At 39.0% G+C, this 60,948-nt stretch overlaps 1 protein-coding gene and 1 pseudogene across 2 annotated transcripts; one reads left to right on the top strand and one right to left on the bottom strand.

Annotated features, from left to right (window-relative positions):
• Positions 1–3,939: 3,939 nt before the first annotated feature.
• LOC148880046 (putative transcriptional regulator SLK2) lies at positions 3,940–18,824 on the top strand. 2 transcript variants are annotated; one of them, XM_088961852.1, is made up of 11 exons: positions 3,940–4,042; positions 4,762–5,981; positions 6,187–6,318; positions 6,556–6,604; positions 10,788–11,002; positions 11,116–11,184; positions 14,482–14,582; positions 16,257–16,350; positions 16,437–16,506; positions 17,578–18,005; positions 18,093–18,824. In XM_088961852.1, the coding sequence occupies exons 2-11, from the start codon at positions 5,229–5,231 to the stop codon at positions 18,522–18,524; spliced, it is 2,343 nt and encodes a 780-aa protein (XP_088817978.1). In that variant the 5' UTR covers positions 3,940–4,042; positions 4,762–5,228; the 3' UTR covers positions 18,525–18,824. The 2 variants fall into 2 exon arrangements, with proteins under 2 accessions (XP_088817978.1, XP_088817977.1); XM_088961851.1 differs by having other exon boundaries at positions 17,578–18,824.
• A 2,292-nt stretch (positions 18,825–21,116) lies between these two features.
• Positions 21,117–31,247, bottom strand: LOC148880045 (uncharacterized; annotated as a pseudogene).
• Between the last annotated feature and the right edge of the window lie 29,701 nt (positions 31,248–60,948).

The following is a 60,948-nucleotide window of genomic DNA, read 5'->3' as shown; positions in this document are numbered from 1 at the left end:
AATGTGTTGTAGTCATATCCAAACTCTTTCTTTGATTACTTTGATGATCTTAAATCATCAAAGGTGTGGCACAATAAAAATTTAAAAGATTGACAGCTTTTTCTGAGATGTTCTACGATTGTCATAATGAAAAATATTATAAATATAAAGTAAAAGCACTTTAAACACCTAGTCAACATATTTTATGTACTTTTCAAAATAACACTTAGATAACATTCTTGATTCTTGGTGGAACAGAAGGTTTGCAAAACACATTGATGCCGAACACCAGTAGTATTATTCAAGATGATTCTAGCTAGAGATAATAAGAATGCAGAGAGAAAGACAATAAAAGGATTAAAATATTAAAATGATGGTTTGGATGTAAAGCCAAGGCAAATATTAGAATTATGTATTATTAAAGATAAAGATAAAAACATATAGATAATGAAAGGGGTAAATGCCAAAACTGGATATGTTGCTGTCTGGAATGGGCCAAGGGCAATAAGGCAAACCCACTCCTGAATCGAGAAACCACATTCTGTGCACCCGTGGGTGCATGGAACGAGTGCACCCACTAATCACGTTCGTCCATGTCGAATGAGTCTTGATTGTGTAACAATAATGTAGATTTGACCGTCAATTGATTCCGTCCGGTTCAATTGGATGCAAAAAGACAAAAACTTTCATTTTCCCTATACACGAATTTGAACTCCCACACCTCCAACAGTGAGAAGCTCACCGACGCCCCTGTGAACAATGAAGCCACCAGTGGCGAGGGATAAATCATCCGGCCTCTAGTCTGTATGTCTTCTTCCTCTCCTTCTTCATCTTCCTCTCTCCCCTCTTCTTCTTGTGATGGCTAGATGATTTGAACCCTAGCCGTTCGGTCGTTCCACTGCACAGCTGGCGTCTATGGCAAGAACTCAAATCATCCAAACACGAAATTAGATCATTGAAATTCCTCCTTCCCCACAAACTCAACGAAGAAGAGTGAGCACGATTTGGCATTCACCTTATTACCAGTGAAGAAGAATGAGCCATGGGTGAGTCTGCAATGTAAAACGGGCTTGATTGAGAGACTTACCAGAAAAAATACAAAGAAGTCGTTCGTTCCTCCTCCTCCATGGACATGGTGTTCAGTGCAGGAAATACAAAGAATGAGCCATGGGGGAATCTGCTCTTCCTCCTCCTCCATGGGCATGGTGTTCAGTGCAGACAGACGTTGTTCGTTTGTCGATGCCACATTTAAACCAAAGTAGAGAAGTGCCAAGTTTCTACCCTCCTCCGTCCCACTGGTCAGATCAAATGAGTATCTTGATGCCACCACTTACCGAACATCTATCAACCAACCCACCCCTATCTTTATGCCCTCTCTCTCTCTCTCTCTCTCTCAGCCTCTCTACTATTATGGCCTATCTCACTGACCCTTTGCATCTCTTGACGCATTTCTCTCATCTTTTGCCCATCTATGCTTCATACATTGGCCGCCATCTCTATCTCTTTCTCTCAGGGCAGGATCTGCTTATGTTGATGATGACCTTCGTTTTCACTGTGGGGGAGTGCTTCGAATCCCCAGTTGGTTGCCGTTGGCATTGATTGGTGTTGGTTGCCAATGAAAGGGAAAGCTAAATCATGTTTTGTGGTCAATTCAACCAGTCGAACCATTGGTAATGAGAGAAAGTCTTTGTTAATTCGTGGTTAAGATGGATGAGATGACGTGTTCACCTCTCATTCGAGGGTGCACTCGTCCAGTGCACCCATGGGTGCATAGAAATGCAGACTCCTGAATCGAGGGCTGATTGATGAGTTTGAGGTCTACTATGACCGAGGGCTGGTAGGTCAGACCTATGAAGAGAGAGAAGAAGTCAGAGGCCTTGAGTGCTAGCCCGAGGCGGAGACTTTGATGGTCAAGTTAGTATGGGTGTAACGAGAGGTGGATGAAGCTTGAGATTGGGATGCTCAGACGAGGCTACAATAGAGGCAAGGAAGTTCTTAGCATTAGAGAGTCTAGATGCTCACCTTGAGGGGTCACCCCCTATTTATACTTGAGATCGCTTGGAGGTAGGTGGACGCAGACGACCAGGATGTGGTCCGACTCTGAGGGTGTGGTCATTCAAGGCCATTGCGTGTGGTCTCACCATTGGCCCTACATCGCACAACAGCCTCTGCTCTGTGCGACGCTCTTATTGGATTTGCTTTGCGTACCACGTTCCGCCACGTGCGTGTGTGCCATTGGCTCGAGCCATAAGCGCCTACTTCAGGATATAAATGGATGTCGATAGACCTATTCATGGGCCGGGTAGCCTGTTGGCCCGGCCCAGCCTAGCTCGACCTGCCCTTGGTCGAGCTTGTCAAAAAAGCTTACCTAACATAGTAAGCCCGACTGTGTTTCGGGCCGGGTTCGGGATTTGTCAAAAAAGCTCGGCCCGAGCCCGGCCCGACTCGACTCAGCATTATATATTTTATAAAATATATAAATAATATAATATTTATTGAAATATATATATTTATAATTCAATATATACATATTTTTTATTTTTTTCTTTATAATTTCTCTCTCTCTCTATATATCTCTATTCAGCCGCTTCAGTAGTAGTAACAGCATGGGCTAAATTTCAGGCTTGGGCTCAGGCACGAGCTTCGGACTTTTTATAAGGTTCGGGATCAGGCTCGGGCCTTAAAAAAATCTGTTAATACAGAGTGAAAGTCCGTCCCGGTCCGGCCCATGAATAGGTCCAAATGTCGATAACGATCGATATTCCCTTTTCTATTTTTTTTTTAATTTTATAAGGATTATAAATAGTTTTAAACCTTTTAAAATATATATGAATCGGTGCATCAGTACGTAGATGTATCCAGTTGTATTATTGAATATTTTAATCATTGGCCGTGGAACCTTAGTTCGGCTTTGGGCTACAAGTTACATGCGGATTTATTGTAAATTTGTAAATATTTTTGCCAAGTGTGCTTATTCGTTCTGACAATCAATCCAACAAACTAATTACGTAGGTCCCCCTATCGACGAATAAAGAAAAGGAATTATTATCATGTTTCTAGCTGATAATTGGTTTGGCCAATCTCCTAAATCAGAACCGTCCAACCCAAAGTAACAAGTTAAATGAGCCATTTAGACCATTTTTACATGTCTAATCTCTAGCCTCCGTAATTAGGTAGATAAATAGATTTTGGTGTTCCCTGGGCTATTCGAATAAAACTCGCGGACAACGGAGTCAAAAGTTGGCTTTAGTTTAATACATAGCAAAAGAAACCCGTCTGACCAGTCACTAGAGGCAGGGAACCACAAATCCAAGGCGCCACACGCAGAAAAGCCAGAAGAAACCATACGATACACACATACAATACAGCTAAGGCGACTTTAACATCTATCGTCTGATTTATATGATTGCGGAATTGTGCCCTTGATGGCTTCATGGGCCCACTCTCCCTACCATTTAAACAAATAAAATAAAAGCATATTAAAACAGCTCTTGTCAATCAGAATTCAGAAAATAATAATCAAATCAAATACTTGAAAAATTACATATAAAAAAATAATAATAAAATAATTACGAAGCTGCTCTTACATCTGGCAGTCAGGGCTCAGGAGCCACACGAGGGGCACTTGGGTTTCTCTCTCTCTCTCTGTTGCGATTATGCGTCAGTTCTGTCCTGCGTGGCAGATCCAACGGTCCTTTGCTCATCGTTGCTGTCGCTCATATCCCGATATAGCTAAAAACTCTATCCCAGGCACAAGCAGTATCTTCGAGCCTTCAATAAGAAGTCTACCAATCCGATGTGTCCACGTGTTACTATCGGTGGAGACGTGCTCGCATCGCTACCGCGCGATCTCTGCAGACCTACTTTGGTGTTGTCGATGCTTGCCACGCATCCTCTCGGCCGTACCGGAGACAGCCGGTTCGGGTAGGGTTGTCAACCGGTGCAGCCAGTCACTCTCTGCAATTCCAGCGAACTATATATACGCGTCGTCCAACTCCGGGATGATGGAGGTTCCGAAGATTAGCTAGACGACTCCATCGTTTTGTCCAGCTCGATGTTCAGGGTTAGTACCTTTTAATTAATTAGTTATTATATTTTTTTGTCTCTTTTTTTCTATAATTTCTTTTTGAATTTTGTGTTTCTTTTTTCTTACTTTGAAATGTCTTTGAATCAATCGGTTTCACAGTGAAATATTACGAATGGTTTTTGTATTTTGCCGTTTTGATATTTTTGTTCGTTTGTCACTTTGATCTTTTTGTTTTTCTTGTTCTTGGTGTTTAATTACAGCAATTTGGTGGTTTCGGAGTTTTATTTCATGCAGGCTTATCCAATTTTTATTTCCGCGCTACGCGGGACTTATTTATTACTTCCGGGTTGTAATTTCTTTTGGAATTTTGAATTATTTTACTTAAAGAAGCTGGGTCTTAAATTTTAAGATGACAAAATTCAATCACAACTGTCTATTTCGGTCGTCTTCAAGCTCTTTCAGTATAGAAATTTTGGGTTTCATTATATCTTTTTGGTTACACTGTTAGCTATTCTATTAGAGAAATTAGGGTTTTTGTTGGAGTAATTGGGGTTTTCATTTGCATTGCCAAGGTTTGTACAAGAAGGGTTTCTTTTCCTATTTTTCCTCTTTCATCTGTATTCATTTTGCTAGCAAAGCAGTTTCGAGTTCGTTCTTCTTCCTTTCTCTGCGGTTGTCGTTTCTGCTGTTATTGTTGCTTTGGAATGATCTTAAAGAGTAGCATAGATTCTTAACACTGATTATCTTTCTAACAGATTTAACTCTTAAGATATTCTATAATCGTTGGGATTAAAGATTCAAGCTTTCCTCCTGGTGATCCCGTTCACCAGCAAAAAGATAAGTGGGTTTTCCATCTCTATTTATTCGGAAGAGTAGGAGCACTTTGTCCTTGTGCTGGCATTGGATTCGGTTGATGTTATTAGGGTTTCCTGTATGGGGGTTTCTTTGTGAACACGGTTGATCTTTTTTCTCATATACACGGCTTCTAGGTCTAGCTCTGGATAGCTACTTGGATTCCAGCCACCAGTCGGTGGTGCCCCCTGTGGCTCCGACTCGGGTGGCTGGAGGACCAGCGCAGTCATCCTCAAGCTCTGGCATCTTTTTCCAAGGAGATGGGCAGTCCCAGGTCCCGGTGCACTCCCACTTAAGTTCTTCTTTTGGGAACTCATCAAATTCTATTCCAGGAGCAGGGCGTTCAAATTTATGTCCGGCATCTGGAGACATGAATAGGGTGATATTGAACAGCACAGCAAACTCAGGGCCGAGTGTTGGGGCAAGTTCATTGGTCACGGACGCTAACTCAGCACTTTCTGGAGGTCCTCATTTACAGAGAAGTGCTAGCATCAATACAGAATCTTACATGCGGTTACCTGCATCACCCATGTCGTTCTCATCCAATAACATAAGCATTTCAGGTTCTTCAGTGATTGATGGATCCTCTATGGTGCAGCAGAGTTCTCATCAAGACCATAGCTCCCAACAAGTACAACAAGGACAGCAGCAGCAGCAGGGGACCTCCAGTGCTTCATCACAGCCAACATCACAAACAGGCCAAGCTTCTGTTCCTACTGGTACTCACATCCCAAGCTCCCTAGCTCAGGAGCCAAATGGTTTAACCCAGATGCAAAAAAAGCCCCGACTAGACATCCGGCAGGAAGACATTTTGCAGCAGCAGCTTATCCAGCAGCTACTGCAGAGACAGGACTCAATGCAATTTCAAGGGCATAACCCACAGTTACAGGCATTGATTCAGCAGCAGAGACTACGCCAGCAGCAGCAACAACAGATTTTGCAGTCTATGCCACAAATGCAGCGAGTCCATTTGCAGCAGCAGCAGCAGCAGCAGCAACAGCTAAGGCACCACCTACAGCAACAAGCAATGCAGCCACTTTCTGCCATAAAGCGTCCCTATGAAAATGGTGTATGTGCTCGTCGGCTAATGCAGTACATGTATCATCATCGTCATCGCCCACCCGTGAGTTGATGCCAGTGCTTGTGTTTCTATTATTTTGCTGTTTTCTTTTCCATGTAGATGCTTTTAGTAGGTTGTATTCTGAAATCATGTTAGGTTAGTATGTTATGTTCATAATTTCCTTTCTTTCTTTCTTTTTGGTGATGCCTAATTCATATATCAGTACATATGTGAATCTCAACTGTTTATTTTCTTTTGTTTTTGATAGGATAATAGCATAGTCTATTGGAGGAAATTTGTGGCAGAGTATTTTTCTCCACGTGCTAAGAAAAGGTGGTGCCTGTCTTTATATGATAATGTTGGACATCATGCCCTTGGTGTTTTTCCTCAGGCAGCTATGGTCAGTTATTTTGCTAACAACATATTTTTTATATTAGCAATATATTTTTACATGAAAATGTGGATATGACCCATTTTATTTCATGTGCTATTTCTCTTCTAGACTCATGCATAAATGTCTTTGTCTGCATCATGTTGTCTATCCTTGTACTCACCACTTATTTTGCATCTTGGTTCATGTTTTGATTGGATTAAAACTTAAAGCTGATAAGTTTCTTTTTTTCCTTGTTGGTTTCAGGATGCATGGCATTGTGACATTTGCAATTCTAAATCAGGAAGAGGATTTGGTAAGTAGATCTTTATTGTATTTGTTTACAAGTGCATATACTTTTGGAACCATGTCTTTTATGATTTCTTTATCCATAATCTTCTCAATTGGGGAATCATGTTTTCTAGCTATTGGATGCACATTTCCTTGTCTGAAGCTACAAATTAGCACAAACCTGATGCTAGTTAAAACTTGAAGTTCCAATTAAATGGAGACATTCTAAACTCTTGTCTCAAATTTTATGCCATGCATAAGTAAATTCTGAAACCATTCATTTCCATGTCTGGTTTGGCTTCCTTTATTGAAATCCTTTTCCCCACTCAAACATATTAAATAGCGTTTTGGTTTATTGTTCAAATCCTGCAAGAAGTGAGCATTGTATATTCTAACAAAATACCTTTGATTTACAAAATTGAAAAGCCATTCCCAATCCCCGAGAGAGGCGGATTCCTTGTGAGTACCTGAATCCCCAAAAAATTTTCGGAGGAGTACGGATACACCCGATGCATAATTCTAAATTCCAGCCCCCCCCCCCCCCCCCTATAAGCCACATCCTGCCTGTGGCTTTTCAATTTACAAAATTGAAAAGCCATTCCCAATCCCCTAGAGAGGCGGATTCCTTGCGAGTACCTGAATCCCCAAAAAATTTTCTGAGGAGTACGGATACACCCGATGCATAATTCTGAATTCCAGCCCCCCCCCTCCCCCTACTACTAGCCCTCTCCCCCCCCTATAAGCCACATCCTGCCCGTGAATTTGGCATCAATTCACGGTCAGGATGCATTCCCCCTGTACTATGGGGCTATAAAATTCTGATCTGGGCTGATTGGCCATTCTCCCAAAATTTTTAACTAACAATATTTTTGGAAAATAAATTACTTAAAATAAAGAAAAAAAAATTAACATATAAATAATATTTTAAATACATTATATATAATCGGGTCAGGGCGGGGTGAGGACTTCACTACCTGTCCCCGGTTGGGGATCCCTATTAATCCCCATCCCCATTCCCGCCCTTCCAAGACAATCTTCATCCCTGACTTGGTAGCGTTGGGGAGGCCAGGTACCTGGTGGGAATGAGGAAAATTGCCATCCCTATTCACAAGCTGAGCTTCATTGTGCCCAAGCTTAGCATAATTAGTAAATGAGCCTATATTATTTGGCTTGAGTTTCTTGAAGCTCGGTTTAGACAAGTCCAAATTGAGCTTTTCATGAGTTGAGCCTGAATTGCTCGTGAAAAGCTTGGTCTGTGTCCACCTTTATTCTCTATGAATCTTTTGTATAAAGGAGATTCTCCTTTTTTTCCTTTCTACAATCTATATATGACTTGCCTATTGAAAACAAGAGAAGGAAAAAAAAAGGAAAAACAAGAATACAGCTGATGAAAAAAATGAAAAACAAGAATACACGAAAAGGGAAAAATGAATATGCTGAGCCTTCTATTTTGATTCCCTTTCCTATTTTCTGATTGTGTTATATCCAAACAAATAAAACAATGAATAATTAAGTGGCCCTTTTATTAAAAGAGCTTTTGTTTCCAATTCAAAAAATTAACTTCTCTGGTTTTCAACAATGGACTTCATCATTTTTTTCCGGTTGGAGGGGGGGGTTGGTAGGGTGCATGTGATTTCTATATAAACAGACAGGCATATATACATGTACACATAAATGAGATTACATGGGATGTGGTCCTTGATGGTGTGTACTGACAAGAAGAAAAGATGATGAATCATTCATTTTTCTGCCTTTTTCTTTTTCTTTGCAGTGTTACCAAAGTGTTGACTAATCCATCAACTAGTCAGTTGAGGGCCAGAAAGTGCATCGTTAAACAAATACTATGATGCAATCATTTAGAACGGCTAAGCATCATCTAGGTTGACTAGTCAACTGACAGATGGTCAAATACTTAGTCATTTTAATTCTTCATTTATTTGTTTGTATATCTAGTTAATTGAAATAAAATAGAATATTTTTGGGTTTTGTTATATTCATGCTGTTCCATTAAATATTTGTGATAGAATATGATTAGCTGATGGTATATAGAATAGGAAAAAAAGCATAAAAATAAAAGAAGGCTGTGGAGTAATTATTTTAAATTTTCTTCCAAATCAGTGATGTGTTGTATGGAGTTTCCATAAACAAAGGGCACATCTAATAGTCAAGGTTGCATTCTTTCTTTCTTTGCTAAATAAAGATTGTAAACTCATGTTTAATATTATTCTTTTCTTGCATATATCTACTTGTAGCCTATATTAACTTATGAGATGCATCAACATCTTAAATTTAGAACATATTCTTTTTTTATTGAGTAGTCAGCACCTAGGCACCAACTAGTCATCACATCGACCAGAGAGGCAAAAGCACTAGTCGTTGCTTTACCACATTGATAACGCTATTCTCTGATTCTTGTTTTCAAGCAAATAGCACAATGAAAAATAACAAAATGAGACAATGAGTTGCTATAATTGACTACCTAGATCCTATGTTGGGGCCAAATACCTGGCAAGATCCAAAGTGAGATTTTTTCTTCTTGGTGCCCTATGGAACACCATTAGTGATGGTTGCCCCAATAATGCTGTTACTATTGAGGGTACATTTGTACATTTTGAAGATGATTTTAATGGTAGGATACATTACTATATGCAAAGCTAATTCCCTTGTGGACAAGAAATAAATGCATAGCTAACAGATCAATAATTTGACAATGTAGGAGTTTGCTCCATTTCATCCAGAGTTGCTCAAAATTTCTTTGAAAGTTGAAACTGATATAAGAGCATAAATATTGTTAGTTACATGAATGTGCCACTAAAAAAATGGCAGCACAGTGTTTTCAGTTTTTCTTGGTGAGTGCAATTAAATTTTAATAAGCAAAAAAGAAATGAGTACAAGAGGAGGTACAACTATGTCCAAAAATATCAATATAGAACCACAATGCTCATCTGCAAAAAGTTAACTGGGCATATTGCTTTTGCATAGAAAGGAAAACCCTTTTCATGCTTATCTTTCTAATTTTTCTATGGTGGGATCAAAATCTCTTTGTACTGATAAAATATGTTCTGAAATAGATAATATCTCATATTTCAAAAAAAAAATCTCATATTTCGACCAATCATGAACAAGTCTCCATGGAACCCTGCCAATCCCTTTGTTCCATCTAATACCATTGATTGACTTTCAATTTTACAAATTGGTAAGATGTAGCCTATTGGCAACTTGATTCCAGTTAGGTTGACGGCTACCTTTGCTTTGGAGGAGTTTTCTCTTTCAACAGGACTACTGAGGATCCATAACATGACACTTCCCTACCAATGGAGATACTATCAATTCTGTATGAACTAGTGTTCCCTATTGAATTGTCATTAAATCAAAGCCTACCTCATCAACTGTTAGTAGAGATGACCTTCTACTAATATGTAAGTGGGCCTCCATGGACCTGTGCAAAACTGAGCCATTCTCAGCAAAGTATTATCTGAGTAAATACATAGCTCATCATGGTCACAAAGGCTCATCAGTGGATTTTGTTATTGGGAAAATTGAAAGAACCTTGGCTTGTTGGTCTGTGATTCTTGAAGGTTTCAAGGGGTTTATGTTTGATCACTTTAGCTTCCAGTGTGCTGGTATAAAACTCTTTTAATGTGTAAAGGGGTATACATGATTTTAACCTAACTCATTAACATCGTAAAAATCTCATGTTTGCAATGTTTCCTATTTTCTGTGATATAGTAACATAATACAAATCTATACTAGTAAAAAAAAAGTACAGCTAGAACCTTGACTCCTTGAGGTTCTGTACCAGGACATTTACTTTAAGAAACTACAATGAGTACATCTAACCTCTGCAAAAGCAAAGTCTAGCAATTGCTTTGTAGACTATATTCTGGTAATTAGGCAGGTCTTATGCCATCTTTTGGGTTGTGGTCTAACCACATGCAGGTGTTTTGATTTCCTTATTAGTTATTGTTTTCATGTATTTTTATCTTCCATATTGCAACTGCATTCTTTGTACATCATTGGTATATTTATCCTTAGTTCTATGTTCTAATTGCACCACCTAAGACTCAATTGATTTCAATTAGTGGCATTCATTAAAAAAATGATTTCAATTAGTGGCAATGCACTGACAATATTCCTCACTGATCCAATTTATTGATAGGATATTTTCCCTTTCATTATTTATCTTTTATCTTTTCTTTATGTGACAGAGGCAACTTATGAAGTACTCCCAAGACTTAATAAAATAAAGTTCGACAGTGGCGTTATCGAGGAACTTTTGTTTGTAGACCTGCCACGTGAATGTAGGTTCCCTTCAGGAATAATGATTTTGGAATATGGAAAAGCAGTTCAAGAGAGTGTTTATGAGCAATTGCGTGTTGTTCGTGAGGGACAACTTCGTATCATGTTCACTCCTGATTTGAAGGTAAGAAAACGACAATGCACTTTACTATTATCAACCTTTCTCTTTATTGTGGTTTTGCTTCTATTGATTATCATTCACTCTGTTAAAATAATTGGTTATTGTCCTTGTTACAGATATTGTCTTGGGAGTTCTGTGCACGACGCCATGAAGAACTTTTGCCTCGTAGACTGGTGGCACCACAGGTATCCTTGCTTGTTCTTTTGTCTTTCTTGCAATGTTGTCAAAATCTTATGATTTACAATACAATTCATGATTTGAATTGTGAATCTCAAGGGTTTCGATTTGAATCTTATGTCTAAATCCTTTTCTGCAAAAGTCTTACAATTTTGGTTTGAATCTGATGATTTATGATTTTTGCCATTCACTGATTCAAAGAAATTCAATTAAGAATCAGTTCTCTACGGTGTCATTTTTTTTAATAATTACTTCAGTTAAAGGAGACTTGTTTTAAAGCTCTCACTAGAAAATGATTTATTTATTTGCTATTTAAGACCAAACATCGAGTTTATTTTCCATCATATGTAGGTTAAAGTGCCATTGTATGTGGGTTATTTGATTTTCAAGTCAAACTTGATAATATCATCTTAGGCTTCTACTGTTCAAGTGGTAAATTCTATTATTTTAGGTACATATATGGTAGTGTATATATATATATTCCTTTTATTATATCTATATTCGATGTTTCGACAATCTTGTAAAAAATAGAAGTAACCTTCTTTGTTTGATCAGTGAACATGTATTTTATTTAAATTTCAGATTGGAAACAGTTTATACAACTTGGTGATGGGAATGATGAACCCATTTAAATTCAGACTCAACCTCCTTTGCAATTTTTCCACTTCCCTAATCACATGCTTAAATGTCCATGGTGTATGGCTGCTTTTTGCAGCCCAGGAAATGACCACTGTTGAATCCCCTTCCACCTCAAGGCATATCCCATCTGTTTAGCTAGTTTCAAACCTTGTAGCAATGCCAAAAGTTCAGCCTTCAGCGAATTCCCCGTGCCAATCAGTCTTAAGAACATAACCAGTATCCTCCTTTCAGAATTTCTGATTACTCCTATACTTGATAGTCCGGATTTCCAAGGGAGCTCCCATCAAAGTTTTATTTTATTGCTTTTTGGTGGTTTTCACTCCAGCCTTACTTTGTCTCTCACTCTCGAGGACTGTGCTACTTAATCTAGGTTCTTTAAATGTCTGTGATTGAGAAGACTTGAAAGCTGTCCCATGGATTTTACCCAATCAGCTACTTTCACCTTGATGTTGTCAATCACTTCCTCTATGGTTTTGATTTTTTCCAGGAAAATCTTGTTATTCCTTTCTTCCCACACCACCCAACATATTGCTCCCTAATCACATGTTTAAAAGTCCTACCACATCTTGAGGGGGAGCCTACCTGCAGGCGAAGAGAATACAAAAGAATTCCCAAATTCAATGCACAAAAGAACTGAATATCATTAAATGAGATAGGGTCTCATCACTTTCCTTAAAGACCACACATGAGGAGAAAGGAAGGTGTAAGGCTTTCTTCTCTGTACCATATCACAAGTGTTTACCTTGCCAAGGAATATTTCACAACAGAAGGCTTGAATTTGAATCATGAATCCCAAGGGTTCCATTCAAATCTTATGTTTGAATCCTTTTTTGCAAAAGTCTCATGATTTGATTAATGAATCTTACAATTTATACGAATTTTACGATTCACTATGATAGTTTATTTTCTATCATATGTAAGAAAGGGCCATTGTATGTAAATTTGTTTGATTTTCAAGTCAAACATGATTATATCATCTTAGACTTCTATTGTATAAGTGGTAAATTCTATTGTTTTAAGTAAATATATGGTATACATAAATTAAGAATAGGGTAAAATCACTTTGCTATATATATTTAACCTTTTAATATATTTATATTTAAATTTTTGATAAGTTTGTAAAAATAGAAATAATCTTGCGATTTATGATTTGATTCAATTGTCTTTACGATTTACAATACAATTACGATTTTTAAAACATAGCTTCCAGTGATGGGTCCAAGTGGATTTGCCCTAGTAGGTCCGACAATCGGATTAAAGACTCGCTCATTTTCCCTTCGTCCATTTCTGAAGCCCAAATTCCAGTTCACACCATTTGGACATGGTGTTCGGTATTCCCAAATTGGATACAATTTCCCCCTTGAGGTTTGAAAGCGCAAAGAGATCAGGAAATTGGTCTTTAAGTGGGGTTTCCCCTACCCAAAGATCTTCCCAAAACAGAACTTTATTACTTTGTCCCACATCGAATCGGATGGAGCTGAGGAACCTAGGGTAGATTACATGAATTACTTTCCAAGGAGAAGCTGAAGTACTATGAGGGGCAACTTTTGCATCCCAACCATTTCCATCCACCCCATGCTCTCAATCACTCTAGGTAAGTGGCTTTGGAGATTTTCCTTTGAAAAATATAAGTAACCTTACCATTTACAACCCAATTCACGATTCAATTCAATTCAACTTTCTCTATGATTTACTATATGATTGAAAATTTCAAAACATTGCTTTCTTGCTTTTTCCCTGGTAGATATTTATAAATTTTCTTGTGGCTTATGGACAAATGAGCTTCTTAATCCTTATACGTGGTGAACTTGTTCTTTAGAAACACATTGGTTGAGTATATTTATTGTGTTGTCTTTTATTTTGTTTTGCAATAAGCAACTATTTATTAATAAGGGGATAAATGGGACAAGACTGAAAGCCTGAAATGGAAAGACCCTTCAATACGGGAGAAATTTAGTTTGCTTAGATCCAATCACACATGGGACACCCATTGACCATCAACTGATTTGTCTTCACTCAGGATTATTTCTTGAAACACCATCAAACCTGTCCCATACTCACTGGATGTTCCTGAGACTTACATGTAGTTTGAACTGATTAACTTACATAGTATTTATGAATTTGCAAGGAGAACGGGTAAAATGAATGTCAAGGGAGATTAGTGAAGTCTGAGATAATGGTTGTAGTGGAGGGTGTACAAAGAGCAAGAGAGGTGAATGGCAACAAAATGATTATTGAAGGAGACTTATAGTTGGTAATAGGGAGGTTGAAGAATAGGGAGAATTCTCTTCAGGTCTAAAGGAATGAATTAAAAAAGCTCAAGTAGCTATTCATCAGAAAAAAAAAACTCAAGTAGCTGACTATAGATATGGAAGTAAGAAATCATTGGATACAAAAGGGAATTAATAACATGGCCGACTTCTTAGCAAAAAAGGGTTAGGAAGATATCAAATGTTCTGGGTGCAATTGTAAAGAAAGAGAGAGAAAGAGGGAAGGAGATAAGAGGCCTTATCTCTAAAAGGGTTCTGTATATATGTATATATTTATATCTAATAAAATTTGAAAGATATCGATAAAAAAGGAAAAGGGAAAGATGATAGAGATATTATAAATTTACAAATTGAAATGTGTTTTTTCCTGTATTCATTAATTTTTTCCCTTTGCAGGTTAACCAGTTGGTGCAGGTTGCACAGAAATACCAAACCTCTGTTTCTGATAATGGAGCTGCTGGGGTTTCACCACAGGATCTACAAGCAAATTGCAACATGTGAGTCAACTAAGCAATATGCTGTCCTCATTTTATTTACCAAACAACATTTCCTATTTTCGATGGTCTAAATTAAGGCCCTGTTTGGATAGACTTCTACTTTTATACGTTTAAAATACCAAAGTATAAAGTACATAAGATATTTTGGTATTTTTGCTTTGAAAACTGTTTGGGTAAAAAATTTTGAAAAGTATGTTTTCCAAAGCAGTACCATTTTCTGTTTGGCAAAAGCATGCCTGTTTGTGCTTCTGGTGATGGTTTCTGGTGGTTTGGTGGTCTGAGACTGGCAACGGCAGTCCGACTCCAGCAGCGGCAAGCAGAGGTAGGGTCGAGAGTTTTATCGGAGGGTGGTCACACATGAACGCCATTTACACGGAATGGAAGAACTATTTCGCCAAAAGCACAAAGTATGAAAGGCCAACTTTGTGCTTTTGGTGTTTTTCATTCTTTCAAAATGTACGAGAGCAAAAGTTTAAATTATATGAAACAAACACTATATCCTGTTTTTCGTACTTTTAGAAGTCTATCCAAACAGGGCCTAAGTTATTATCTATCAGAAGAAAGAGGATTTTAATGCTGCTGTAGTAGATTTGGGTGAGTGAGCTCTGTTTATTTTGGGATGGAGGTTCAGTTTGAGTGGTCTGTGGGTATCTAGTTGGTGAGATGGATGTCAATTTTTGGGTTGTCTTGTGGTTATGCGAATGGAGTTCTCGAGGTTTTTCTAGTTTGGGTTTGATTTGTTGTTGTGTTGTTTTGTTCTGTATGTGGCGATTTCTTATCACTGTTTGTATTCCTATCTTTCTTCTTTCTTAATAATTTTTTTCTTTATTTATCTAAAAAAAACAGAAGTGTAACATATGATTCTGAGCTAGTTATCCTCAGGTTTTATTTTCAAGATCACTAAATTAGGATATTTTCACTTAAGTAACAAATAGAATTTAAATTAACAATTCCATGTTAATATGGTTGATTGCCTGCCATTTTGACTGGTTCATTATATGCTCTAATTTTTACCAAAAAAATTATATGCTCTAATTGTATTTAATCAGTATCAGGATTCCTGCTTGCATGATTTTTTTTTATCTGTTGGAGCTGTGTTTACATTTGAGCAAATTTCATTTTTCAGGGTTTTATTAAAAACAGCTAAAATGTGACTCATATTTAATGGACGATAAATAATAAGTAGTATTATTCTTTTGGATAGATAAATAAAAATGCTAATACAATTTAAACATCAATATCATTGTATGAATTTTATATTTTGAATGTAAAATATTGAATAGCATTAGATTAAAAAATCTTTTACAGTTGTACAACAATTGCCACAATTTGGGGATACTTTGAACTCTCAAAGGGAAAAGCATGCTATGTGGACTGTAAACATGGAATCCCGGGGGGGGGGATAGGGCCAAGAACCCCTTAAGCCATTTCATAACTGCATTTGTTAAGTGTGCCAAAGCTATTGCCCTCCTCAAGACACCTTAATTGGATCTTGATTTGTCTCCAAGGTTTGAGCATTAGTTTAGGCATGATACTTCAAATTTCATACACCTAGTTTGCATATATGTACACTGGTCCATTCTTGAAATTAATTTTCCTGAATTTCCTTTTTCAGTTCATTGAGTTTAATCGACTGTGGGTGTTGACCTGATTGTTTATGTATGTTTTAAATAGGTTTGTGACAGCTGGGCGTCAGCTGGCAAGAAATTTGGACTTGCAAGCACTGAATGACCTGGGATTTTCTAAAAGATATGTTAGATGCCTGCAGGTACATCATAATGTGTTTCATATGTTTCCTGTTTGATTTGGATTTGATCTGAACTAATCACATTTATGTACTCTATTCATTTACAGATTGCTGAAGTTGTAAATAGCATGAAAGACTTGATAGATTTCAGTCGGGAGCACAATGTCGGACCTATTGGTAAATCACTTGTTCCTTCTAAACATTAAACATAATCTATTTTTCAAATATGCAAGCATTCTGTTATGAACAGTTGTTTTTTTTTTCCGCAATTTCCATCTAATGGTGTAATTTTAATCCGTATTGCATATGTGGCTCAACAATATATTTTTTAACTATTTATTATACTTGTTTTCTTTAAACTCCTTTTTACAAATACAAAATAAGGCATTTTTGGGTATTACATAGTTGGCATTACAGAGCAGGGTGTACACGAGGTCAACTGGTCATACCATGGAGAGCATGCGGTTCCATTGATGTATTTACTTTTAGTTCTGTGACCTTGAATCTGTTGCATTTGATATGACCTGGAAAGGATGTTCTTACATTTTAAGTTGAAGCAATTCACTGGTCCATTTATTATGTGCTTTGATGGTTCTCAACTTTCCTATTTTACTAATTGGTAACAAATCTGTAGTAAAACTAGGGCTCTAAATGCTTTTCACTCAAGGTTCTTAGTTGCATGAAAATTTGGTATCTCATTCTGAGTTGATTTTTTCCCCAAAATTTAGATATTATGCTGGAAATTTAGTTGTTTATTTATTTATTTAGGTATACATATTTGTTTAATATATTTATTATGTAACTTTCATTTGTAATTCTTCTATATTGCTATTATCTATTATCGTTTGAAAAGTTCTTTAAACAATGTTTAATATTTATATTTTTTACTTAATCTTAGTTGGAACTTTTTAGGGCAAAAAATGGCGGTTCTGAATTCATTCTCCTAAAGCGAAACCTAGATGCAATGTTTTGTGAAATCCTACCCCAAATTAAATCCAAATCTTTATTAGATGGAAGCATGTGAGGATCCAAATATTTCATTAGATGTTGCACCTTTGTATCACTTAATAGGGAAGAGGAAGAACAAGAATAATGGGTCTTACAAGAAGATCTTTTGTGTATTTTCTTCAATTTGTTTGTTTGTTTTTTATTTTATTTTATTTTATTTTATTTCATGACCATCTAGGCTATCTAGTTTGTTGTAGAAATTTCATTGTTTTAACATGATAAAATTCCTTTCATGTGCAGAAAGCTTGAAAAATTATCCTCGACAGCCATCTGCAGACAAGCTCCAGATGCAGAAGATGCAGGAAATGGAGCAGCTAGCAAGTGCTCAGGGTCTTCCAACCGATCGGAATACCCTTAATAAGCTAGTGGCAATTCAGTCTGGCCTAAGCAACCAGATGAGCAGTAACCACCACATGGTTGGAAGTGGAGTTTTGAGTGGCACTGCACAGGCTGCAGTTGCACTGAGCAATTACCAGAATTTGCTGAGGCAGAATTCTATGAACAACTCTAATGTGCTCCAACAGGAGGCTTCGTGTTCCTTCAACAGTTCTAGCCAGTCACTGCCTTCTCAATTTCAAGGTTCTGGGTCTCTTATTCCAGGATCAATGCCAAATGGACCAGCTAATGGCTTGTCAGGCCCCCAGCAGCAGCAATCACACTCGCTGAATGTTAGTAATCAACTCCAACACAACCACCCACAGTCCTCTCAAGGTAACCAAAATATACAGCATCACATGATTCAACAATTACTGCAGGAGATGATGAGTAATAGCGGGGGAGGCATGCAACAACAGCAACAGTGCAATAGCGGGCAGAGTGGAAATAGGAGCATCGGAGAGGATATCTTCAATGGGGTTAATGGAACCATAGGTGGTGGGCCAGTGAAAGCCGGGTCTACAGGTATGGTGGGAAGTGGATTAGGGTTTGGAAATAATGCTTTGGCCACTACAACCAACGTGGCTAGTTGCTTTATGGGGTCGGCACCAAGTAGGAGCAACAGTTTCAAAGGTCCTTCTAACAGCAATTCTTCAGGGGTTGGTGGCAACAACAGCCTCAATGGAAGAGTAACAGATTTGCCACAGAATCTTCATTTGCCTGAGATGGTCCAGGATATATCTCATGACTTCACAGAAAATGGAATGTTCAACAATGATCCTGGGGACCTGAGTTATGACTGGAAGGCGTGACTCATTTGTGACCAAGTTTGTGCTATTTATTTGGCTGTTGTTGTGACCAACTTTGGGAAAGTGGCGTGGCCCTGGCATGTAGTTTGTACAGTAGTTTTTTTCAACAGGTTTTAACAGTCTTTGGGTTTGTCCTTCCTGTGAAATACTCTTCACACTCGTGGTTTTCACTTTTCAGTCATTAAGCTTTTCCGAGTTGGCAGTTTTGCAATTTGCCACTTCTAATTTTACGAGTGTAATCTAAACTGTCATGGTCTTGACAATTCTAGTTATATATAGATGTGATACAAGTTTCATTTCCAACTTTTAGTTTGTACCTGGAGTCACAAAGGCCCATTCTTAGTTTGTGCATGTTTACATCTGGGTGGCCGGAAATGTTCGGGTGCTTGGTATGGTATATTATCTTTTGCTTTGCTAATTTACCTTTTTTTTTTTGTTTTATCTGTTTGAGTTGATTTTAACTCGTTGAATTTGATGGATGGTCTACTCGTTCATCGCAAAAGCGAGAAGGCTTTTAGGCCAGGCCATGTTTGGCGATAAATACTTATTTGAATAAGCACTTCTTTGCTTTTAACATTCAGCTTTTTCAAGTGCTTATTTTTAAAATAAGCATTTATAATTTTTTTTTCTTTTATTTCTAATTTTTAAAATATACCATAAGCTTTTCAAATTTATGTGAGCGGTGGGCAGTTGGAAATTTGGGTGGTGGCTCATCAAAACCCTCATCATCCCTCAAGGATCCCAGAAACATCCCCGTTTCTACAATGCTACAAGCACCCAACATCATTTCTGTTCGGAATGCAGTCCAAGCTGGAACTGGAATCAACCATCATTGAAACAGGATAATTATTGCCACAACGACCACAGACCAAATCATTATATAGGTCAACTCTCATTCGCTCTCCAATCAACAATCCTACTTCAACCTTACGAGACTTGTCGAAATTCTGGCCATAGAAACTCAGAAAAACAACCTGAAAATGGCCAAGGGACAAAAGTTTCGATTCAAAATGGTCGAGACGAGTAGCATCAATTTCGTGAAATGGCGGTGGTGAACGATATATCTCTATTTACAATATCAGTCGCTTGAGCCCTGGTTTTGTCTTTCTATTGTCTTGGAGTCGAAGTTTGTAACACTAAAATAGGAGATTACAACTGCTGGGGCAGTAATAGGCCAAGCTATCCCAATTGCAGAAGGCAAAGGAGAAGAAAGCCTTGGTGTGTCAAACCATACGTTTTTACCTTTGAAGTGCATAATTGAAAATTTTAAAAATAAATGGGACAGTTTTGGTAGAGAGTTCGAACAAGTGCTTATTGTTTAATCACTTAAAAAAAGCTGAAAATTTGAATTTATTATTTAAACGCTTATTTATAAAATAAGCACTTATTTTAAGTTTATTACCCATACATCAGTGTTTAACAGTGTGGTCCCGACCCAAAATAAGTAGTTATTTGAATAAACACTTATTTTTAAGTACTCCCAAACTTGACTTTAGAATGCTAGAACAAGTACCATCTCCTTGTAACTAGGGGTGCAATTCCTGTGGGCTGGGCTGGGTTTTAATTCAACTAGGGTCCAACTGCTAAATTAGGCCTATGGTTCAACCCCAAGATCAAACTGAAGCCAAGGTTTTAAAAACCAGATGGAACACAGAATCGTTTTGGGGACCAATTCCTGGATCAAACGGTCCAACCATCCAGTTCAAACAAACAATCCATTCTAATTAAAAATAAAAAATAAAAAAATCAAAAACTGTTGTCGCTCGATGGGTCAACAATTCGGCCACCCAGGATAGAAAGTCATTGACTAAATCAACGGTGTTTGATCCAAGAGTGGTGTTATAATGAAACGAAACAGATTGCCTAACCAGTTCCCAGGTCAACCGATTTGACCATCCGGTTTAATCCGATTTTCAAAACCATGACTTAAATTATCAAATCCGAACTTAACACTAAAATTTGATATACATGTATGCATATATGCATGCACGGCACGCAAATCTGTATACGCATATACAAGGTTTGAAGTATCAACATGACACCCCGTATTGTATCAGCAAGCCATTGATACTTAATACTTAAAATATAAAAAGGTATGGGGTTTTGCCCAGCCTGTGTAAAAGTACGGACTGGGTTGATCTGGGTTCGGGTTGGCCCGCCTACCTGCAACTCAAGTCCTTTGAGCATGCACTTCAGTAAAAATCACAGCCTCCCTGGTACTATATTAATGATGCACATCTCTCTTGTCAAATTGCTTCTAGACCAGATGTCTGGGACTATATTAATGTGCAATATTGCGCTGTCATTGTTCCAGTACTATAATTCAAAACAGTCGATTTGGCAGCAGATATCGCATACCTTATAACATACATACAAGGAAGCCAAAAATGAGAGCACGGCTGATGCATTGGCACATATACCTTTAATTCCTAAAGATAAGTTGTATGACACTACATTCAACTAACATGTTTCCTTTCCCTTTCCCCTCCCCTTACGAAAAATCCCCAAGTAGCAAAGGAAAACGAATAGCAAGTTTCTGCTATTCAAGTTCTCCAAGTCAGACCAAAATAACAAGTTCTATGACTTCGATCCACATCAGTCAAACAACTCTTCATCTGAGTCATTATCAAGGAAGGCTGCTATATTCCCAAGCAAGGGCATTCAGAATCATTAGCTCCCGACTACTGATACCTCTCTGAATCAACCTTTCTGTGGCTGTTGAATGAGTAGGCGTACTGGGCTCATATCCAGAGGATCTCTTACTGGAGACCTGCAGTACTAAGCCTCAGGGTAGTACTTCAACAACCACTTACCGGATGGGTCCAGAATTTCAACATCAAATGCAGGTGAGACTGAGCAACCGATAACTTGAACATGAGAGACACTGCATGGCACCAATTCAATCCAAAAAAACGAAAGAAGTTAAACATGGATATGTTACCATGAATCTAATAAATTCAGATCTCCTACCCACAGGACACTACAGCTGTACACTGGGTACATCTCCCCATGAATGGTAACATGTAAATATATGAGATGTTCTCAATGTGCTGCTGTAGTGATGTGTGGCTAGGTGTGGGCAGAGTTCTTGTAGGTAGGACATCCTAACACAAATCTAACAGTCACACCAGGTGTTCCTGGACTTCAATCCCAAAATTCTCACTATTTTTCCCTGTTAAATCTAATTAACATCAAAATACCAATCATGCCCATCCAATTGATACAATTCCAACTAGGCTGGAGGTGAAAGAGGTTACGTTATGAAAATAAATAAATCGCTGCTTGTATTAATTCTGTGGCAGATTCCTAGTCCTAAATGAAGATTTCAGCATTTCAGTTATTTCAATGTGATTACCAGACTTGATACAATAGTATCTTTTTTGCAACTAAAGGGTTCTTGAGCCATCCATCCTAATCAAGGTGTATAGTCCAGGTTCTGTGAAGATTACAAAATTTGATTCTGATTTACTGCAATAAAACAAAGTTTGCTTTCACTCGGGAAAAATACACTAATCTAACATAGCATTACACTTTGAAGTTCAACCTTTTCCATACAGAAAATGACTATAGGCATTTAGATTCTGGAGTAACTAATAGCCAAGGAAAGACGCCATCCTTTAGAGTACAAGTCATCAGTAAAAATCAAAACATAAAAGATGGAGCCTGAAAGAGACTGACCATATATAGAACAATCCATCCGTATCTTGTTTCCGAACCCTGCCCAATAGCTCAATCTGCAAAATTCCACCTATACATAGAACAGGCTCAGATAGCTTGAACTTCTGTAAGCAGTTTTCCTGTTTAACATAATTTTTCTTTCAGCAGTTTTACTTGATACATGAGTGATGAACCAACAGTTACAAATTGCATCCAGCTGGAATTCAGCTGAGAAAAAGGAACTTGATGATTTCACTCTCTATATGCAAGTTTACATCCCATTGGACCTTCGCTATGGCTCAGTATGGAAAGAGTATAAATACAAATTTGTAGAGTGCAAAACCTTGTAGTTTGTATTTGTACTGTACATATTTGTATTTATACTCCTTCCAAACTGAGCCTACATGTCATAGGAGTATTTGCAGCATGTGCTAGAACAGAAATGAACATGTTTTTTAATTAAAAAAAAATGAAATCCACAATAAAAATCCCAGTTTTGCCAATCACGTGCACCCATTTGAGTTGGCTGGTTCAACTTCTACATGTATAAACAATGAAAAAGAAAAATAAGGCACATAAATCAGATTTTTTAATGGCAGTATTAACAGGTACATAAACTTTTTGCCCTTTCCCAAAAAATGAATAGTTAAATTGTTCATTTGCTTTTAATCCGAGATTACCAACCAAAAGCTATGTCACAACTCACCTGAGTCATTTGAAATTCTGGTGAAACATATGTCCATACAAAGTTGTTACTAGTGGGTCTTTGATTTTCCACAAGTCTATCCATGTGAACACTTCCTGCTTCCAGTGGTTTGAGATGACCCATTCGAAACCGTACAACCATGGCAGAATAAATAGGAAAACCAAGCTAGAAAAATGCTGAAAGGAAAGGAGGGGGGAGTACAGTAATACAACCAGTAAAATAAATAGAAACTAGAACAAGATCACGTAAAGGTGCAAATAATATCAGGCTGGAAAAATGCTGAAAAAAAGGAGGGGGGAGTACAGTTACCCAACCAATAAAATAATCAGAAATCAGAACAAGATCATATAAAGGTGCAAATAATATCAAGAAATAACATTGGAATTGTTAGATAGTTGTATGCCCTTAGCTTCAATCAGAAATATGTACATTATGAATTTATATTAAATGAATAAAGTACACATTTAATTCATGTTCCTGTGGTGTGTTTCTGTGTAATACCCTTAAATTGGACATTTAATGAGACTTGTGTTAGTTTAGAATGTTTACAACCATTGGGTAAGTCTGGGGAGATTTATCCTGCCAAGGCTGACACTGGTGTGCTGCCAACTGTTGGGGTGGCTTGTCTCAGCTACCAGGGAGAGACCCGAAGCACATGCAGTGTAGGATTAATAGAACCTTTGAACCGGATCAGATTTCCAGTATTGCCCTAGACCTTCGAGATAGATGGGCAAAACTGAAAAGTTACACCTGATCCTTAGACTCGATTATGATACTACACTAGGTGTTGGATTGGACTGTCTTTGATGTACCAATCAGTGAGATCCTTAGCGGGGGTCAAAACCTGGGTATGTTGGGACAGTCCGAGAATTCATCTGAGTAGGTGATCATAGTGACAGGATCAGCATCTTTGTCGGACAAAGGTAATGATCGGGGATGCACTCTCTCTGATGGAAACCAAGACTACCGGCAACCAATTTCAATTTTTGAGATTTTATTTTGCAAAATATATTTATATAAAGATATAAATATATATGTTATGGTTTCGAAATGATTTGCAAAAGGTTTTAATTCCCGGGATCTATGTAAGCAGAGAGTGCAACACTGTTCCTTGCAGTCGAGGGAGAGGTCCTCCCTTGTTAGGTAGTGTTTGATCATTATGGGCTAAGAGGTTAAGTGTAAGACCATTGAGGATAATACCTGATGGGCTAATCTTGCATCTGCCCACAGTCCCTGGGTGTTACAAGGTAGTTTGGCCCAGGGATCACTTAGGGTAAGTATTGGGCTCATAGAGCCCATAAGATGGGTTTCAGGGGGTGCACTGTCCATAACAGTGTATTCGGCCAGGCCTTGTAACAAAGGCTGGGCTGAACTCATGTGACTGATGTGTAGATCAATGTTTGGGTCCCACGCCATACAAGGAAGCCCAACTAGGCAGTAGTTTGGAAGGCTAAGTGAGTACATAACCTTAAATGGGCCTTAAGCCCATTTCGAACTGGGCTGATTTGACCAGTCAATTAAAGGGGGCGAATTCTGAAGTGGATCAGCTCATAGGATTGGGCCTAGACCCCATCCACTTAGAGAGTTCAAGATCTAAATAAGACTTAGATTTGGAAGCTTCCTAATTAGATTAGGAGATGGCTGATCTGATCTGCAGATAAGATAAGGGTTCTCCCTTATCATTTAAAGGGACTTCTAATTCAAATATAATTTGAATCAGCAGCTCCTAATAGGATTATGAGATGATCCCTTTAAATCTATAAAAGGAGGAGGGGGCGGCAGCTTTTAGACATGCAACCTAAGACTCTTGTCTTCAGAGCTGAAATCACAGAAGAGAGATTTCTACAACCTCTACAAAATCTCTCTTGCCACCTCCTTCCTGTCGCCACCATTACCTTTAGTTCGATCTCCAGTTCTTGGGAGAAATCAAGATCTGATCTTGATACCAATCTTTTGGGAAAAGATTGATTGGAGCTGTACTCACAAGCCATCCAGTTGATTCTTACGAAGGGTCAAGTTCTTTTGAAGAACATTGCTAATTCTGCTCCATCTTGTACTACGCCATCTTCAGTGGGAGCAGTCTTTGGATCCTTCCTTGGGCGTGAACACCTCCATTGGGAGATACTAATTCTCCGTATCAGGTACATCCTCCCTCCTACTCCTTTTGGTTCAGATCTGGTTTGGTTAATAATTCAAGATTGATCCTTGAAAAATATGTTTTTCTAAAATAGGGAATTCGATTCTCTGCAAAGATGGGAGAAATTTTTGAAATTCGCCCAGTCCATTCCGCAAGACTTGGGCGTCCATGTGATAGATATTCCATCCCTTCAAGAATGGCTGTATATTGATTTCCGTAATAACACATAGCTTGGAGATCAATTTATAAGTTAATGTCTCAGGCACTTGTGGATCACTTTCTCCCTTGCTCGACCAGTATGAAGGCCTCTCCTCAACTATATCACTTGGTTCCAAAGTATTCTGAATGCTTTCTTCTGGAAAATTATCAGTGCTGGATGCACATATAGCCTTTGAAATACAATCCATTCTCATAAAAGATGTGAGACCTCGAGCTAGGTGAGCAAAAACTCTATGGTCCCTGTCCAGGCCCTCCCATTCCATAGAATTGTTAGACCCAATTTCCATAGGATCCATAATGTTATTTCCCTCTTCAACATTTATAATATGCGATATTACTGGAAACATTCTTGCACACAACTTTTACAGAAACCATATTTAATCACTGCAAATCATTTTAAAACCAATATCAGGATCATTTAAGAAAACTGCAGAACAGAGTTTCATGCCTTATTTTTCATTCCTGTTGATCCACAATTAAGTTCCTAGCTTCAGTATTTTTTTTTTACTACTTTTGTGCAATCAATTCCACCTTATCAACCTATACATATATAATGCAAGTTATTCAAAACACTGCATTCTGAATAGTCAAAAATCCATTTCTGTCCAAGTGTTAACTTAGGCATAGGGCTGATCATTTCTGGTCCGGCCCAATTTGGCCTATATATAACCCCTGCCTAGGCATATGACATGGGTACCAAGTAGTCGGGTATACACGAGTGTTCAACATGTCAATCTGTAGAAATCATGAAATAGCAGTGACACCACAAATGAAATATTAAGTTGAGGAATGCTAGTAAATAAGAAGTTTATGTAACTCTTGATTTCCTTTGCCCTACTGAAAAGGCATGTCCTACTTTGTCTTGTGTATAGGTGCCACCATATCTGTAGGGCCAAGAACAGAAGGGTTGGAAAACCAAAATGCCAGCACCTTGACGAATGTGGTCTCATGACTACCATTAGTTTCAATTGCCATGCCTTGGGAATCCAGGATCATCAGGAATTGGAGAGGCATTCAAAGACTCCAAGGGCAAGACTAACACTATACACTTGGGAGTTGGGACTGGTTGGATCAGAGAGACCTTGGTTGGGGAAATTATGGCTTTACTACATGATCTTTAGTTCTGTTAGGGTAGCATAAATGTTGGGCATGACCACAATACCCTTTATCATGGGTATACTTGTAAGTACCATTTTTTCGTTTCAATGGATTAGTTATTTTGTAAGGGGATTCAACCACCCACCCCAAGTGCTGTTTCCTCTTCCCTTCTCCTTTTGGTGTCTAATATTTTAATCATTTCATCATCATAATCATCATGGGGTCGACCACATGAATCCTGTTTTTCCATTCTGTTCTGCCTAGTGCCATATCCATCATTAAGTTGTGGGTGCCTGCACTATTTCTTATTACTTCCACCTAGGGGTGGATTTGAGCCGAGCCAAGTCAAATATCTAGCTATTTGAGCTTGGCTGGCTTGAGCTCGATTGTGAGACAAATGTTGTATAAAATATAAAATTATATATATATATATATATATATATATATATATATTATATTTATATATAACATTTTTATTATATATATGTGTGTGTGTGTGTGTATGTAAAAGCCCCTAACTCTTCTAACAGGTGCTATAGCTAGTCTTCTATGCACATGACCAAACCAGCTCATTCTACTTTCTCTCATTTGATCAACTATTGGAGTTGCTCCCAGGCTCTTTTGTATGACTTCATTTTTAACCATGTTCTTTCTAGTTTCATCACTCATGACTCACCTAAGTATTTGCATTTCTACCACACTGATTTTTTGGACTTCCTGTTTCTTAATTGCCTAGCCTAGCACTCTGTTCCATACAACATTAGCTGACCTTACAACTGTTTTTTAAAATTTTCCTTTTAGCCAAAGTGTTATTACACCTATCATATGAGACTCTGGATGCACCCCTTCATTTTGTTCATCACTCCATCCTGCTCTAATTTTACGGGTAACATCCCCCTCAATCTCTCTTTTTGTTATGAATTATAGAATCAAGGTAATGGAAGAGGTCACATTGATTATCCATTGGTCTCCATGACTTGCTCTCCTATTATTATTAAATTAACATTGCATATATTTTGATTAGAAACCTCTTGTTTCTAGTGCAGTTTTCTATAAACTAATTTTGCATTTAATCCTTTACTAATTTCAGCAATTAATACTATGTCATCACTCATCAGCAAACATCAAGCACATGGGATCTTCTCTTGAACAAGTTTAGTCAATTCATCTATGGATAGAGTGAATAAATGAGGACTAAGTGCTGAACCTTGGTGGAGACCCATTTTAACTGTAAAATCTGATGTCTCTCCTATGGATGTTAACATTGGTTTTTGCATCCTCATACACATCCTTAATTAGACCCACATACCTAATTGGCACTCCTTTCTTTTCCAAAAGCCAACTTACCTCCCTAGGGGCTATATCATATGCTTTCTCTAGATCAATGAAAACCATATGGGCATCTCTCTTTTCTTTCTAAACTTTTCTATCAATCACCTAAACAGAAAGATGGCGTCCATGGTTGATCTACCTGGCATAACGTTCTTCTTAGGATTTGATGACTTTAAATTACCTTACAACAGCTCTTTTCTCAAAAAGCTTCGAGTAGCAGAAATGACTTGTTAACCATTCAGATTTGGGAGTCAAGCTCTATCTAAACTAGCCTTTAATGTCCAGATACCTTTCCTAGACATGTATAATGGAAGCCCAAATAGTAGGGAGAGTTATGCCCCTCCAAATCAAATCTGCTATGTGCCTCAAATGCAACAAGACTGAGAAGTTAGCTAACAACCTATGTATTCATTATGAGGTCACTAAACAGTCTTGGGCTCATCTCTTGAATATCTTAGAGGTTAGGTGGTGTTTTCCTCTTTCTTTTCTTTTTTTAGGTATTTGGTGATAAACAACACACTAATAACCTCTTCTCCAAAGTCGGTGGTTGTGGTAATCGAATCCGTATCTATGCTGGAGTAAGCCAGCTAACAAATCAACTGAGCCACCCCTCAGTTGGCTTTCCTCTGTTCTAAACAGTAGGAGTTTTAGTTAAGGCAGCCATGTGACACCTTGGTCTTTTGGCCTGCAAGGTGAACCAAGACCTAGGTGGCAAAACATAAATAAAATAATGTTCTATAATATATAATTATGCTAATAAATATAAAACATTAAATTGAAAATTAATAGTACTGAGTTACAAATTAAGTCATTAACAATTTATCTCTTGCGGGTTTCCCCTTTTTCTAGTTCAATAATATTATACATCATTTATATTATTATATACCAATTTAATACTGATGGTTAAGCTAGATTGACTGTCTTGTCAATCCAGGTGAAACAGCTGTTAGTGTATTTGATTATCTTCTAATCCATCTGAATCAGGTGTCCATTCTACAGGTCAACAATCTAGCATCCCTGATATGATGAAAAGAATGCCTAGGGGCCTATAACTCCATCATTCATCAACCATATTACCATTTTAGGATCCCCTTCAACTTTCATGCTAGAACACCCAAGAAATAAGCTCAACTTCATTTCTTGAAAGAGGGAAAAAAGCTTATGGACTCTCCATCTCCAATCAGACCCAAGTTACCAAATGTACTCTCCATCCCCAAGATGTAATGCACCTTACCCTTATAAAACATGCAACCTCAACTTCTTGGCAGCACTATTTGAAAACCAGCTAATGTACGTAGAGTAGCTAATTTTAAGTTCCCTATACTGTGACACAAAGCTGGAGAGTGAAATGTGGAAGCCATTGAAACACCAAATTTTAAAGCACCAATGTTTCAGAGTATCAGTGGAATACTGGAATTTATATGTACAATTTGTACATATGTTTGTAGGTCTGTGTGTCTCGAGCTCTCTACAAATAATCCAACTAGAAAACCCATTCCCAAACAGGGGAGTAGAGGTGTAAATCAGGTCGTACTGCCCGCAGCTCGACACGAATTGGGCTGACCTGGCATGACGGGTTGGGTTGTGTCGGGCTTGGGTTTCTAGGACCATGGGCCGACACAACACGACACGATCAAGTGTGCCATGCCTCCCATGGCCTATGTGCCGACACAACCCAGCATGCGGCTTGACATATATATATATATATATATATATAAGTTGTTTGAAACCAAGGAGGTTCAAACTTGTTTAGTAAACAGGAAAAAAAAGAAGAAAACAGAGAAGAAGAGAAGAGAAGAGAAGAGGAAGGAAGAAGAGAGAATAGAAGAGAAAAAAGGGGGTTCAATCAGGCTTGGTCTGCCGCCCCAAGTGCTATTTAAAATAGGCCTATAATAATAAGTGGTACAATGACAAGAATACTCCTGTCACTAGAAACAACTGAAAAGAGTATTCTAAAAGTATTCTAACAGTATTCTAACAGCACTATAATCAAAGGAAAACATATGCTCTACACTCCCCCTCAAGTTGGAAAAATATATTGATCATTCCCAACTTGCTTAAATCCGTCTCAAGCTTGATTTTGTTGACTATCTTGGTGAAGACATCGGCAATCTGCATATTAGTGGAATCATAAGGAAGGCATACTTTTTGAAAGGCATAATAAGTAGTGTCCCTTGTACCTGATTGAGCAAAAGCAGAAGTGGGAGGAGGAGTAGAATGAGATTGTCCAGAGATGGTTATAGCTGTGAATGAAACTCCTGTGGTTATAGCTGCATTTGCATTTCCTTTCCTGTTCCTGTCTTTTTGGAATTAGTTGAGGATGAAGCTTCTAACAAGTGTCCTTAGTATGTTTTGGCTTTTTACAGTAGTCACAAAACACATCCATGTTTCCATCATTTTTTACATCCCTCTCCTTATCACTTCCAATCTTTGGTTTTATGGCTGCTAAAGCTGATTCCATAGATGGAATTTGTAACATATCTTTTCTTCTACTTTTCTCACTATGTACTAGAGAATAGGCTTGAGATAAAGAGACACTATCTCTAGTGAGAAGTTGTTGTCTTACAATGTCATAGTTAGAGTTTAGCCCAGCCAGGAATTCAAACACTCTATTTTTCTCAACTAATTCCCTGTATGTGGCAGCAACTTTCTGGCTCTCCCACTCAATAGTCTTAAGATGATCAATCTCATACTACAATGATTTCAAGGTGAAGAAATAGACTGACACAGGTTTCTCCCCCTGTATTAACCTCAATTTTTAGTTCATAGGCTCTAGCAACATTAAGGGGTTGAGAATAGGTTTCTTTCATATTGTCCAAAATCTCCTTAGCTGTATTTGCCCAAAGACAGTTTCTACTGATATGAAACTGCATGGAGTTGCATAACCAAGTCATAACCAAATAATTTTCTTGGACCCATTTAGCAAAGGAAGGGTCCTCCTGTGCTGGTTTCTTTGTGTCTCCCATCACATACCCCAACTTTCCCCTCCCTCCAATGGCCACCATGACTGATTGGGCCCATTCCAAAAAGTTTGTTCCGTCAAACTTGATTGTAGTAATCTGAAATGAACTGTTGCCAATAGAGTTTCCAACTCCTACAAGTCCTTCATTTGGTTTGTTCTCATTTCCAGCCATTTCCATGCTGAAATGAACAAAGGATATTCACTGAATGGAAAGTACAACACCGTCCAAACTCCTTTTCCAAACAAACAAAAAAAAAAAAATTCCAAGTACTGTCCAACAGCACCAGAGTAAATAAAAAAGATTCCAAGGCCTTTTTATGAGCACAAGGTGGGCAGTAGAGGTGACCAATACTGTCAAAACAATACAGCCTAGAAGAATAGTCCGTAAAGAAACCCTAAAGCAATCCAAGGGAACAGCTGTACTGATTCCAGAAAAATTTTAGATGCTTGACAGTCCAAAAAAGTATGAAAAACAGCCCAAAAAATACTGGGCACCACTCTCAATCTTTAATTTAAGCTCTAAATCATAAACCAACTTGTTTTCTCCGATTCTTCCTGGCCACCGGACAACTCTCCAAGTATTCTGAACCTTGGGGCACCTTCTTCAATCTCCATTGACCTCCAAGAACCAGGTGAATCAAGCTGAAACTTCCAGCCTTAGGAATACTCTCATGTAGTCAGTTGGACTACACCTACATGAGAGCCTTAACCAGTTTTAGGCTTGCTCTGATACCAAGTTGTCTGAAACCAAGGAGGTTCAGACTTGTTTAGTAAACAAAAAAGAAGAAGAAGAAGAAAACAGAGATGAAGAGAAATGAAGAGAGGAGGAAGAGAGAATAGAAGAGAAAAAAGGAAAAAAGGGGGTTTAGTCAGGCTTAGTCTACCGCCCCAAGTGCTATTTAAAATAGGCCTATAATAATAAGTGGTACAATGTGAGGAATACCCTTGTCACTAGAAACAACTGAAATCTAACAGTATTTTAACAGCACTATAATCAAAGGAAAACATATGAACAAGTGGGGACCATAAGCTAGTCAACCATTTTCTCTACAATATATATATATATTTAATTTTATTATATTATTTCATTTTATATTGCATATATAAACAATTGTATACATCAAAATTCATATAAAATAAAATTTTAAGATTTTTTTTGTCAATTTTTTTAAATTTTCATTTTTTTTCAAAATTTTTAAAAATACCTCTCATGGCATGGCTCGGTCCACAACCCAGCCTGACCCAAAGCTCAACCTGTGGAGCCCAAGCCTACTTGGGCCCGTGCCATGGGCCATGCCGGGCTAGACCTCTAAAGCATCCCAGAGGTAGCAAGCACAGCCAGGCCCGGCCCGCCAAAAACACAGGCCTCCTCGGCATGACACGATTTACACCTATATAGGGGAGAGAGTTAAGGTTTCGTAATTGGGTCAAGTAGGGAGCTTCCCTGCACAAATGGAATAATGATGTGGCTAATCTGAACATCCATTGGATCATGGAACTTGTATGTTCAACTAGTTCATCCCACGTCAACCCCCATATGGCACCTTGTTTGAGATCCAATCAAAATTTCAATGCTTTAAGCTTTTAAAAATAAGAAAAGAGAAAAACAGAGTTGGATCTTTTTTTTTTTTATGAAAAATTGTAAAGCATTTCATTAAAGTGTGAAAAAATATACATCCAAAGACTGCACAATAAGGAACTGCACTTGTATCTCTCCTGCCATCATCATTATCATCCAAACCTTATCCTAACTATATGGGGTTACCTACACGAATCCTGTTTTGCCATTCTGTTCTGTTTATGCCCTATCCATTGTTAACTTATTGGCACTTAAATAATTTCTTATTGCTTCCACCCATGCCCTTTTTGGTCTACTCCTAGTCATTGTAGCCCCTTCAATTTGCAACAAATCACCTCTCCTTGTGAGTACCGTTGATAGTCTTCTATGCACGTGATCAAATAGTACTTAGTCTATTCCCTCTCATTTTGTCACCTATTGGAGCTACTCCTAGGTTCCTTCGAGTGAGTTCATATCTGATCCTATCCTGTATTTTTTTCCACTCATTCATCTCAGACTATACATTTCTGCCACACTCATTTTTTGGACATGTTCCTTGACTGCTCAACACTGCTCCATACTGCAATAGCATAGCTGGCCTTACAACTCTTTTATAGAATTTTCCTTTCAATCTATGTGGTATTTTTCCTGCTATACAGGTTCATTTTGGCCTCATGAAAAGGTGTTTTAAGATGAAATGTGCCTTGTTAACTGAGGCTGGTGAAAGGAACACATGGTATCCTTTTGTGTCAAAAGAAATCTTGCCATGTCAAAGACTCCTGGGTCACTGAGACTTCTTCACCAAAATAGCCTGGCTAGTAAACTCCCCCCCCCAGGGCCCACCCACACACACACACGAGCTACAGAGCTCTGTAAGGACAATGCATTTAACATTTTTTTCTTGAAATTATATCATTCTTTTAGTCTTTGATTTTCTAATTCAGTTTTACCATGTATGTGTATATAATGTGCTTGGAAGGAGAGAGATGGAGAAATAGTTAGTGTTAGAGTGATGATGTGAAAGATAGAAGTTGAGATAAAGTGGGGCATAAAATAAAGAGAAATGTGAAGGATAAACCAATAGTGGGAGACAAGTAGTATACATCATACAGCTTAGTTTCAACAACCAAAATAAAAATACAACAGCTTTTTTTTTTTTTTATTTAGGAAAAATCAACCATGTGGTTCAGCCTTTTCTCAATCATGATTAAGATGCAACCTGCATCAGCATTGCAAGAATTTGAGGTCAATTAGGAAAGCTGCTCCCATAAGACAATTATGGGCAGTAAGAGCTAACTTTTACCTGCTGAAGGTATAAGCTGAGAGAGAATGTGATGATGAGGAAGAGAAGAATGATATTGATCAAAAAAAAAAAAAAAAGGAAGAGAAGAATGATATCATTGAATTTGGCCGGGCTTATGTGTTAAGAACCAGCTGCTTTGCATTGATGTTTTCTCAAAAGAAGCTGATAAAAGAATCCTCAAGGAAAGGAATGCCCTAGAGATAGGCATCTAGATGATTTTTGAGAAGTTTACAGTCATCTTTGATTTGAATACGCAATTAACTCTTATGATATGCTAAAAGGCTAAATGCAACGATTAGAAGTATAAAGAAAATTATAGCGTGATGTCAAAACAAATGATTCTTCTCTATCATGCGAAATTTTCTATGTTCATCCATTGACAGTGGTTGCACTCATGCCATAAGAAAGGCCATTTCGTACAGTTAAAATGGAGGAAAAAACTCTTCCTGCAATCAGAATAGTTTGAATTCGTTTTCAGATTTTTGTCACAACATGGGCAATTCTCATGAGAAAATGGATAAGGAGATAAGGGTTCAACTTTAATCGTCTAAGGAGAAAAACCAATTTTTCAATAGGATTCAAGCAATTCAACAATTAGACCGAACAAAAATTAAAAAAAGAAAAACGAATTCACACAATTGGAGACAGAAAATATAACGAAAAAAAAAAGACAAATTCCACCAAAAGAAAATAGAAACATAGCAGAAGAAGAATGCATGTCTATAGAAAAGAGATGGCATAAAAAGGAAAGAAATCATGTTGATCAGGCCCATCGAATGGCCAGGAAAGCAACACTTTCTGAATTCTGTTGTGTCGTCTACATACCCCCCTAGCATATTAAATCACCAAAATCCTTGTATTCAGGGTGATTATATTGTATCTTGATGTTTTTAGTGGTTACTTTTCAATTACCAAAAAAAAAAAAAAACAAGAAACAAATATACACTTGTTCGAGAACCATAAGAAAGATCTGAAACACCAAGCAAAGGAATTGCAAACCCTAAGAGAGAGAAGCTACGATAAATTCACAAAGGAAATGAGCAACAGAACAGAAGCAGCTTATAAAAATTCAAGGGCGCAAAGAAGGAAAGCAGAAGGCGACGATAAAGAATTGAAAAGCCCAAAAACTATATATATATATATATATATATAAGTCAAGAAAGAAGAAATATGGATGTAATTGAGAAAATCTATGATACTGTGTGTGCGTAAAGACTAGACATGTACTCGCCACGCGTAGGCGTAGGCGGTGGGTTTACACAGATAAGTCCCATCCAAAACTGTGGCGTGGAAGCCATTTGTGACCGTTGATTTTGAATTTTTTGTTTTTGGTGAAAAGGAAATTCGTTAGAGACAAAGACCAACAATCAACAACTCCGCCTACAACGGTACTTTGTTGCATTCTCTCCCTCCCTGCAAAGGCTACAACTTTACAATTTAAACTTTTAAAGCTAACGCCCACGCGAGCATCTTTATAAATTTCTTAAACTATCATTATCATTATGATTTAGCTAATTTACTAAACAATTGATTAACTTTACCCATATTATTATCATCCATTATTATTCTGTCAAAATACACGTGATACTAAGTTTTAAAATTTCGATATAATAACTCTGACTTATCTTTTAAAAATTGATACATGATACGGAAGTTTCGTCTTTTTTTCATGCGTATCGGAACGTATCGATGAAAAAGATACGACTAAAATTAAAAAGGAAAATTAAATATCCTTTTCTCGATATAAGCCTTCTTTCACCCTAAATGATTTTAAAAGTCCAAACTTCATTCTTAGAGTGTTAGATTTGCAAAATTTTGAAAGAAACAATTGTGAATTGTTATTTTTTTTAAAGATTTTTCAAAATTTGAAAAATATGGCAAAATAGGTAATTTTTTTTCAATCTTTTATAATATCTTGTGATTTTTTCCTTGAATGTTTAAATTTATGTTGATCTACATTTCTTACATTCAAAATCACAACTTTTTTGTGCTATCAATAGATTTATGGAAATTTCATGAAGATATTTGGGATGGACCAATTTAGGGCTGTTCATGGGTCAGGTTGGGTTGGTTTACTGAGGTTTTTCCAACCGACCCGACCTGGTTGAGTTACTTGAGATGGAAACCGAAACTGGCCCAGTGTTAAGCAAAACTGACATGGTCAGTTTGAGTCAGTTTGGGTCGGTTTCGGTTCTAAGTTCATCCATGCCCCCCATGGCCCATGTGCCTGTGTGGTGCAAGTTTGGGTCGTCAGATATTTCAGTTTTTATGTAAAACTGAAATATCTTTATTTTAAAATATATTTAAATTAAAATTGAAATATATATTTAAATAGATTAGGTCGATTTAATTTAAAATCGAAATATATATTTAAATAGTTAAATAGGAACTAAGTCGGTTCGGTCCGGGTTGGTCGGTTTGGTCAGGTTGGGCCTTCTTATGAACAAAACCCTAGACCAATTGAACTTTCATCTTTAATAAGTGTTATTTTTTTAGAATTAAAAAAAAAAATAATTAATTATATTTTATCATTTGATCACAATGATTGAATATATTATAATTCTATTGATGATCTATCATATCCATAATTGAAATTTCTTCTTTAATAACTATTTTTTGAATATATTATATAATGTTTATTTATTTTTTATAATTTTTGAAAATGAATAATATGTAATAATTATTTAAACAATAAATACTTATTAATTATATTTCACAGAGAAGTTGTGCCAATGCATGTTTTATGGTTGGATAGGAGAGTTGGGTTTTTCTCATCTCATAAAACATTAAAACTTAAGAATTATAATTTATAAATTATAGTTAAGCATAGGATTTTTAATGAAATTATAAATAGATATAATATATTTCTTCATAGAACCATTAAAATATATTAATTTAATGTATATACACCTCATTGAAGTCTTATATTCAGTGTTGTTGATGTATTTTTATGATTTATTAAAATATTTACAGTGTTTCCAAGCGTATCTTAGTTTTTCTCAAATACGCATGCGTATCCAAGGCGTATCTCGATACGTATATTAAAATTGCATTTCTGATACACTTGGTGTTTTTGATACTTTGAACCTTGCGTGATGTTGGGTGTGGGTCCAGCCCATATGAGGGGCCCACCCCACCTTTACATGCTCCCAAAAAGGAGCCGTATAGTGGAAGCTGGCTTCCACCTTTTTCATTTTTGGTATGCTCTCATTCGTAACCACCGTAGCAAGATGCGAAGAAGAAGAAAAACATAACCGAGGGTTTTCTAGTTTTGAGTTCTGTGAAGAAGAGAAGAAAAGCTGGTTCATATTCCATTCAAGACCAAGTCCGGAGGTGTCTTTCAAGCCCGTTCTTGATGAGATTAAGTGTTGGAGTTAAGAATCCTTCTCCAGTTCAGATTTGTTGTTTCTTCCTTCTTCTTCTTAGTTCAAATCTACAACAACTTGGTGAGATCTAAACCTTTATCTTTGTTTTACCTACCTTGCATTTGGTGATATTAATGTTGTACTTGTGATCCAAGGATTATTTCCTTAATGTTTATAAGCCTCTAGTTGCAACTAGAGAAGACTACTGTACCCATTAATTTTTGAGTTAGTGAAAGACTATTATGAACCATAGGTCCCATGGTTTTTTCCCAATTTTGGGGTTTTCCACGTAAAAATTCTGATGTGCTATTGTGTGGTGACTATTATCTGTTTTTTCTGTTACTTAGCTGAACTATTTATTTGTTATCATTGTTGTTGGCATACCCATTTCACACACAAACTTAGGGGAAAAGTTCTTGCTGTCCTAAGATTATTTTTTTCACTCATTTTTTGCTACTGTAGTGTATCTTCCCCAACAGTGGTATCAGAGCCAGGTTGGCTGAAATTAATTGTTTGTGTTGATATAAATGGAAAAATCCTCGAGTGTTATGATAAAATTAACCTCATTAAACTATGTCATTTGGAAACCCAGAATGGAGGATGTAGACACCTCATTTTTGCGCTCTTTAGTCTTTTTGTAGCACTTTCAACTTCAAACATGCTTTAGCTAACCTCGCGGTCAACATGGGGGTATTTTTAGAATTTTACAAAAGTTGGGGCCTCAAGAATCCAAAACCATAGGTATGTAGAGCTTGAAAAACCAAACCCAATGACACCAAGATCGCCAAAGTCTGACACTGTTTACCCCTTCATCCTGAGACTCAAAGCCGAAATCGATTCCAATCGTCTGATTGGAATCATTTCAATCCTAATCCTAATTTCAAATCAAATCCAAAATATGAACCATAGGTACGTAGGTCCCAAAAATCTGAATCCAATGACACCAAGATCACTCGAGTCCGACACCGTTTACCCCATCATCCTTAGACCCGAAGCTGAAACCAATTCTGATCATCTGATTGGAGTCATTTTAATCCTAATCCTCATTTCACATCAAATCCAAAATCCGAACTATAGCTCCGTAGAGCCCAAAAATCTGAATCCAACGACTCCAAGATCACCCGAGTTCGACACCATTTACCCTATCATCCTAAGACCCGAATCTAGAACCGATTTCGATCGTTCGATCAGATTTATTTTGATCCTAATCCTCATTTCACATCAAATCCAAAATTTGAGGCCATAGGTACGTAGAGCCCAAAAATCCAAATCCAGCAACACCAAGGTCACCCAAATTCAACACCGCTTACCCTTTCATCTCAAGACCCGAAGTCAAAATCGATCCCGATCGTTCGATCGAGATCATCTCTGATCCTAAATCCTAAACCCTGGAAAATCTGAAATCCAACCCTGTAGATGGATAGAACTCGAAATTCCGAGTCCAACGGTACCAAGATCGTCCAATTCTGACACCATTAGCCCCTCCATCTTGAGACCAAAAGCTAGATTTGATCTGGACCCTCTGTTTAGAATCCTCTTCACAATAACTTCGAACCTAGGGCATTCCATGACCAGAGCTTCCCCTTAGCCTCTAGAAACATCTTAAAAATCTAATATTTGGCCAGATATAGCTCCCAATCAATCAAGTCAAATCACCTAAACTTGGAATGTCCAATTTAGGTAAATTTCTTTCACTCTTTATCTTGATTGATTAAGAGAATTTCTCACAAAACTGTCTTAACAGCCCATTCTCTCAATCAATCTTTTTCTAAAAACCATTTAAACATCAGTCATTGATCTCCATTGTCTCCCATCTCAGCCCTCCATTCCCCTCTCAAAAAATCTATAAATAACACCCATTTCTCACATCCTAGACACTCACTAGTGTAGAGAATATACTCCCTTCACCTCCCAAGCAGCTCCAACTTTCATCCATCACGTCTAAAACCTTCCCCATACACTCTCCAATACCCATGGCTTGCATCTGATCATTTTATGCTTTTATTCTTTCAATCATTGTAGGTTTCATCAATTGATCTTTCATTTCTACCGTATCTTACAATTACTCTCCATTCATTCTTTCATAGCTTAAGGAATTGGTCCATGCATTTATCTTTCATTCAGGATCATAGCATGTGTCAGTCTTGAGTTTGGCATCTCTTTGCTCACATGACCGGTAATTATTCACCCAACTCGTTTCGTTTTCTTGCATTTATATCCCTAGTTCACACACGTAGAAGTTTCTGTTTGACCACCAACCTCATGCTATATTTTGTAAGTCCCTCTCTAAATGTCAAGTCTCATTAATCCCTTTGATCAGTCCTGTATCATCTTCTCAACCATTCTCAATTCACTTGGTCCGTCAACATCTTTCAATTAGTAGCAATTAGTATGACCCCATAGTGCTTATCCATCGCTAATCTGAATACATGATTGAACATTTAGGCCTTACTCAATCCTATAATTACATCATCAAGTTAGGCATGTTGGTAGATTAAATTGTAACTTTTTCTATCCTTCATAAGTGTGCATTAAGTTAGATTCAAGTCCCGTGAATTAATCAAAGTCATTTAACTTGCATATAGCATTTGCATATATGTTTTTCCTTGACATTTATCTTATCTCTAGAATTAGTAAAGTTTAGTAGAGTGCATCTGATGTAGCGCGATCCGATCACTCTTAATTGGCATTTATGTGACTCCTGAGAGGTACTTGAAATGAGGAGGAAGAAGAAGAATTTCCGAGTGATTTACCCGGCGGGAACACTTTGACGATTAAGTCAGTATTCTGTGTGAGAAGCGAAGGGAAGACAAAGGCTAAAAGTGCAGATTGCGCAAGTGGTTCCAAAAGATACCTTGTTCCTTGAGAATAAGCCCCTTATAACATAATTTCATTGCATCAGGCCCTATGGCTTCAGACAGGACAGGTATAACCACCACTGTCAGTCTGCCACAGCCATTACAGGCAAGGCTGAGGTGGCACGCGCGGGGCCGTCGTTGCTGGGTACGTGCCTGTCAGGTGTAAGGCACCTTCTAAAGGTGGCAGGCGCGACGCTATCCCCAGGTTTGTCGGGTATGGTGGTCGGGCAGGAGATCTTTTGGCGGTACGCCGAATTACCCTTTCGCAAGTTACCCTGTGCTGGGCTATCCCATAGGTGGTGAGTTGCCTGTGGCAAGCTATGCCGAGCTGTCCGGCCCGAAGTGTTTTCACCCCAGGGTGTCTAGAGGTGGGTCGGTGAGCTCCCATCTAGGAGTGCCCAAAGTCCATCGGGAGGAGCTCGAGTATCGAGAAAGGTCAGGGTGCCCCGACCTCGGGGCACCTCGAAGTGCCTTAACCCCGGGGAGGAGATGCAGGCAAGACGGCTTCTGGTGAGTAGTTTATCTGCCCAGTTGCTGAGCTCAACTCGATGAGACCCTCCCCTCGAGTTGCGGTTATGTCAGCTGCGCTATCACGCTGAGTCACTGTTTGAGCAAGGTCACGCCCACGTGTACCCGTGCTGTGAGGTCGGGCCAAATCACCCTCCATCAATTGCCCCCCACTCCCTGTGCTAGCGGCGATGACCCAGCGCGGGGAGGTCATGATGCATCGGGTGGATTTGGCGTCAGTATTTATGCCACTTTGTCATGCGCTCTGTCCAGCTGGATTGGTCTAGCACCCGGTTCGATCGAAAAAAGACTCGAGTCACGTCCAGATCACGCACAGGCTTCATGTGACTTGGACTTCGCGGACGTCAAAAACGCGCTAAACCGTTTTCGCCTCGATGAACCCGCAGCTGTGGCTATAAACAGGGGGACCCTTGGCCATTTTCTTTGCCACAAAGCTTTTGTCGTTAGCGTTTGAGCTCGTGCTAGAGGTCTCTTAGCTCGGGTCTTCCAGTTCATCCTGTTCTCTCAGTTCGGTTGCGTTCCTTTGGTGAGTCCTCCCGAGCTTTCTTTTCCCTTCTAGTTTGTTTATTTCCCTTTAGTCCGCTATGTCGTCTAGCGTAGACAGCCTCATCGACGAGCCCGAGGTGGGTACCTCAGCTCGAGGTGTCTCTTCTGCCGCACAGTCATCTGATGTACGGTCGGGTGCCAGATCAGTTCGGCTCTTCCACCATGACTATGGAGAGACTCCAGAACCTCATACAGAAGTTCCATCTTCCTGGGGAGTACTCTTACAATCTTCCTATCGGTAGTTTGCCATGGGAGCACGGTCTTGATGAGATCGTGGTCTTCAGGGAACAATTAGTAGCCGGGCTCCGACTTCCTCTCCACCACTTAATTTCTGAGGTGCTGATGCACTTCAACATAACCTTGGACCAACTTCACCCGAATTCCATACGGAATATAGTTGGGACCAATTCTCTTTGCTTCGACCGTTCTCTTCCTATTGACCTGGACATCCTTAGCATCATTTTGGCCATAAAGAAGAGTGCTTCGGGCACTCTCCCTGGGCACAGACGGTCTTACTACTTGTCTCCCCACTCGGGGTTCAAGCTTATGAACAGACTCCTGAATAAAGTCCCGGCCTGAAAGCGGAACTACTTTGTAGTTCGGAGCAACACGGGGTGGCCCTTCCCTACTGACTGGAGGGTGGCTGTTCAAGACCCCGGTGTCATCTTAGATGGGAAGACCAAGAAGGCACTCCAAATGCTGGCTAAGCTCGGGTTAAATTATAAAGACTTCACATTCAAAGAGAAGCTCGTCTAGGCCGGCTTGAGCTCGGGTAGGTTTTGCTTTACTTCGGCCTTTTGCACACATGCTTACATCAGATTGCTAATGTCATGTCTTGCTGCAGGTCCCATGGCGGCAGAGAGAATAGATAACCAGAAACTCTTCCGCCAGATGAAGAGAAAGAAACGCGTAGCCAAGAAGGCGCGCGTTGAGTCCTCGCAAGCCTCAGCCGAGGCCCAACCTCTGCAGACTTCAGCTCCGGGGCTTGAGGTGGTAGCGGAGCCTGTCATCAACTTGGAAGGAGGGGCGGTGCCTTAGGGGCCTGAGGTGGTAGCGGAGCTTGCCATTAGGCCCACCGAACCTACTACAAATCCCACTGAACCTGCTGTTGAGAGCGTTGCCGAGGCTTGTGCTGCAGGTTCTACTGCCAAGGCTCATCCTGCCAAAGCTGCCGCCGAGGCCTCTGAGGGTTCCACTCGCGCTGTAGAGATGATGACGTCTAGCTAGGAGGGTCAGGGGAGTCAAACCGTCCTGAACCCCCAGTGCAGCCTAAAGAAGAGCATGCTGGCTGCATATCCGGGGGAGGTCAGCGAGTGGGCTGATCTCACTCCTAGTCAGCTCGGTGCTCGAGCTGCCACCCATACTATGGTGGTGAGTTTTTTTTTTGTTTTTTTACTGGTTTCCCTTTTGCAGGCAAAGTCCGCAATTCGAGGTGTTAATGGCAGAGAAGGGCAGCTCGCTGTCAGGTTGGCAATTCGAGGTGTTAACAGTTTCCCTTCAATCAGATCGACACCTGAGGTGGGCTCTAGAGGCTGAGAAGTCATCCCACGTAGCCCATACTGAGTTGAGGGCAGCTCGCTGTCAGGTCCACCACCTGGAGAGTAATGCCTCGGCTCAGAAGAGCTTCATCGAGGTGTTAATGCCAGAGAAGGGGGAGCTGGCCCAAGACAAAGATAAGCTGAGGGCCAAGGTAAACGGGCTCAAGGTCGGTCAAGAGGCCTTAGGACTTGAGGTGAATAGCCTCAAGGCTGAGCAAGATGCCCTGAAGCTTGAGATGCAAGGCCTCAAGGAGGCAAAGGGGAAGCTGGAGCACGAGGTGGAGTACCTCCAAGAAGATATAAGAGAGAAGACCGTGATCTTTGAGGGTGCTCTCAAGGAGGCCAAGACTCAGGCCGTCATTGACTATGTCAACTCTTCAGGGTTTGACGACATGATGACCGAGGCCTACCGCGAGGGCTTCAAGCTCAGCCGGTGGCTAATCAGACACCTCTACCCCGATTTGGATACGAGCGCCATCACCACTTAACGGATCACTGATGACATCGTGCGTCAGTCAAAAGATGATCCAGATTCTGAAGATGAGGGTGTCGAAGATGAAGCAGAGTATGCTAGCCCAGTTATTGCCCCCGAGGAGGTCCTTAACAGAGGCAACGAGCTCCCGAAGTAGTTTGCTCCCTGTATTTATAAACTTAATCTCCTCCCTTTTTCTTTCTTGTAATTAAGACGTTCTTAACGGAATTTATGTAATGAATCTTCTGCAATGAAGAGATTTTTTCTTTTTGTCAAAAGTTTGTGCAATTTATATTTGTCGAAATGGCTATCTCACCCCAAGTTGTTAACCTATAGAGTTGAACTTCCGAAGTGGGTGTTCCTTAATGGCCATCGTGGCCCCGAACTGTTTAGTAGGGGTAGCCTTGTGTACGTCGGGGTGAGGGACATAGTAGGGCGTGTGCCTGACCTATCTGCACCTAAGGTAGGTTGCCGTCTGCTATCCTTAATGGGTCCAACTCTTTGCATGCCGAGGCAGGCTATTTGTTGTAAGGTTCGTGCCCAAGCCGCCTGCACCTCAAGCGCTGCAAGTACTTAGTTCATGCTGATGGGGCAACTTAGTTTTGTATGCTGCCGAGGTTTCTTCATTAGCTCGGCGTTTCAGCCCTTAGACTGGAGGAGTGGCTCGTGGCCCACTATCGGAGTCTGCCCATGCCATAGAGGCGACTGGGTCCTATTGTGCCGAGGTCATATTAGCTCGGCATTCTGGCCCTTAGGCTTTGGGAGTGGCTCATGGCTTACTCAATTCTTACAAATAGTATTGTCTTAGGTTGACAATATTCCATGCCCAAGGTATTTGTTTCCCTTCGAGGGTCTCGAGCTCATATGTTCTTTCCCCGAGCACTCGTTTCACTCGGTAGGGACATTCCCAGTTGGATCCGAGCTTGCTAGCGCCGGGCTCAGGTACCATAACTTTACGAAGGACCATGTCACCAACGCGGAAGTTCCGCCTCTTGACCCTGATGTTATAGTACCGAGCTACTCTCTGCTGGTAGGTTGTCGTCCTGATGTACGCGAGGTCCCTTACTTCATCGAGTAGATCGAGGTTGGTATGTAGCTCATCTTCGTTTGTCTGATCACTGTATGCTTCTAGTCGCAGCGTAGGTACTTCGATCTCTACAGGGATCACTGCTTCGGTGTCGTAGGTGAGATTGAATGGTGTTTCTCCCATGGCAGTTTTCTCCGTGGTCCGGTAGGCCCATAGAACACTGGGTAGTTCATCTACCCACAATCCTTTAGCTCGGTCCAACCGTGCCTTTAGTCCACGGAGGATGGCTCTGTTCGTGACTTCTGCCTGACCGTTTGCTTGAGGGTGTGCGACTGAAGTAAAATTCTGTCGGATTCCCATGTCTTGACACCAGTCTTGAAATTTGATGTTGTCGAACTACTTGCTGTTGTCGGAAATCAATACCCGAGGTATTTTGAAGTGACACACGATGTTCTTCCAAAAGAAGCTTTGAACATTTCGGGCTGTGATCGTTACAAGAGGTTCGGCTTCTACCTACTTGGTAAAGTAGTCCACTGCTACTACTAAGAACTTTCTCCCACCCGTTGCTGGCGAGAATGGCCCGAGTAGATCGATGTCCCACTGTGCAAAGGGCCACGGACTGGTGAGATACTTGAGGTCGACAACGGGTTGGTGGTGAATATTGGCATGTCTCTGACATTTGTCACATTTTCTAACGAGCTCGACGACGTCTGCTTTCATTGTTGGCCAATAATACCCCTGTTAGAGTGCCTTCTAGGCGAGGGCCCTACCCCCCAAGTGTCCACCGCACAATCCCTCATGAGTGTCGCAGAGTACGAGCTCGGCTTTGGTAGGTCACAAGCAACGTAGGTAGGGGAGCGTGTAAGATCTCCGGTATAGTAGTTCGTCTATCATGACGTATTTGGCTGGGCGCTGCACCCTTTTGGCTGCATTGCGATCTGCAGGGAGGTTCTCGTGTAGCAAGAAGCTCGCAAGCGGGTCAATCCAGCTCGTCTCTACTTGGACGATGGGAGCGACCTCCTCTGCCCCCTGAGAATGCTAGGCCGAGGCAAGTCCTCTATGTACACGGTTCTCATGGTGACGTCACTGGTGCTGGCTAACTTGGACAGGGCGTCAGCCTCAACATTCTCTGACCTAGGGATTTGCCTGATAAAGTGTGATCGGAAGTTGAGCAGGGCCCCCCTGACTTTGGCTAAGTAGGCGATCATGGTTGGCTCGCGAGCTTCATACTCGCCGATGACCTGGTTGACGACGACCTGGGAGTCGCTATAGATAACGATGTGATTGGCTTTTACTTCTCTGACTAGAGCTAGTCCAGCTATCAGCGCTTCGTACTCCGCTTCATTGTTAGATGCTGCGAACCCGAAGTGCAGCGCGTACTCCAGTTTCATGCCACTTGGGCCGTGCAGAACTATTCCAGCTCCGTTGCCCTGTTGGTTTGAGGAGCCATCTACGTGAAGGATCCAGGGCTCCTAATCCTAGCTCACGCTTGGCCGAACTAGGAGAGATGCCACACTGGCTGCTACCTTACGGGGCTTGGAACCGACCGGCCTGGGAGCCTCGGGCTCACCCGAGCTGGGAGCCTCATGCTCAACCGGCCTGGAGACTTCGGAGCTGAATGTGCACTTGGCGATGAAATCTGCTAAGGCTAGGGCCTTAATGACAGTTCATGGCTTGCACTGGAGATTGTACTCATTGAGCTCAACTTCCCATTTTCGTCAACCGGCCAGAGACCTCGGGCTTAAGTAAGACTTGGCTTAGAGGTTTGTCCGTGAGGATGATAATAGTGTGAGCCTAGAGTACGGGTGGAGCTTCTGAGCTGCAATTACCAGGGCACATGCTAGCTTTTCTATCTCCGGGTATCTCGTCTCTACTCCCTGCAATATTTTACTAACATAGTAGATACCCGGTCTACTTCCTTTATTAGTACCAAACTGACCACTTTGTCGTTCACCGAGACGTACAGTTCTAAAACACTGCCCTCCTCGGGCCGGGTTAAGATTGGTACAATAGCAAGGTATTTTTTGAGCTCGTCAAACGTGAGCTGGCAGTCTTGGGTCCACTCGAACCCTTTGCTCTTAATCGCCTTAAAGAATGGCAGACATCGGTCCGCCGAATTGGACATGAAGCGGCTAAGGCGGCTATGCAGCCATTCAACCTCTGAACCTCCTTCAACTTCCGGGGCGGTCTGATATCTAAGATGGCATTAATTTTGTTCGGGTTGGCCTCAATGCCACGCCGGTTAACAATGTATCATAGGAACTTGCCCGAGGTCACACCGAATACACACTTGTTTAGGTTCAGTCTCATATTAAACTTACGCAAATTTTCAAAAATAGAATGCAAGTCTTGTATTAATTCATGTGAAATTTGAGTTTTGACGACCATGCCATCTACATAGCATTCTACTTTTCTGCTGATTAATGGCGGAAACAACTTATTTACAAGTCTTTGAAAGGTTGCTCATGCATTTTTCAACCCGAATGGCATAACCTTGTAACAGTATAGACCGAACTCCGTGATGAAGGCAGTCTTTTCTTCGTCCACTGGGTCCATCTTGATTTCGTTATAGCCCGAATAGGCATCCAAGAAACTTAGCAACTCGTGCCCTGAGGTCGCGTCGACCAAGCGGTCAATTCTGGAGAGCGGGAAGTAGTCTTTTGGGTAGACCCAGTTTAGGTCGGTGTAGTCGACGCACATGCGCCACTTGCCATTGGCCTTCTTCACTAGGATGGGGTTGGCTACCCAACTAGGGTAGTGGACTTCTCTTATGAAGTCAGCTGCGAGGAGCTTCTCGACCTCCTCGTCGACCGCTTTCCACCACTCCGGGGCTAGGTTGTGTTTGTTCTGTCTAACGGGCCTAACTACAGGATCAATATTCAGCTTGTGAGTTATGAGGTTGGGGTTTATACCGGGCATCTCTGCCGCAGACCATGCAAAAATATCCAAATTTTGAAGTAAGAAACTTACTAGTTCGGATCGTAGAGTTTCCTGGACGGAAGCGCCGATCTGAAGCGTCTGAGCTGGGTCTGCTGCCGAGGTCGAAACTACGACTATTTCTTCCATGGGTGCGGCTTGTTCCTCGCCTTGCTCTGTAGGCCGCTCCAGTTCAAGGTCGTCGGCCACCTTGGTCTTTCCCTTCAGGGCGGCAACATTGCACTTGCGAGACTCGAGCTGGTCACCCTGCGCTACCCCCACACCAAAGTCTGTAGGGAACTTCATTGCCAAATGGTAAGTGGAGACCACCGCCCATAGGATATGGGTGATCGGTTGACCTATTATGGCATTGTAGGGGGAGGGGGTCACGACCACCAGGAAGTCGTATTTGAATCTGAACGCAACTTTGAAGAGGATATCTACCGAGTTGCTCGAGTCAACGAGTACACGCCTGACCTCGAAGTCGTTGATCCTTAGCTTTATCACAAGTGCGTCATCGTGGGGGTAGTGGACCCCTCGCACGTCATCTTCTATGAAGAAAATTGACTCTTTTGTCCTTGGCCGCTTCGGAGGATTCCATTTTTCTTGGGCGGCTTCACGAACTGACGTCCGAGCTGTTGTTGAAGTGCAACCCACGACGATCGAACCTCCCACTATAACGTGGATGGTGCCCCGGACCGGCCTCTCTTCCGGAGGTTGCCTCTATGACTGCTCGGTCGGCCTGCTGCTGGACTCGGGAGCATCCTTATCCTGCTCCCCTTGCCGACCTGCTTTATTATTATTATTGTTGTTTTGTACAAATTTCCTTAAATATCCACGGCAGATGAGTTCTTCAATCTCGTCGTGGGGATTTTTACAATTTTGGTACTATGACCGTGATCTTTGTGAAAGCTACAATATAGATTTTTATTTCTCTCATTGGGATTTCCCCTCAAATGGGGTGGCCACTTCACATACAGAGGTTACTTGATAGGCCGGTCTTTCTTGTCTACTGCGGGAGGAGGCTTGTCTCCTTGGAGGGTTCTGGGGGGCCTCTCCTTGGCGAGATGGGTGCTTTTCCTAATGATGAGACCTAGCTCGCTGTGTGACTGGGTGCCGAGGGGGAAGCTGTGATTGCTGAATCTGAGGTTGAGGTAACTGGGGAAATTGCTACTGATACTAATACTGAGAGACCTGGTGTAACACATGTTGTTGGTAGAGCTGAAATTGTTGGAATTGTTGCATTTGGGCCTGCATGCCCTGCATGCATTGCATCAAGTCCTCCAGTTGGTTCGAGTTGAACGCTGGGGGCACGACCGAAGGTTCGGTGAAGGTCGCTCTGACTGTAGCAGGGAGCGGCGCGATGACGGGTGCCACTGCAAGAGGCACATTCAAGCTGGGGATTCCATCCGCCGAGAGGGGGATGGTGAACTGTCCAATGTAGATAGTAGGAATCTGGGGTTGTTCCTTGGAGTTATCCATCTTCGTGCTTCGTGCGGTGTTGCTAGAGGAAGCCATGAGTGTTGAGTTTCTGGAGAGTAAAGAGATGTAAAAGTTTGGAGAAAGGCTTTTTGAAGTGTTTCCCACAGACGACGCCAAATGATGTAGTGCGATCCGGTTACTCATAGCTAGCACTCACGTGGCTCCTGAGAGGTACCTGAAGCGAGGAGGAAGAAGAAGAATTCCTGGGGGATTTACCCGACGGGAATGCTTTGACGATTAAGACAGTATTCTATGTGAGAAGCGAAGGGAAGACGAAGGCTAAGAGTGCAGATTGCGCAAGTGGTTCCAAAAGATACCTTGTTCCTTGAGAATAAGCCCCTTATAACAGAACTCCATTGCATCAGGCCCTTTGGCTTCTGACAGGGCAGGTATAACCGCCACTGTCAGTCTGCCACAGCCGTTACAGGCAAGGATGAGGTGGCACATGCGGTGCCGTCGTCACAGGGTACGTGCCTGTCAGGTGTAAGGCACCTTCTAAAAGTGGCATGCGAGACGCTGTCCCCAGGTTTGTCGGGTAGGAGATCTTTTGGCGGTATGCCAAATTACCCTTTTGCGAGATACCCTGTGCTGGGCTATCCCATAGGCGGCGAGCTGCCTATGGCAAGCTATGTCGAGCTGTTCGGCCCGAAGTGTTTTCACTCCAAGGTGTCTAGAGGTGGGTCGGTGAGCTCCCGTCGGAGAGTGGCCCGAAGTCCATCGGGAGGAGCTCGGGTATCGAGAAAGGTCAGGGTGCCCCGACCTCGGGGCACCCCGAAGTGCCTTAACTCGGGGGAGGAGATGCAAGCAAGATGGCTTCTGGCTAGTAGTTTATCCGCCTAGTTGCTGAGCTCAACTCGGTGAGACCCTCCCCCCAAGTTGCGGTTATGTCAGCTGCGCTGTCACGTTGAGTCACTGTTTGAGCAAGGTCACGCCCACATGTACGTGTTGCGAGGTCGGGCCAAATCCCCCTCCATCAGCATCACTTACGATTCCACTAGTTTTTGTTTTTTTTTTTTTATTTCCTTTGCAAATAACTAGTTTTATTTCTTAGCTCATGTAACCCCCACTCACTTGTTTTAATGATAGGTGCTTCTATGTTTTAGCTAGTTGTTGGATAATTCTCTCTTCATTCGATGTTTTCATTTCTTTAGTTTATTTCTTTTAATAGTTTGAATTTTGTTCCTCTGTTATTATTAAAGTTCTTTTTTGTCCAAAATTACTAAATATTCCTTGGAACATTGGTGAAATAAAGGCCGGTTCAATTGTGCGTGTGTGGGGTGCCTAACACCTTCCCGCACCGTACCTTGGTCCCTAGACCCAAAGAATCTCATCCCCAGTGGGTGACGAGTCACCAAGAAAATAAAATGTTTTTCTTGAAAAATCGTAGGTTTTCCTAAATTTCCAATTCAAAAAATTTAGGTGGCGACTCCGAACTTCATATCCAAATTCGTCCCTTCCTCCAGATCGATAAGCCACAGAGGACATTCTTTATTGCAAGGATTTATACCTACCCATAAGTGGTGATGAAGCAAAGCCAAGTGACATGTCAAGTGATGAATGGGGAATCATGCATCGGAAAACTGTAGGCCAAATCCAACAATGGATTGACCACAGTATTTTTCACCATGTTGCACAAGAAACTAGGGTTGTTGCTTTATGGAAAAAAATAGAGTCTATGTATACGGGTTTAAACAAGGCTGCCTTGATTAGAAAACTTGCACACTTGAGATATATAGATGGAACTAATATGTCTGAGCATTTGAATGATTTTCAAGCTTTGATAAATCAATTGGCCACTATGAAATTGAATTGGAATGATGAAGAGCATGCCTTGTTGTTACTTAGTTCCTTACTTGAAAGTTGGGAAACCTTAGTTGTTTCAGTCGGTAATTCAGCCCCTAATGGCATAGTAACCATTGACATAGTTAAAGACTCCTTGTTAAATGAAGAGTCTAGGAGGAAGGATCAAGGAAGTAACTCAAAATCTCAAGCTCTTGTGACAAAAAAGAAAGAAAGATAGGATCTAGTTTCTTAAGCTCTTGAGAAGCCAAAATCCTCTATTGATGTTCAAATCAACCTGGATCTAGTTTCTCAACCTACAGTTTATGGTGATCATGGGGGAGCTGTACCAAATGAACAGGATGATGCAATTGGTGATGAAACTCCTGTAAATGAAAATACAGAGAAAGTACAGAATGAACAGGTACCTCTAGTTTCTTCACCACAAGTTTAGCCTAGAAGATTCACCAGAGAGAGAAGACCTTCCACTAGGTATCTTCCACATGAGTATGTGATGTTGATAGATAGGGAAGAGCTAGAGACTTATCAAGAGGCTATGTCACATGACAAGAAAGATGAGTGGCTGAAAGCAGTGCAAGAGGAATTAAAATCCTTGTATGAGAATCACACCTATGACTTGGTAAAATTACCAAAGGGGAAAAGGGCTCTCAAAAATAAATGGGTCTACAAACTGAAATTTGATGAAAGTAGCTCACAACTAAAATACAAGGCAAGGCTGGTTGTGAAGGGTTTTAGTTAGAAAAAAGAGTGTCGACTTTGAAGAAATATTTTCTCCTGTGGTGAAAATGTCTTCTATTCGAGTTGTACTTGGACTAGCTGCAAGTATAAATTTGGAAGTTGAACAACTTAATGTGAAGACTGCCTTTCTTCATGGTGATTTGGAAGATGAAATCTATATGGAGCAACCAGAAGGATTCAAAGAAAAAAGAAAAGAACATTTGGTGTGCAGGTTAAAGAAAAGCTTGTATGGGTTGAAACAAGCACCAAGGCAATGGTACAACAAATTTGATTCCTTCATGGTTGATCATGGGTACACCAGGACCACTTCAGATCATTGTGTATTTGTAAAGAAAGTTTCTTATGGTGATTTTATTATTCTCTTGCTTTATGTTGATGATATGTTGATAGTTGGCCATAATTCTAACAAGATTGACAGGTTAAAAAAGGAGATTCTTGGTATGAAGGATTCTCGAGACAGACAAAATGGAAAGTTATGGTTATCCCAAGAAAAATATATTGAGAAGGTTCTTGAGAGATTTAACATGAGCAATGCAAAACTAGTGACTACTCTACTTGCAAGTCATTTCAAGCTCAACACTAAACAATGTCCTACAAGTGAGAAAGACAAAGCATAAATGAAGAAAGTACCTTATGCTCCAGTAGTTGGTAGTTTAATGTATGTTATGGTGTGTACGAGGCCAAATATTGCTCATGCTATTGGTATAGTTAGTCGGTTTCTCTCTAGCCCCGACAAAGAACATTGGGCAACAGTAAAATGGATATTCAGGTATCTCAGAGGTACTTCTCAGTAAATCAGTTCATGGGCCGGGCCGGGCCGGGCTTTTAGTGTTCATTAACAGAAAAAAATAGGCCTGAGCCCGAGCCTGGCCTGACCAACGGGCCTAGAACTTGGGCCCGAGCCCGTCCCTAATAAAAAGCCCAAAGCCCAAGCTCGAAGCCCGACCTAATAAAAGAAAATCAAAATTTTCCCTATTCAAATAGACATTATCTATTTTAATTCAGGTGTTTTTTCCCCTATTTAAATGAACAATGGGCCTACAAGTGAATCAACAACCTTCTCAAATCAAAAAATTTATTCAAATGGACACCACATAGGGTTTTTACTTAGGTTTAACTATAGGTCGGGCCGGGTTTACTTAGGTTTAACTATAGGTCAGGCTGGGCTATTTTGGCAAAGCCCGAGCCCGGCTCGAATTTTATGCGGGCCGGGCTTTTTGGCTTGAGGTTAAGCCCGTCGGACAAAAAGCCTGTTCAAGCCCGTCCGAGGGTCGGGCCAGGCCGGGCTGGCCCGTCGGGCCACCCGACCCATGAACATGTCTACTTCCCAGATAAGCTTATACTTTGGGAATGCTAAAGTCATGTTGGATGGGTACACAGATGCACACATGGCTGGTGATGTTGACTATCAAAAGTTTATTTCGGGATACTTAATGAATTTTGCAGGGGGAGCAATTTCATGGCAATCCAAACATCAAAAGTGTGTTGCTTTGTCCACAACAGAGGCTGAATACATTGCAACCGCATAAGCTTGTAAGGAGATCCTATGGTTGAAGAAGTTCTTACAAGAATTGAGGATGAAGCAAGAAAGATGTGTTTTCTATCGTGATAGTCAAAGTGTTGTCCATCTCTCTAAAAATACAACTTTTCACTCAAGATCCAAACACATTAATGTAAGGTACAATTGGATTCAAGATGTGTTGGATATGAAGTTGATGAATATTGAGAAGATTCATACTGATGAAAATGGCGCAAACATGTTTACAAAGTCCTTGCCTAGAGACAAATTTGAATTCTACAAAGAAATTGCGAGTTTGGTGAAGCCCCCCATATAAGCTAAAGGGGGAGAATTGTTGGGTATGGGTCCAGCCCATATGAGGGGCCTACCCCACCTTTACATGCTCCCAAAAAGGAGTTGTATAGTGGAAGCCAAAAAGGCTTCCACCTTTTTCATTTTTGGTATGCTCTCATTCATAACCACCGTAGCAAGACGCGAAGGAGAAAAAAAATAGAACTAAAGGTTTTCTGGGCTTTGAGTTTTGTGAAGAAGAGAAGAAAAGGCTAGTTCATATTCCATTCAAGACCAAGTTCGGAGGTGTCTTTCAAGCCCGTTCTTGATGAGATTAAGTGTTGGAGTTAAGTATCCTTCTCCAGTTCAGATTTGTTGTTTCTTCCTTCTTCTTAGTTTAGATTTACAACAACTTGGTGAGATCTAAGCCTCTGTCTTTGTTGTATCCACCTTGCATTTGTTGATGTTAATGCTGTACTTGTGAGCCAATGATTATTTCCTTGATGTTTATAAGCCTTTAGTTGCAACTAGAGAAGACTATTGTACCCATTAATTTCTGAATTAGTGGAAGACTTTTACTGACCATAGGTCCCATGGTTTTTCCCCGATTTTGGGGTTTTCCATGTAAAAATTCCGGTGTGCTATTGTGTGGTGACTGTTATATGTTTTTTTGTTACTTGGCTGAACTGTTTATTTGTTATCGTTGTTGTTGGCATACCCATTTTACACACAAACTTAGGGGAAAAGTTCTTGTTGTCCTGGGATTGTTTTTTTCACTCATTTTCTGCTACTGTAGTGTTTCTTCCCCAACACGTGAGACTACGTGGTGTTTAAAATTCTTTTAAAATCCAATATTATTTCCTCCTTTGTCTTGAATTCATTTTCGAGAGAACCAAAAAAAAAACATTATTCATTTTCGAGAAATCGAAAAAACATTCTTTATCATCTCTTCCAACTCTGGGCACAACGACAATGAACTGGCATTGACCCTCTCCTCCTTTAGCCAAGTCCCTTCTATTTTACCCTTCTCTTGATCACCCCAACACCATTGTTAGTGCTCGTCGGAGCTGTAGTTTCAGATATTGTTCCGTTGGCTGGAGCAATATGTTCCTCTCATTTCTGGTGGTTCTTCTGACTCACCAGGCCATTGTAGCACCTTACGAATTGATTAAAGCAAAGACTCTCTAGATGGTATATCCTCTCTATGTTTTTGCATCGAGTGACTCATCACACTGTCTTTTCTTTAGATTTCTTTTGTTCACAAATTTGACACGCAGTTTCTACAAGCAAAGAAGGCACATTGACCAAATGAACAACAATGAAAATTTTGAAGCATATAAATACATAGTCTAGTCAGTTTTCTGAAATGAACCTAAAGAGATGTCGATAACCCATTCATACAATGACTACAAATAATGAAAGCTGCAAAAGATGCATAGTTTTAAATTTAGTGAAGTGCCATTTTAGCTTCAACGAAAGCTATAAAAGATGCACGACAATGGGGTTCGGGGTGTGAAGGAAGCATTGAGATAGAAATTTTAGGGTTTCACGATTCCACTCCATTGTGGACAATAAACCTAGAGAGATTGGTACGTATGATTGACATCAAGCACAAATACAGATCTCAGAAAGGAAAGAGGAAGAGATCGGTACTGCGACTGAGAGAAATGTCCCAATGGCAATAGCAGGTCATAGTTATAGAGAAGCGGCGTCTCCATTCTCCTAGTGCAGACTGGGAAGCATCTGGACGAACCCCGCGGTCGCTGTGCTAAGGCCTCCCTTGCTGAAACCTCTAACATATTACATGATGTAGATCTTCATCCTATATGGTTGGGATGTTTTGGTTTAGTTCTATCAAGTCTGCGTGAACATTCTATGATGGCAATCATCGGAATCAATTTGGGGAGTGGGTTCTTGAGTTTGGTGCTTAGTTTTACACAACTAGGTTATATGCAAGTTCATAAGAGTAGCAACAATAACTGAGATCCGAAAAAAAGAAAGAAAGAGTGATGACCGGAGAAGTTGGATGGAGTTGAAGTGTTGACCGAAGAAGTGATAGATAGATCTCCAGAAAGACCGCCACATAATGAGTGTCCAAGAGATCAACTACGAGTGTCCCACTACCGTTTCGAAGTTCTAGAGAAACCCTAGGGCAGAAATAGAGAAGGTACAACTAGTATAGTTGTTTAGAAGTCTACTTCCCTTCTCAAATTGCCCTTGCTGGTGTTGGATATTACCGGTGACTGGTCCAACCATAAAAGGGTACTTTTTAAGGCAAAATTGTCTCTCCAAACGAAAATGGCATTTTTTACCATAGAAGGGTAAAATAGTCTTTTTATCTTATTGTTAATGGAATGTTAAGAGGTACTAACAGTAAGGGAAGTATTAGTCAATTGTCAAAAACAGTAAGGGTAGCGTTAGTCAATTTTCAAACAGTAAGGGTATACTTAGTCAATTAGCTAAACCATAAGGGTAGTTTAAGAAATTTACCATATTCTTTAATCAACAAGAATATCCCCGATGCCACTTCCTTCTTATTCTTGGGGTCGAGAAGGGCAAGGATAAGATTCTAACAATCCCTCTCAAAAAGAAGATGAGTGTTGTGTGGCATTTATAGAATCCTGGCTAGCTTTACCCCCTCAAATCTCTAATAACAACGCCACAAGAAATTTATTTGCATCAAAAGAATTACCTTTACCCACCCAATGTTCAGAGGTGACCAAAAAGAAACCGCAGAATCTTGTTTTCAACCTGCCAGCAAGCTTGCAAGTTTGACAGCGAGCATACCATCCCCTCCTGATAAAGCTTTCTTGTTAATGCAACAGCGGATAAAATGAGGTATTGTCATTTTTTCTCAAAGAACCATTCAACCTAAAATCTTAAGCTATTAGGTGAGGTCCTTGAGTAGGTTGATGTTCTCTAACATGGCCCTTCACACAAAAACCCATTGGGCTTGAAGTGTGAACAAGCACAGGCCCACTCATACTTTGTGTTGAAACTTAATTAATTATAATGGGGTAATGAGTATCGAACACTAGACCACTTGGTCAAAGTGGCTCTGATACCATCTCAAAGAACCATTCAACCTAAAAGCTTAAGCTCTTAGGTGAGGTCTTTGAATGGGTTGATATTCTCTAACAATTTCAAACACAAAATTATTTATACTATTCCATATTGCCCATATAGATTTAAATCCACATTTCACAATGGGAATGGGAAAAGATTCTGAACAATGTCTTTTTGCACACTCTTGAAAGCGAAAGCACAAGTCCATCTGTACTCTAAAATCAATATACTCATAACAGAAATCAATTCTAAGGCCAAGAAGTATACCCCCCCAAAAGCATACACTTCTTACAAAAGAGTATGACACTAGAGCAACTTGATTACCCACCACCTAGACAAAAGGACAATTTAATTTTTTTTGGTTCAATTTAAAAAAAAAAAGAGATTTTTATTGTTAAAACTATTGGATATAGATATAATAACAGAATTTATTGGTGAAAAATATCTTAAATATGTCATTTAATGATAGAGAATGGGCATTGGCACATCGAATATATGACTTAATGCGAGGGATTTGAATAAGGTGAAAAATAATAGTTCAAATAACATTTTCCCTTACAATTAAAAAGGGACTAAATTCAAATTACATTTTTGACATTTTTTATATTTTCATATGTATAAGAATAATTCATATTTATGACACTTGTTTGTGTTTAATATGACAAATATACAATATTAAATCAATTTCATTTTTTGGTTGGTTTTAAAGTTTGTATTTCATTTTCATAATCAATAAAAATAATTCTTCTTTATGACTATTTAATATGATTAATATAAAATATCAAAGAAATGGCCCATTTTTCTACATTTTTTATTTTGTAAATTTGTTTCTATTTTAAATATTTTATTATTTAACTATGACATCATGGATTCACCCAATTGATTCAAATGGTTGAATTGGCCTACCCACCACTTGGATGGAAGAATGGTTTCTTTTTTTTTGTTTATTTTCAAAAAGGATATAAATTGCTGAAACCTCCGTTGAGGTTTTTAAATGTTGATGCAATCTCCCATAAAATTTGGTAATTGCAATTGCCTCCCTTGAACTTTCTAATACAGCTGCAAGTAAACCCCCTCTCTTAGTATCCTCTAACAAGAGGCATACAAATGCCCAAAATCCCCATTTAATAACTATTAAGGCTAGTTTTTGCATAACAAACAATATAAACTTTATGAAAAAATAAAAGAAAGATTGGAAGGGCTTGGGGTAGTGATTGACATGAAGGGGATATTTGGAAAATAAACATTTTAGTCAAAGTAATTACATGGTTATTTTGGACATTTTTATGCCTCTTATTAGAGGATTATAAGAGAAGGGGTCTACTTATACATGTTAGAAAGTTCAGGGGAGATGATTGTATTTACTAAACTTCAGGGGAGGTTTCAACAATGGTCGTGGTTTCAGCATTTTACCCTTTAAAAACATGGGTTTCATATTGTTAAAAAGTATTTAATAAAGATATAATTATTAAAATCTATTAAATAAAAATACCTTAAATAGAATATTTAATGTGAGAGAATGTGAGTTAATACCTTAAATATAAGACTTAATGAGAGAGGATTAAATAAGGTGAAAAATCCTGAATGATATTACATCATTAGCCCTCAAAATTAAAGAGGGACTAAATTCAAAAATATGTGTAGTTTAGTCAAAAATAAAGTTCCACACTGTTATTATTATTTGATATGTCAAATATATGATTTAAAAATGTTCCCAAAATTTTCATTAATTTCTATATTTCTTTTTGCATTTTATCTATTTCTTAATTTTTATTGTTTAATTGTGGCAACATGAATTGGCCCATTTGACCCAAAATGGTTTAATTTCTTACCACTGCCTAAATAAAAACACTATTTTTCCATGTAGATTTTAAAAGTGTAAGTTTTTATGTTATTGGAATTATTAATTTATTATGTATGGATTTAATTAGTGGAATTTAGTCATGAAAATAAGTTAATTCTTTAAACATATGATTCAATAAGGGTGAATGTGAGTTAATACGTTAAATGTGAGATTTAATGAGAAGGAATGTATTGAATAATAGTAATCAAATTACATTTCTACCCTCATAATAAAGGGACATATTTAAAAAAAATGGCATATTTTAGTAATAAAAATTCCAGAAATTTTAGAGGCTATTCATCTTTTAATAGTAAGTATAGATTATTAAAAGTACAAGGTGTGAAACTTTTCTTGACTAAAATGCTCATACTTGCGTATTTAGTCCATCCCTAATTATGAGGTTGAAAATATAATTTCAATTAATTCTTTTCATCTCATTTAATGCCCTATCATTAAGTCTTATATTTGAGGTATTAACTCCTATTCTCTCTTATTAAATCCTCTATTTAAGTTATTTTTCACTAATAAATGTTACTAATTAGATCTATGTCAAATACTTTTAATGATATAAACCCATACTCAAAAATAAAACCATGCTTTATCAAGGTAATGAATAAACAATTGAACCATCTGAGTCAAACTGGTCAACCCATGAATTCATAGTTAGATAATAAAATCTGTAAATAGAAATAAATATAGAAAATTATAAAAATGTAAAAAATAGGCACATCGATGATATTTTTTTAATCAAATTAAAAAAGTGTGATAAACAAGAATTATTTTTATTAATTATGAAAATGAAATACATAATCTAAAACTAACAAAAAATGAAATTATTAAAATGTGTCATCCTTTAATGTCATAATTAATTAATAATATTAAAAAACATAAAAACAAAAATGAGAAAAATATATAAATTTTACAAAAAAACTAGTGTACATAACAAAATTATTTTTACACACAGAGAAATAAAAAATATAGAAAAATTGAATACATTTATATTTCTATATTTACCTTACTATTAAAATATGAATAAGACTGTGAAACTTTCTTTTGACTAAAATACTCATTTTTTGAATTTAATCCCTATTTAATTGTGAGATTTAAAATGTAATTTGAACTTCAACTTTCACCTCGTTTAATTCTCTCTCTTTAAATCTTACATTTTTTATAAATTAACAAAAAAAGATACACTAAGAAGATAAAACATTACAAAAAGAAAAATTCAAACAATCTAGTAGACTTGTCAATGATGCCCAGATGTTTACGTAATTGGACTTGGATTTTTCAATCTGCATTCGATTAATAATGATAAACAAAAAAGAAACATGAATTTTATAGAAAAATCTGGATACATTATTATTATCATTATCATCGTCTAGAATTGCCACGTGCAAAGCACGTGTACACTTACTAGTCTTTACAAAGAGGACATAGGGGTGAGTACACCTATTTACGGGCCGGGTTTTTTGTCTCTATATTAACATAAAATATTCAGGCCCGGGCCCGACCCTCATATAAAGCTAAAGCTTGGGTCGAGTCTGAAGCCTGATTAGAAAAGTGGAAAAAGTTTCTTTTTTATTCAATAAAAAATTGATTTATTTGTATTCAAAGATCTCTAAACCCAAAATAATGAAAGATCTCATTTTAACTTGAAAAAAGAGAAGAGAAAAAAAACATATTATATAATATATAATGTATTATCAAGTTGGGCTCAGGTATGGGCCAGACATTTTTGAGAAAGCTCAAATCTGACTTGAAAAATGTTGTCTCTAGTGTTTTGGGCCTAAGCTCAAACCTATAGGCCTAGATTCATGTCCAAGCTTGACTTAAAACAGATCGGGTCGGGCTGGCCTATCTGGATACCCGATCCATCAATAGGTCTAGGGGGAGATAATAATAGTCATTCTCTTCCACAGAAATTGGTTTATAGACAAGACCTTGTTTGAACTTTTCCAAAGAAAGGACACTTAACTTTCTTTTCGACAAGATGATGCTAGTAGATTGTATGCCAAAACTTCTTTTGGATTTGGCCTTTGCTCTTAATTGTGCATTGGACTTTCGAGGTTTGGATTATTTTTCTTCATTTGTTTTGATTATTCCTTGATAGCGATTAAAATGAATATATTAGGGTACATTTGGTTTGTGGGAATAGGGGTTTGGAAGTGAAATCAACTGATTCCAATTCCAACCATTTCGTTGAATGGAATTTGAATCCTGACTCCCATTCATGGTGGAATGGTATTTCTCCATTTGAGAGAATGACCATTCCCTCCCCTTCCCTTGAGAGTGAATATTTCATTCCAACCAAATCTGATTTTGATTTTGGTTTCCATTTGAATCAAATCGGCAAGAGAATAGACCAAACACTTAGCAAACCCCCTACTAAAATTTCTCTTAAATTATCTCTCCCACCTAAAGTTCCTCCTAAAAAACTCTTAATCTACATTACATGCCCAATAAACCAACTAAAATCCAAAAAAATGTGATTAAATTTGTTAGGGTAGTTAAATTAGTTTGTGAAATATTTTTGATGTTTTCAATAATTATTGATACTATTGAATATTATTCAGTAAATATCAACACCTAAACTATAATTTTTTCTTTGTAATTTTGGTAAATTGGAAACTTTAATTACTAAAAATTACATGCTGAAAATGACTGATTTCGGTAATTTAATTTTAGGAATTTTTGAAAATTAATTATTGAAATTAATAATTACTGAAAATTGATAATTAATTAAAATATTAATAAATACAAATTTATTAATAATAAATTATCGGTAATTTTTCATTGAAAATTTTATTTCAATAAATACAAATTTATTTTTTACATTTTCAATAATTTTGATATTATCAATTATTTTTTAGCAACATGTAGTTATTGATATTTTTAGTAATTTTAGTTAATTTATTAATATTTAATGATATTATCTTATTATAATTAAATTTTTTAGCAATTTATTTTTAGTGCAAAATTGATTTCAATACATATAAATTTATTTTGTTATATTTTCAGTAATTTTGATATTTGCTATAATTTTAATAATTTAATTACTAAAATTTACTAATTTTGGTAATTACTCAAATAAATAATTGAAAATTTTTAATAATTTCCATAAGTATTTGATACTACATTTATAATTACCATAATTATTGTAACTATATAGGTTTCAGGGATGACCCCCTTGGTAGGTATGGCAATGGGTGGGTTCGGAGCGGGGATTATACTCCTCGTCCCAATCCCGAGTATTAAATTAATTCTTGTATTTGACCTTGATCCCCGTTGGTAAAAAAATTAGCCTCCATCCCTAGTCCTTGATGGAGTTGGGTTCCCCAAAAGGGACCTGAATCCCCATATTTTTTTTTAATTAAAAATACATTTAATATATATAATCGAGGTTGAGGCGAGGTGTGGACTTCACTCCTCCCTATCCCGGTCCCCAGGTATTCCTATTAATCGCATCTCCACTCTATCTCCACTAAGG

The sequence above is a fragment of the Nelumbo lutea genome, chromosome 1, assembly GCF_056320005.1.
Source record: "Nelumbo lutea isolate HS-2025 chromosome 1, American lotus-T2T, whole genome shotgun sequence".
NCBI lineage: Eukaryota > Viridiplantae > Streptophyta > Magnoliopsida > Proteales > Nelumbonaceae > Nelumbo > Nelumbo lutea.
The sequence above is the reverse complement of the archived record's forward strand: the minus strand, read 5'-3'. Positions and strand labels throughout refer to the sequence as shown.

Bases quoted from the DNA above. Each gene is read 5' to 3' on its own strand.
- LOC148880046 (XM_088961851.1), top strand. From the start codon at position 5,229: ATGAATAGGGTGATATTGAACAGCACAGCAAACTCAGGGCCGAGTGTT. The intron at 11,003-11,115 runs GTAAGAAAACGA...TCCTTGTTACAG, and splicing joins TGTTCACTCCTGATTTGAAG to ATATTGTCTTGGGAGTTCTG. The intron at 11,185-14,481 runs GTATCCTTGCTT...TTCCCTTTGCAG, and splicing joins GTAGACTGGTGGCACCACAG to GTTAACCAGTTGGTGCAGGT.